Raw genomic sequence first — 51,286 nt, forward strand, 5'->3', positions numbered from 1 at the left:
GGTCAGGCAAAATGTCCCAGAATAACAATATATTCACTTGCAAAATGGGTGAATGACATATTCTTTTGGAACAAGAACAATGGCAAATTCCAGCATTAAATTCTTAATTATCTACATTTGCTTTAAATTTGATGCGTTCTATTTCATTCACGGTTGCAAAAGAATTTATGAAATGCTTTACTGTTACTAAATAGCTATCACATGACATGACTAGTTTTAAACAGTAATAAGTCTTTCATATAGAAATCTAAGGTTAACATAAGCCATTCAGATAGCTGCAAAAATACTTTCCTAGTATTATGAATATCCGTCGTTCTGACCACACAGTGAGGGAGTGAAGGTGGGTGTAACAGTGCTGTTTAAAAATGGTCAAGATTACTTGATAAACAGCAGAACAGTATCAATTAATTCCCACTTTATTATGAAAATTGATCATATTTTTCAGAGGGGTGTCATACTCGTGCTGTCACGTCATGTGACGTGTTGTGACTTTTCCCCCCTTTGCTAAACGGGGTGGGCGTGGTAAGTGCATGATACATCCAGTCCAGGCTGTGAGTTTGACATCCATGTGCTAGATCAATGCAGTTTGAAATATTTTTGTAGAAGAAACCTTGTTAATGCTGTTGCACAAAGGTCAGCTTGGAATCTCACTGGTAGTAGTAGATACATGGGTGCCCAAATATTGAAATATTCCTTAAACAAGTCAAGAGGTGCTAACAGAATCTTAACATGCTAATATATTTATAAAGCTTAATGAAATTTGAAATCTTTGGCTAGTTAAGGTTTGTTCATTAGTGTTATGAATACAGATTGTATGAATGTGGGTGATATTTTTGCTAAGTATAGCAGGAATTCCGTAATATCCATACCTTTCCATAAAAGCTTAAAATCACAGTTCAGTTTATAAAAGAAAACTCTAGATAATAGTGTAATACTAATAGTAAAGATAATACTATTTATATTTTTGGAGATTTAGGTCAGCTAGTATTTATTCTCTATAGGCAATATGTCAAGATACATGGAATGCTTTCTTAAATATACTTAGCAAAAAACAAAGGATCTCTATTAATTCCTGGGGGAGGTGGATTGCATTGCACGATGTCTGGAATCACACAAATCCAAAGAAGCCACATTATGGCTTCTTGTGAAGTCAGCCTTTGGTTCCCGTATTGGATTGTTTTCCAAGTCATATTCATTTTCCAATTAAAGTATCTTATCAGATTTTGGCAGAGAGCTTCAGTATTCCATGCCTTGTTTCCATTTCTTGGTCACCTGAACTGTTGCAACCCAGATTTGGTAGCTGTCATACCAACTAAACTACAGTATATATCACATTTTACAAACCATGCCGCAAATCACATTCAGTTTAATTTTTTTTTTTAACTGTCCAGAGAACCCTTCAACCTTTTGAAACAGGATTACTGTCATTTGCCCTGCAACAACCACGCTGGCTTTTTGGATGAGCAATTGGGTTCCAGTCAGAGGAATAATCTTATCCTTTGCAAGTAAACCTGTTTTTTTTTTCAATTAGCATTTCTTGCTCAAGCAGAGATGCACCTCCTTGGGAAAGAGGAACCAAGGGGCCTCGCCTACTAAATTCGGGAAGCCCAGCGCAACTGGGTGGTGGCCTTATAAGCTAGGCAAGAGAGCTCCGCAGCAGTAGGAACCATGCAAGGAATTGGGAGACGGCTGGGTCAATTCACTTTTGGTTTAATTACGCAGCCGGCTGCAAGTAGGCTAAGTGGCTGCGGTGGACGAAAGATAAGCCAGCTGACATGGAGCCACCATGAGAGCATCCTGCATAGATTTGAATCGGTGGCTGGCATCGGTCGTCTTTACCCTTCAGGCTGTAAGTGCTCCGGCGGGGTTGGGAGAATCGGACTGTAGAAGAGATTGCTTGCTTCCTGGATTACTAAATTCATTGCTAAGTGATGGGGCAAATGCTTTAACTTGTTTGTAACAGCTTCCTGGGGAAAAAAATCCTGAACTTTTAAAGAATTCAATTGCTTTAGTACTGTAGCAACTTCATCAGTGTAAAGTGGACAGAACGAGCATATTTAAGACTGAGGCCCCGTGTAATTTCCAGTGGCGTGTCACTGGAGTCCGGTTCAAATTCTAATGTTACCTTAGTGGGTTTGGCAGTTTCCCTGCTGTTTTTCAGCCTGACTTCCTCATTTGTGAAATTTCTTCCTCTTGTTTTGACTAGTGGTCTTATGGTAGAAGATACTTTTGAATATTACATAAGAACTGTAGTAATACACAGAAACAAGTACTATAACCCAATATTCATATTATGCTAAGTAAGCGATGGATTGTTGTTTAATACACAAGTTAATTTATTTAGCTCCCCAAATGGTATAAGTCTGACAAAATGGTCTGACAAAGCGGTCATAAAGGTTGGTATTCTTTGTTTTATAAAAAAAAGTCAAAGACTTTTCTAAGAGAATTGGAATGATTTCCTCTGGTTTGCTAAACATAGTTCACATAGTTTGCTAAAACAAAAACAATGGTTTACAATACACAAAGATTAAGCCAAAATCAAACCAGATTGATTAAAATAGCAGAGGAACCAGTCTGTCTTATTCAACCAACATGTGGTTTGATAATTTAACTTTATGGGTTAAGCCAACACAGTTTTTCTATTGTAAAACATATCCTAAATTGCTGCCTTTAAGCAGAGTAAAGGAATAATATATGAAATTCATGTGATTTGGAAAACTCCTCTGGGGTAAATATACAGACAGCATGTCTGGACTCTGCTTGTCCATTTAAGTGCTTGGTCAATGCATTGATTACCTAGCTGGTGTTGTTGCCCAGCAGCACTTAGAAGCAAATTAGTGCTTGGATGATCATGTCAGTATCTGTAACATTATTGTTAACTTTTTTTCTTTACTTATTTTATAGTTCCAAAAACCAGGAGACAAATTGTTTGCCACTTTTCCACAGCTGAGGATCACAATGTCTCCTATCAACAGCTCAAAGATTTGTTGAAATCAAAGGCCATCCGGCTCATTGATGTTAGAGAAAAATGGGAAATTGAAGAATATGGAAAAATTCCTGGCTCAATCGATATTCCATGTAAGTTGCTGTTGGGTGATTTAGAGCAGGGGAAAAACAAAAGTCCAGCTCGTTTTATACAACATACATCATTACACAGGTCCTGTCACTTGTGTACTTGTGTCCAGCATTGGGATACAAATAGAAAAGGGCAAGATTTGCATTGTGATGTAACTAAGTGTGTGTGTGTGTGCGCGTGCACGCGCAGGCGCACATGTGCCATCGTGGCACATGGGATCCCTATGTAATGACTCAATTTATGCTTAGCATGAAAATGGCACTCCAGCCAATGTGTCATCATAAAAAAGACCAATTAAATCAATTGTTTGTTTTTTACAGTGGCAGAACTTACAAAAGCTTTACAGATGGACCCAGCATCTTTTAAAGAGAAATACAATCAAGATATGCCTTCTAAATCAGATCATGTAGTGTTTTCCTGTTATGTTGGAGTGAGAAGCAAACAGGCTCTAGCTGATGCAAAATCATTGGGCTTCAGCAGGTAAGCATAAAGCATTCAGGAAAGGTGTGTATAAATGTGTGTCTGTGTGTGTGTAGTTTTATTGCAAATGAATTGTTTCTAGTTTGTTTTAAAAAATATTATGGACTTAAAAGGAAACATACAAATCTGGGAGAAAGTGTTTATTCTTTAGCATTTTGCTCTTAAAATGCAATGGATAGGATTGATCCAATAAATAGCATCTGACAGTTTCTGAATGACACATCTGAAAATCTAAAGAAGAAAATCTATAAGAAAAATGTATATGGAGTCACCAAATCTACTAAGAGATCAAATTTGCCCAAAAACACTAATTTGCATTCAAACCATTTGATTCTATAGAAATGTTATTGTCCCTCTCTCTTACCAATATGATTTTAGAAGGAAAAATAATGCCATCATGTACTTCATTCAGGACAAAGATAATTTGGTGTTTAAAACCTTGTGGTAAGATTCACATTTGCATCAATTTATTTTCTCATATAGGCATCCCATTTTCCAGTTGGGTTTAATATATTTTAAGGAATATCAATCCAATATCAATCAAACACAGTGCTTCTAGATGATTCTTACCCTACAATTAAAAGAGGGTGTCAGTATTCAGCTTTTTACTTAGCCGATTAAAAAACAAACAAACAAACTTCCAAGTACTGTGAGAAAATGTTGTAACCCTGTAAAATTCAACATTTGGATTAAAGTATTCTAAGCCAGAATCTGTTTAAAAATCCTATCATACTTAACCAATATTAAGTAGAGTGGCCAAGTATTAAGAATGTCTCATTTAAGAACTAAAGAAATGTTTTAATCTACATTCTTATATTTGCTATTATTCAAAATTACTTTATTATGTGGTTGATTACCAAAAGTATTTAACTAGTGTGATTCAAACTTTCTCACTACTTTATCTCTATCAAACATTGTTTACTCTTTGAGAAAGATATTGTGCATGGGATTTTTTGTTCTCTTACTTGGTATAAAATTAGATTATTATGCCAGAATATTTCTCCTATATCTGTGATCAGCATACTCTTAAGAGGATAATGTTCCTGAAAGTGGTTTGTGCAATAAGAAGTGTTACAGAAGCTGTCTTATATGCTTTCAGAGTTCAGCATTTTCCTGGTGGCTACAAAGAATGGCTGGAGCGTGAATCTCCAAAGAAGAAATGATATCTAGAATACACAAACTAGGTATTCTGAAAATTCAGAGAGGATGATGGTTAAATCTATTTAATAAAGTGCATCAAGTTATAAAAGGCATCTGGGCATAATAAGACAGGGATATTTTGCCAAAGACAGAGATATTTTGTCAACAAAGAAAAACACTTGAGATACACTTCAAATGTTTAACCTGGTTAACATTATGGAAATTTTGGTTTAAATTTGAAAAACTAATTGAAATAGATTTAAGAAACTTACAAGTGATCATTGCAATACATTTAGTAATAAATAATATTGTCAGCCTCTATACTGCTTTGCTTGCTATCGGCTGCCATAGTAACTGGAAGGGAGGAGGTTTCTGCATTTGGGAGAGGAATCGTGCTGGAGGTGGTATCTCAAGACGAAGAGGGAATTTTGTTCTCTATGCATGCTGAATGGTCCTGTTTAGGTCTGGTCAAGGTCAACTGTCTCTGCATACCAGATCGATAAGGCCACCTGAAGATGCATCCAACATAGGGGGGATTGGACATTTAGCTTCGGGTTGTTGGGGGGAGGATTTGAGTAAATTTTTGATATGTACAATTTTGGGTCTTTTAGCCTCAGACCTTGCTTTACTTGTGATGCTATCACTTCATATTCAGTAAAAGTACCTTTTCTCTAAAACAATGGAATTGGTGGTTTCCTTTCTTGAAATTTGAAGGCGGCACACCTAACATTAAGCAAGATCTCCCGGAGTTGAAACTACTGAGGGGACTGCCAAAAATCATGTCTAACCCATTCATTGGGAGTTGGACGGATGGATGCTTCGGAGGAGATCCCTTTAGAGTTACAGCCATCCGGTGCTGGTGGGCAGAGGCTGTCTGGCAGGAAGCCAACAAGGAGGACCTATTGCTTACCCAAGCTTTACATTTCCTGCATGAAGCTTTTGAGAGTCGAAGAGTCTGTGAAATGTACACCTTACCAGCATGTGAAGGGGCTGAGAAGGCAGAGTGGGGAGCTAACCCAGAGCCAGCCATGGTACTACTTCAAAAAAATGCTGATGGAAACTTACAGGCTTGCTCCTACACCTCCCGGAAATTAACTGAGACAGAAAGGAGGTGGGCAATTTGGGAAAAAGAAGCTTTTGCAGTCTGGTGGGCCCTGTTGATGTGGCGGCATTTCCTCGAAGGAGCCAAGCACCCTTTTAAAGTGTGGACAGATCACAAGAACCTCAAGGCTATGAAAACGCCATGGAAACTGTCACCAAGCAAGTTCACAACACTTTAATTGGTTAAATTTTACTCTGAGAGGGAAGAATTTTATGGCACATGCCCTATACAGGCTACCCCAGTGTAACAGTACCAGGCTGGAGGTGATTCATCCCGTCATTGCTTCCAAGCAGTTAGGGGCTCCAATAGTAACCAGAAGTCAAGGAAAAGTTGACCTAAACATACCCACAGAGCTAACAAAACATCTGAGGGAGCATCTGATGACTGGTTCAAATCCCACTGAAACAAATTCACCATGTGGGATGGCTTTGACAGGTGGGGGCCAAGTTGCATATGACTGCTAGTCTTAAAAGTGTTGACCTCCAACAGGCTCATGATTCAAAAGTGGCTGGACATTTGGGGTTCAGGAAGACTTTACATTTGGTTAAGACAATTTTGATGGCCTTCTTTAAAAAAAAGACATAGAATTCTACATTGCTAGTTGTCCTGTTTGTGCTGTGGCAAAGAGACCAGCAGGAAAACCTCATGGACTACTCCAGAATGTTGCCAGACCTGGTGCCCCTTGGAAGGCGATATCCATGGATTTTACTGTCAAGCTACAAGAAAGTAATGGCAATAATGTCATTTGGGTGGTCATGGATTTGTTCTCCAAACAAGTGTATTTCATGCCCTGCTGCCAGATTCCGTCAGCGAAAACACTGGCTAAACGCGAAAACATTGGCTAAACTGTTCATCCTACATGTCTATAGGTTACATAGTGTTCCTGAACACATTATCTCACAGGGGTCCAGTTCACCTCCCACTGTTAGAGGAAGTTCTTAAAAATGTTAGGCTCTGCCCAAGGTTTAAGCTCTACTCACCATCCACAGACTAATGTGGCTTGTGAATCACTAACTCAATTCTGGAGCAGTACCTCAGGTGCTATGTCAATGATCAACAGGATAATTGGGCCGACCTATTACCTTTTGCAGAGGTTACATACAATAATTCTACACATAGCAGTACCAGGTTTAACCCATTCAAAGTAGTTTTTGGTCAGAATTTTGTGCCTATCCCTGAATTGCCCCAGGGAGAACCACAAAACTCTTCTCTATCCGAGTGGATCAAACAGCTACAAGTCATCTCGCCTGTGACTTGAAAAGCACTAGAGGAAGCTCATCAAGTCCATAAGAAACAAGCGGATAAGAAGAAAGTTAAGTCAAAAGAATACCACATTGGTGATAAGGTTTTATCACATCCTCCTCACTCCAACTGGCCCATAACCCTCCTCCTGTCCCCTCCTGTTGAGGGAGAACAGCATTTTGAAATCAAAGAAATCCTTGATTCTAGGAAACGGGGGAAAAATACAGTATTTAGTTGCTTGGAAACATTTCCGCTCTTCCCACTCTGAGTGGGTGAACAAGCGAGATGTCAGGGCCCCAAAGCCTTTACAAACGTTTCATTCTAAATAGCCTGATAAACCTTAATTTTATTGTACTGATGTTTCTCTTTTCCTGTTGTTTTATGTGTTTTCTATTTCCCTTCCAGGACTAACATCTTTGTACAGGAGGGCCGAATGTCAGCTTCTATATCACTTTGCTTGCAATCAACTGCCATAGTAACGGGGAGGGAGGGGGTTTCGGCATTTGGGAGGGGAATTGTGCTGGAGGTGATATCTCAAGACGAAGGAGGAGTTATGTTCTCACCATCTGTACATGCTGAATGGTCCTGTTTTGGTGTGGTCAAGGTCAACCGTCCCTGCATACCAGATGGATGAGGCCACCTGAAGATGCACCCCACATGGCACCCTTGGGGGCTACATATAGGACATTTACCTTGGAGTTGTTGGGGGGAGGGATTTGGGTAAACTTTTGATATGTACAATTTCACGCCTTTTAGCCTCAAACCTTGCTTTACTTGTGATGCTATCACTTCATATTCAGTAAAAGTACATTTTCTCTAAAATAATGGAGTTGGGGATTTCATTTCTTGAATTTTGAATGAGGCACGCCTCACAAATATTTAAGTGAAATAAAGTGGAATTAACACAATCTATTTCTACATAAACAACTTCTGGAAAATTGCTGAGAGATTACATAACATGAAAACTCGGATTTCCAGTATAGTGCGCTATATGCTAAATGGTAAGAGGACCATTATAATCCCATGTTAAGATAATGAAACTGGTAAAATTTTGTTAAATCATTTGAAGTTGGCTCTCCAACTTTTGGTGTATGTTTCTCTTCTCATAGCCAAAGAGAGAAAAGGCAAACACATTACTTGCAACTTGTGATAAGGCACTCCAGTGAAATATTTTAATTTTTTATAATTTTTAAAAATGTATGATATGCCCATGTGTTCTGATGCAGTACTTGTAAGAATTATTGCTTATGGTTCTGAAATAAAATAGTCAATGTTGTTAATTTCCATTGTTTTATTCCTAGGCAGCTAGTCCATATTACAAATAAAGTTGAAATCCTCACGTTAACAAAGTAATTTCCAAAACACAACAGATGTGGTGTCTCAAGCAATTCTGTTAGCAAATGTGTGGGACAACATGACGAGCATCAACAAAATTGGCCAAACTGAAAAGGGAACATGAAAAAGCTAAAATTTTAAAAAAAATTCTCACAATTGTTTTTGTAAGTCAGTATCAAACACTCTGTAAAAAAATAACTTCCAACACTTAAGTGCAGAGAGCCCAAGCGTTTGCATACAAAAACACTTTGGTTACCCTTAATTCAGTGACATATCAAGTAGAGGCAGGCACTGCTGCTTTTAGATCAAGTTTTAGAACAAGCACCATTTGACAATACTCTTTCAACCACTGTTCCTTTGATTGTATCGTGGCAGAATAATGCTCCCTTGGGTGAAAGGCATCTTAAAGCAGCCTTTCCCAACTGGCATCTTCACTATGCGTTGTACTTTGTAATCTCCCTAATCCTCCACTAACATGGCCATGTTAGCTGGCCTGAAGGCAACTGAAATCTAATACAGCCAGAAGGCATCATGTTGTGGGGGAGCTACTTTAGCCTGAAAGAGAGGCTACTGTTAACTCATTTTAGGGTCCCAAACAAATAGTCCATGAAGATTTCAGGACTCGCGACTAAGTAGGGAAGTCTGAATAAAGAATACGCATATGGCCCTTGAGTTTAAAAAAAGAGGACATATTTTCTTTGAATGATTCTTGTGTTAATTTGTACAGTAATTTATTATATTTTATTATGGAATCATAGCCTCAAATGCTTCTGTTTTCTCAAGAGACAAGCCATTCCTAGTAACAGGGAAAGCAGAATATATTCTCCATTATAACCTCAAATAGGTTAGATTTACTTGATTGGATTGCAAAATATGTCAGGGACTTAATAGCACATTCTTTCCTAAAACAGCCACAATTTTCATTATATATATTGCACTTTGGGGGTATCCTGGATTTCCTCTAGCAAACGTCAGGTATTGTAAAGTATCTCCTTAAACTTCGGATGAGGAATGCAACATTGTATACATTTTAAGATTTCCCCCCTCTTTTTTCTCTTCCCTAAGGCATTTACTACAGCAGTGCATTCTTAAAACATCCATATATCTAGAAAATTGGGATCTCAAATCCCAACTTCTCAAGTCATTTCTTGTATTCCGTGTTAAACAAGTATAGTTGCAAGAAAGATCCATTCAGTTATCCATCTTTGTGTTGACAGAGTTTGTTTAACTTACCACTATTTCTTTCTAATAACAACATTTACTAAAGTCTGTCCATACTGAATTACATCATTATTTATATCCAAAATTTTTGATTTCTGTTGTATCACAATTCAAATAGGTGTGTGTTTAAGGAAAAGCTTTTGTACACTTGATAGAAACATTGTGTTCTATCTGAAAAGACATTGTTGAAACCTTCTGTCCATGTCTTCCACACATGAAAAGATCCCAATGTGTCTTAATCCAAAGTGGTCCACAATTCATTTCTTTGGAATGTCTAAGACTGGCTGTAGCTAGAATTCTGACTTCCATTTGGACCCTGGTCACTTTCACTGTTTGAAACAAAGCAGGAAAGTATTACATTATATATTATTAAAATGATTACAAACATTTGATTTTAAAATTAAGATAATCTTGATTGTCATTTTGTTCACTGTGAGCACACTGGCATACATTAAAAATGAATTTTTGTTGCCTGCTCTCAAAGTATATGTCTACCCATACGCTTTATTAAAGAAACTAGTTCACTCTGTTGATACTATATGGAACAAAACTGACTGAATCTAAATTATCTGGTTTGGACACCATGAAGCCTCCTTCCAGATGGTAACAAGGAAAACAAGTCATGAAGAAGATGTGTAGCGTCCTTTGATGATTAATATGCAAGCAGATTTCAACCTTGCCATTGAAACTTCATCCTAATTTTCCCACGTTGTAATGGCACACTGCGTATCTTATCATATGGCATTACTTTAGTACTTAATATAATTTAATTTAAATAGGTAATATAATTTAAATCAGGGTAGTACAAAATTTTATTTTGATATTCAGGATTGCATAACTTTTTGTTGTAATATAACATAAAGAAGGATGAAATGGCCTTCAAGATCATATTTGGGGTGACATCTATCCTCATTTGGTCTGGCTGCTGTTTTTAATTCAGCAATATCAATAACTGACTGCTGGTAGGGCTATGTACGCTTCAAAAATGATTTGGAAGTATACTATAGAGCGGGGGTCTCCAAATTTAAGATTTAAAAAGCATAGCTGGCTGGGGAATTCTGGGAGACGAAGTTCAGAAATTTGGCACGTTTGGAGAACTCTGCTATATGCCGTATTTTTTGGAATATAAGACGTACCTTTTCCCCTCAAAAAGAGTGTGAAAATCTGGGTGTGTCTTATACACTGATACAGCATTTTTGGCCTACTGAAACCCTGTCTCCTTTGCAAAAATGGATATGCAGAGAGTTTGGGAGGCTTGCAAAGTGCTCCTGAAGGCTGGGGAGGGTAAAAAAGAGCTAAAGAGCCCCCCCAGCCCCCAAGAGCACTTTAAAAGTCTCCCAAAGCCTCTGCATGCCCCCCTTATTTTTGCAAAAAAGGCCTGTTTTTGCTAGTTTTTGCCCCCCTCCAGCCCCCAGGAGCACTCTAAGAGCCTCCCAAAGCTCTGCATGCCCCTCCCCTTTTCTTGCAAAAAAGGCCCATTTTTGTGAAAAAGAGGCCGGTTTTTCGCTCATTTTTGCCCCTCCCCGCAGCACTCTGCAAGCATCCCAAAGCTCTGCATCCCCCCCCCTTTTTTTCTGTGTGCAAAAAACGAGGTGTGCAAAGGATTTGGGAGGCCTCAGAGTGCAAAAACTTTTTTTAAAAATTTACCTCTTAAAATCATGGTGCATCTTATACTCCGGTGCGTCTTATAGTTTGAAAAATACAGTAGCTTCTGTATATTCAGTACAAATAAGCCATTGCTTTAGAGAGTTTATTATAAATAAGCCATTGCTTTATAAAGTTAACCCATTAAAATGAATTTGACTGCTAAAGCAGCTCATTAACAGGATTCCCTGGAAAATGCTGGCTACTTATGTTCACTATGGAGAAGTACCGCCCTAACTCAAAGGCAAAGTACTCTATTTTTGCCCAGGAAAAAAATATTTTGGCCTTCCAGGTTTGCAGAGTATTTTTTGGGGGAGTGGGGTGTTAAGCAGAATGGGTACAAAAAGTCTAGTGAATAAATGGACCAACTAGACGCTGAGATGCATTTTCTGTATTAAACATCCAAGTCTAAAATTATTTTATCTACAAATGAATTATTCTTGTTTTACAGTGGATCATCTATTCAAATGAAAATATTTTGAAAACCTACCTATTTGGAGGCGGTTTGGGTTTAGGCATCTTGCTTAGAATTGTAGCCATTTCTTTCCTTTCATCAAAGTTTTTCCATTGTTCATACAATTTTAAAATGACCCTGATTATTTCTAAGATCTAAATAAAATAGATGAAAAATAGTTATATGCAGTTCTATGGTGATTGCAATAAGTATGTACTTCAACATAAGATAGATTTGAAAATCTTCTGGAATCTGGGTGTTTATCATGAAAACATTTTTCAGGCCACTATTATTTTTATCCTTTGAAGAAAAAAAAGTGCAAACTATCCTCAAAACACTTCTTACCTTAGTGCCCTAGTTTCTAAATCTTAAAATTCATTTTATAAAGTTTTTATTATTATTTTAAATTAACATAGCTTTTTCTTTCAGTCTAATGTAAACTCATGATCTCACGCACCCATTCTTTTTTTTTTGTAGTAGATTTTTATTATTATTTTTTCCCTTCTACAACACCTTACAGTCATTATATCAACATTGTTATGTCATCATACCTGTACATGAATATAATATTTTGCTTCTATATTTACACACCTTTATACACAGTTCTCTATATATTTATATATAGTGTTTTTCGGCTTAATTAATTTTATTCTTGTTTTGTAGCCATTTGTACCAATTGTTCCAAATTTCATAATATTCCGACTCTTCTTTATCTTTTAATTTCAGTGTTAATTTGTCCATCTCTGCACAATCCAAAGGTTTTTTTTATCATTAATTCGTCCGAGGGGGTATTATTTTGTTTCCAGCATTGGGCAAATGTTATCTAGCTGTAGTTAGCAGATGTGTTAATATGTACTTAATTTTCTTTGTATATTTCCCTTTGATTATTCCCAGAAGAAAGATTTCGGATTTGTATTTTATCTGTTCTCCTGTAATTTCTTGCACCCATTTCCAAATTTTTGTCCAATATTTTTGTGTTTCCGGGCAGGTCCACCATATGTCATAAAAAGTCCCTTGTACTTTTTTACACTTCCCTCACTCACCCATTCTTAAACCTATTATTTAGAGGTTAGGTGCAAAGGCTCAGCAGTTAAAAATGCTGAGTTTATCAGCTGGAAAGCTGACAGTCTGGGTTTGAGCCCCAGTGCCATGGAATCGACATGAGCTCCGATTCCTTGTCCCCGCTCCTGCTCACTTAGCAGTTTGAAAACATGCAAATATGAGTAGAAAAATGGGCTCCACTTTGGTGGGAAGGTAACAGCGTTTCAAAGACTTGGCATATAAACATGTTGGCTGCATAACCATGAAACGGGTCTTTGGACAATGCGGGGCCCCTTGACCAAGAAACAAAATGAACACTATGCCCTAGAATTGGACATGATTAGACAGAGAATTTATTTACCGTATTTATTGCCATTTAGTCTCAACAAATGGCAGCACTGGGCTCAGAGCAGTATCTGGACTGATTATTACTCAGATGGGAGACCACCAGTAAATTCCAGATCTTGGAATAAGGCACTGATAGTGGCTTTTATATTATTGACCAACTATATAATTGCACCCATTCAATCCTACATCAAGCTCAATCAAAAGCATCTGTGCCCAACACAGAATATGCAATCAAAAAAAATATTTTGTAATTACTATGCAGTATCTTGTTGGTATTGATATAGAAATATTACCTTGAATAGTTTTATCTTTTTAAATTATTTATATGTTTTTCAATTTTTCACCAAGGGATGCTGGGCCAATAAGAAGCTTTCATCTTATCCATTTTGTTCCAATGGCATAATAATGTAACAATCTAGACAAGTTATTTTCGGTAAATCTGTAATTATTAAACAAAACATAACTACCTTCTCCATATCAACAGAGAGTTCAGCAAACCACTGTCTAGCATCCTTTTGCTGGACAACACAAGCCACATGTAGGCAAGCTGTAAAAAAAGCATATAGTTGAAAGGCAAAATTAAGACATAAAATTAGTGGTATAAGTGCTTTTACATTATTAAATGAAAAACACAGTCAGAACACATTCTGTGTGCTACTGTCTCCCTCTCCAAACTGGATTTTCAATTATACCATTCTACAAGTATAATTATTAATGCTCAATTAGGATGTATAGTTGAATAGTTTCCCAGTTTACCATTATTTTATTGTATGCCTGGACAAAGTTCAGTTATAAACTGAAAAATGAAATAGTTGAGGTTTTCATTATAACACCACAATTTCTATGAAAATGGCCATGAATGCAACTCTATCTTGAACCATTCCATTCAAATAGTGATACAGTACACAACATGTTACATACCTAGGGCTATCATGAAAGGAGGGTACAGCAGACAAAGATCAGTTCTGTATGTGTCATTCACTATCCTCCTGCACAGACAAAAGCAACAGATCAGCAAGTTTGTCATTCATGACTCCACACGATGGAGTCAAAACAATATGAAACTGTGACATGAGCTTACTTCCACTTTAAATACAGTATCTCGTTTCGTTTATTGGTTTTGTATGCCGCCCACTCCCGAAGGACTCCGGGCGGCTCACAATAAAACAGGGGAGGGGATAAATAAGACAATACAAACAATATTAAAATGCACAACAGTCACAATTGAAGCGGGGCTGGATACTTCAACAGCCCCCAGCCTGCCGTAACAGCCAGGACTTAGTAGCTTTACGGAAGGCCGGGAGGGTAGTACTTCCAACAGTATCTGATGTAATGAGTATAATCTGAGCAGGAGGACGTATTTCGATATATTTCATTTCTATGTCTTTTTCTATATGGAGCATGGGTATTCTTTCCCTCAAATAACAGAACTCTGCAGAGATATTAGGTGTATTCATCTTCCATGTAAGGCAAGCTTCATCACGAGCTTTTCAGTTATATGTTCAGACTATAAGAATGAATAGTAGAAGATCTGCTGGTTTATCTTCATTCATAAAAAAATGATATTTCGGTCAACCCCACCCCCACCCCACTCCTTTCAAATCAATAAATTAAATAACTTTATGTTTTATGCATTTTCCTAAGTGGATTAAGCAGATTCCCGAGGCAACAATTTTATTCAGGTCAATAATTTTCATAGGTTTTCTATTTAGGCTAAAGGACTTTTTAAATAGTCTTGTCTTCATTACCAAGCAAGAGGCAGCAACATGTCTTCTTGGCCCATATCTTGTACATATTGAAGTAGAGGTCTATAGGGATGATAAACTATCAAACAGCAGTCCTAGGGGAATTGCATTTAAGAAGAATGTTAAAAGCATCATCATCATTCCACAATACTCAACATGTTAAGTACTTCTCTGATGTTTATTGTGCCATCTATTACAAAGACAGTAGTTGGCTTCACAGAAATACAGGTGAAACTCGAAAAATTAGAATATCGTGCAAAAGTTCATTTATTTCAGTAATGCAGCTTAAAAGGTAAAACTAATATATGAGATAAGACTCATTACATGCAAAGCAAGATAGTTCAAGCTGTGATTTGTCATAATTGTGATGATTATGGCTTACAGCTCATGAAAACCCCAAATCCACCATCTCAGAAAATTAGAATATTCATGCACTCAATAAAACAAGGATTGTACACAGAACAATATCGGACCTCTGAAAAGTATAAGCATGCATATGTACTCAGTACTTGGTTTTGGCCCCTTTTGCAGCAATTACTGCCTCAATGTGGCGTGGCATGGAAGCTATCAGCCTGTGGCACTGCTGAAGTGTTATGGAAGACCAGGATGCTTCAATAGCGGCCTTCAGCTCTTCTGCATTGTTCGGTCTCATGTCTCTCATCTTTCTCTTGGCAATGCTCCATAGATTCTCTATGGGGTTCAGGTCAGCCAATTTTGCTAGTCAATCAAGCACAGTAATCCCACAGTCATTGAACCAGGATTTGGTGCTTTTTGGCAGTGTGGGCAGGTGCCAATCCTGCTGGAAAATGAAGTCAGCATCCCCATAAAGCTCGTCTGCAGAAGGAAGAATGAAGTGCTGCAAAATCTCCTGGTAGACAGCTGCATTGACCCTGGATTTAATGAAGCACAGTGGACCAACATCAGCAGATGACATGGCTCCCCAAGTCAACACAGACTGTGGAAACTTCACACTGGACTTCAAGCATCTTGTAGTGTGTGCCTCTGCATTCTTCCTCCATACTCTGGGTCCTTGGTTTCCAAATGAGATGCAAAAGTTGCTCTCATCAGAAAAGAGGACTTTGGACCACTGAGCAACAGACCAGGTCTGTTTTTCTTTAGCCCAGGTAAGACACTTCTGACATTGTTGTCAGAAAATACGACATTTGAAGCTCATGTCCAGGATCCGTCTGTGTGTGGTGGCTCTTGATGCACTGACTCCAGCCTCAGTCCACTCCTTGTGAAAGTCCCCAATACTTTTGAATGGCCTTTTCCTGACAATCCTATCCAGGCTGCGGTCATCCCTGCTGCTTGTGCACCTTTTTCTTCCGCACTTTTCCCTTCCACATAACTTTCTATTAATGTGTTTTGATACAGCACTTTGGGAACATCCAATTTCTTTTGCAATTATCTTTTGAGGCTTTCCCTCCTTATGGAGGGTGTCAATGATGGTTTTCTGCACAACAATCAGGTCAGCAGTCTTTCCCATGATTGTGATTCCTACTGAAACAGACTGAGAGACCATTTAAAGACTCAGGAACCCTTTGCAGGTGTTATGGCTTAATTAGCTGATTAGAGTGGAACACTTTGAGCCTAGAATATTGCACCTTTTCACAATATTCTAATTTTCTGAGATTGTGGATTTGGGGTTTTCATGAGCCATAATCATCACTATTATGACAAATCACAGCTTGAACTATCTTGCTTTGCATGTAATGTGTCTATCTCATATGTTAGTTTCACCTTTAAGTTGCATTACTGTAATAAAGGAACTTTTGCACGATATTCTAATTTTTTTGAGTTTCACCTGTAATTCCTCTCTAGACTGACTGGCAGCTTACCAAATTCTATCTCCCTCTGAGACACAAATGCTGACACATTTGCAGCACACAGAAACCCGATTTGCCAACAATACACTCACTGGAAATAAACATTGGCACAGTGCACTCTATTACAGAATAACAATATACAAGAAGCTTTATGAGGATCCTATTAATATATAAAGAGAATCTGAGTGGGGGGGGAAACAGTATCAACCTTTAGTGGTTTCACTTATTTTGTAAATATAAAGTTTGGCTTGAGTAACATCAACAAAATAAGAGTTGGAAAGAACTTCTAGTCCAACTCCCTGCTAAAGCAGGATACCCTATACCATTTCAGACAATTTATTGTCAAATCTCTCCAGTGTTGGAGCACCCATATATAACTTCTGAATGCAAGTTATTCCACTGATTAATTCTTCTGTCAGGAAATTTATACTTAGTTCTAGGTTGCTTCTCTGATTAGTTTCCATCCATTATTTCTTCCCCTGCCTTTAAGTGCTTTGGAGAATAGATTGACCACCCCACTCTTTTTTATGGCAGCCCCTTAGATATTGGGATACTGCTGTTATGTAACCCATAGTCTTTCTTTTCATTATATTAGCCATACCTAATTCCAGCAGCCGTTCGTCATATGTTTTAGCCTCTAATCCCCTAATCATCTTCGTTGCTCTTCTCTGCACTCTTTCTAGAGTCTCAACATCTTTTTTTATATTGTGGCAACCAAAACTGGATGAAATATTCCAAATATAGTTTAATCAAGGCATTATAAAGCGGTACTAACACTTCATGTGATCTTGACTATCCTTCTGTTAATGCACCCTAGGACTGTGTTGGCTTTTTTGCAACAGCAGTACACTGCTGGCTCATATTTAAGTGATTGTCCACTAGAACTCCAAAATTCCTCTCAGGGTGGAGTATCCTTTGTAAGAGCTTTCCTATTTAAAACAAAAGGCAGGACACTTTCTTGTAAACAAATCTGTATGCTTATTGGCCTTCAAGCCAGCTACTTCAGTTGATACATTGGACACTATTTTCTCATGCAATCTTAGATATATAAATTACTTCTCTTCTCAAAAACCTGGCATCAGTTCTTTCTACCTTCATGTATTGGATTCACATAAAAAATAGGAAATAGTACACCACTTCCTCAATCTGTAACTCTTCATCCTTTCTCTGAGATTATTCTCCTAGACTTAGCCCATTACATCTCAAAATTCTTTCCTCCCAGTAGACACATGCAAAAAGTAGCAACATTTCAGGAGATGATAGAATATTCCAGATATGATCAACATATAATTATGCAAAGGAATTATATTTGTACTATTTGTGTTACAACAGCAATAGAGACTGGGATTGCTGCCACAAAGTGATGCAGTTGATAAAGTGCAACATCACATGATTACCCTGTTCAGTGACGACGATCCCAGGCAGACCCCAAAATTCCTCAATCATTAATAGGAAGAGGCAAGAATCCCAGGTAAGAAGCATGGGGGTACCAAGGGAGGATAGGAGGAAATCATAGTAGGACCTGGATAGGTCAGTACAGTCTGTGTCTGAATTGCGGGAGCCAGGGAAGGCCTGCACAGGCCATGCACAGGCCATGCACAATTTGCAGGAGGCTGGAGGGGCTCCACATGGGTAGGGGTGTGCTAAAGATGGGAGAAAAAGTGGGAGTGACTTACCAAAGTAACTTTCAATTTTCCCTACTGGCTTCCTCATAAACTTTGCTTGGTGTAGCCAGCAGGGAAGGTCACAAATGGTGATCACATGACCTCCAACTCTCTGTGATGTTACAATGACACACAAGGTATCTAATGTGATGGATCACAATGTGAAGGGGAGGGGAATGTGCTGTGGTCATCAGAACTTCAAGGAACTCATCATATGTCCATATTTTCAGTGTCTGTAACTTTGAACAGTCACTGAATGAATGGATATAATTCAAGGACTACCTATACAAGAGATCGAACAGAATGTACAAAGTAAATGAACTTACCATTAACTCTAACAGATAAAATTCACATTCTAATATCTGTAAAGAACAAAAAATGTATGAATTAAATGGACAAAACGTACGTAAAGTGCATCATAGATTATCCTGTTCTATGGTCAGCTGGATCTAAACTATTAAAATTCTAAACTTGGAAAACCATGGGAACGAAAACATAAACTTTTTTTGTCAGCAGCAATTACATTTGAAATTTCCACTTCAATAAAAGAAACTCCTTTTTGGAAATACTGTACAATTTTTACTCCAGCAAATACCTCTTTTACAGAAGTCAACAGATTTATCATATTTTTTTCATGTTTGCAATCAAATTCATTCATTCAGTTTCTATAGTCGCCAACTCAACCAAGTGACCCTAGACTGTTTACAATTCTAAAATTATAAAATAATTAAAAGAAACCATTAAAACAAAAAACATCCGCAAAATAAATAATACAAACAGCAGCCATGAAGATTAATCAACTATTAGTAAAGCCAAGTAATGGGGCTCTTATTTGTATTTGTATTTATTAATGCTTATAGGCCGCCCTTTTCCCTGAGGGGACTCAGGGCGGCTTACATAAAATGAGGGGGGGGGGGTATACAGACAATAGACACAAACAATACATAGAAGTAAAATAGTAGGCAACATTCATTCATCATTCGGGTGGGGACAGTTATCTTTGTCCCCAGGCCTGACGGGCTAGCCAGGTCTTAAGGGCTGTGCGGAAGGTCTGGACGGTGGTGAGGGTACGAATCTCCACGGGGAGCTCGTTCCAAAGGGTCGGAGCTACTACTGAAAAGGCTCTCCTCCGTGTAGTTGCCAGTCGGCACTGGCAACTCCTCGGAGGAGGCCTAATCTATGTGATCTAATTGGTCGCAGGGAGGTAATTGGCAGGAGGCGGTCTCTCAAGTACGCAGACCCACTACCATGAAGGGCTTTATGAGTGACAAGTAGCACCTTGAAGCGCACCCGGAGATCAACAGGTAGCCAGCGCAGCTCGCGGAGGATAGGTGTTATGTGGGTGAACCGAGGTGCACCCACAATCACTCGTGCGGCTGCGTTCTGGACTAGCTGAAGTCGCCGGATGCTCTTCAAGGGCAGCCCCATGTAGAGCACATTGCAGTCTTAAACACATTCTCAGCCCCAAGCCTGGGTACACATAGCAAGTTTTTCAACTTTTGCAAAAACCTAACAGGATTGGGGCCATTCTAATATGTGAGGGGAGAATGTTCCATAAGGCAGGGGGTACAGCAGATATATCCCAACTTTTTGTTCCTGCCAGTCAACACTTTTTGGCTGACGGGCTTTGCAACTTGTCTGTAGGATCAGACTGAATGGGTAGAAACTCTTGGAAAAAGATAGTCCGTCAGATAACCCAGCCACAAGTCATGTAAAGCTTTAAAGGTGACAACCAGCATCTTGAATTGCACCCGTAAACACATCAGCAGGCCAGTGCAGCTCACGGAGTAGTGGTGTTACATATGCCATGCAGCCGGCACCATTTTTTGCCATTCAGCCGTATTTTACACCATTTGACGTTTCCGAAAGCTCTTCAAGGGCAGCCCCACGCATTTAACGGATAGTAATCTAGTTTAGGTTTTCCTCTTCTCCAAATCACACTCCTAGAGTCTCTCAGCCACAGCTGATGACACAATGGCAAGACCCTTTTTTTAAAACTTCAATTTTCTACTTTTAAAAAACAATTTAAAACAGTTGGGAGTATAGCAAAACATAAACTTCCTGTCACTGTCTGGAAATAATGCTTTGATATATTCTCAACATCCCCATTCTTCCACATTCAGTAAAAATGTAAAAGTCTTTTCAAAATCATTTGCAGAGGAAGGGAAGTGCTAAGGCAAGGAATGTTTTCTTAAGAGTATACTTACATGGTTCATCCTATAAGGAAATTCTTTTGGAAAGGCATACGAAAACCTAGTTTTCACTGCAACGAAGAAAATTCAAGAATGCTTTTTAAAATAAAAGCAATTAAAATTAATTTAGCATACTGATTTCTCTCTCTACACCTTAATTTAATTAAAATACTAGATGCTGAATGCAGGGATTTTTTGAAAGCACAAAAGAACAAGAGTTAACTATTAAGCATACATATTTTTTATATCTGATAGCAATATTTTATAGAAATTTACAATACAAAATAGAGACAAAGCAAATATTTATGTTTCAATATTTTGGAATATATATTAGAACCAGTTTACACAATGTTTATCAGTTTCTGCAAGTTTCAAATATTACCAAATGGTAAAGAAGCATTCATTCATTTAGAAAAATTAAATACTGTACCAATACAATCCTTTTTCTTCAATCATGTCTAGTTCTCTTGGAAACTGCTTGGGGAAATCCCTGCAGTTTTTTTGGCAAGATTTTTCAGAAGTTGTTTGCCACTGCCTCATTCCTAGGGTTGAGAGGGACTGGTTCATGGTCATGCAGCTGGTTTTATAAATTTATGGTGTCCTGGTTGCTAGCCTGATGCCTTTAGCTTCTACACCAAATGGCTCTCCCCAATACAATATTACCCAATAGTATTGTATTGTATCACATTTTATCATATTGTATCGTGCAATACAATAAGCACAGCTTAATAATTTTTAGTTTTTCATGTACACACATACATACAGTATGTGCCATTCCATATGTCTGAATACGATAACTATAAGCAATATTTGATTTTAAAATTCCTTTGAAAGATGACAGCTTTACAAAAAATTCCACTTACATACAGAAGTAGCAGCAGATATCAATCTTGTATTCGAAACCACACCAAATTCCTAGAACATCAAAAATAAAATAATGGTGGTAAATACACAATTCCAGAAGCACCCGTTAACAAAATGTCAAACTTTAATTACTATGTGAGATTACAGGGAGTGTGTGCTCTTGATCTGTGAGAAAAAAAGAAAAGGCACATTTTGTTCTTACTGGCAGCCTTGTAGAATCACCCAAGCCTCACTATGCCCAATTCCACAATATCTCATGTGAGCTGATGCAACACTTCTCTGCCTTTCTGCCAATTTTTCTTGTTTAGTCAAAATCACAGTATTTTGTGGATGCAAAGATTATATTACAATAAACACATTTTTGTCTGTGTGAAAAGAAAGCTATTTTCTTTCCTTTCATCAATTTCCATTGGCTGCTTTACTATTGGCAGAAAGCCATTTTCATGTTAATCCCCCATAGCTAAAAGGCAGGAAAACATCCTGCAAAGCAAGCACTGAAAGCCCAACTGATCAAGAGTCAGAAAAGATCAACTGACTGATATGACCAACAAAATGCTATGGAGGCTAGAACAGGGGGAGGCCTAACAGAAAAATCCTATCAGAAAAAGGATATTAAATGTGCTAATTACAGCCACTCCTCATTTAGTGACCATCCTGGTTGGTGACCATTCACAAATACGATGGTAATAAACAGTAATAAAAATTCATTTCCAAGCAATGCATGTATTGACCACGAATTTTCATGCCGCTGACAACAAAGGCCTTCAGTGTGAATTAAGATCAGAGAGCTGAGATTGTTAACTTGCAGTTAGAATTTTAAGGGACATGCTTTTACTTGAAGAAAAATATTTCAGGAAACGATAGCTAGTTTAAGCAATCTCTCCACTCAGTGAGGGAGGAATAAGTCCTATAAATCCTAATAAACAGAAACAGAAACAGAAAAGTAGGGAGGGTAAAAAAGAAACACATCTTTGTAGACACACTCTGCAGTGTGTGTGTGGGTGTGTGTGGGTGTGCGTGTCAGTTACATGTTCACTTAGTGACCATTTCATTTTGTTCAACAACAAAACTGCTGGAAAGGATTGCAGTTGCTTATTAAGACCAAGAGAATGCTAAAATGCCTACTTACCTCTACTTTGGATGCCAAAAATACACATGTGGGAGCCATTAGCACTGGATCAATACTTTTTAGGGAATACCTAAATATAGTTTTAAACAGAAGGGAAAATTACTAATCATACCACTTTTGAAGAGAGACCTTATATTCACAAAAAACATTTATATAGGAAAAATGAAACTGTATTGAGCTCATGATCTTACCTGGCATAGAACCTCTTGAAATAGACAGTAGCAGTGGCAATAACTTGTTGTCTTAGCTTCAAATGTTCACCTAACGCCTGAATAACTTAAAATAAAAATTTTAAAAATGAGTTAAATCTTAGTAGTTCAGTTTTGTATTCTGCAACAATTACTGAAACTGAATCCCACTGAGTTGCAAAAAGTTGCATAATGTATTGTTATATTATGTACTTATACTTTTTTGGTACTGAAAGCCCATTCATTGGCCCATTTCCTAAAGGTGAAATAATGTATGTTGTATTTTATTTTATAGGTGAAGATTGCAAATTGAGACTGTGACACAATAGATAATACCTTAAAGCAACTGTAGTTGAAACTGTAGTTAGAAAAACTAACATTAAATCACTGCTTGATATTTCTGATGCAAAGAACAATTCAAAGGAGACTGCACAGTTGGTATTATTAAATCTGATTCCTAAAATATATATAGTAAGATATGAAACTGAATAATGCCAGCATTTTTCTATGATTGGCTACTAAGCAGAGTTTGTTTAAATTCAGGCAGATGGTATTTCCAGCCCTTGTAGCTAATTCTGAGGCATTATTCAACTTCTCCAAAAATGACAAAACAGATACAAGGCATATTGAGGTGTAATCTACACCTGGGGAAAAATAATTTAGTCTATTATCTGCAACTTCATGCAATTCTCAACTCACTCTTATCCAGAAACTTAGGAACTTCACTCTGTGTGAAATGCAAAGCTTTCAGTTATCAGTTATCATACACAGCATTTAAATACTTTGCAAAAGAAATATTTGTCCAATGACTTAAGCTGTCAGTTTCAACACAGTTATGGAGTTGGCAAAGGCAGCAGGTGCTTGAAATATGACATATTTCATCTATGGAAAGGGAATAGGGTACCGGGGGAAGGTAGATCAGGAAAAAAAACTGTCAGCTGCTCCACACAAGCTCTATCTGCCAGTTGGCTAGAAAGCCACCATGGTGTCAGCTGTACAGGTAGCTCATTTGGCTTTCCAAGCAAAGGATATGTTCCAAGCATGTTGGAAACATCCATCCAAAATACCAAGCAGAGGTAGAGGCACAGAATGACAAAACAAAACATAAGATGGTTACTTGATATTTTTCCAGAATCCTTCCATCCATTCATAATTTGAACATGGCAATGCTTTATCATATTCCTGCCATTTCCAAGATAATTCACACATCAATGCTCATTATAAAGGTTGACAGCCAAGCAAGTCCTTTGTACACAAGGTGGTTAGCTAATTTTTTTTTTTAACTAGGATAAATCTGAAATGATCGGTGGAGGCAGGGATTTTATTTAAAGTACAGGATATTCAGGAAACCAATAGAACACTTGGGCAACAGAATTATAATAGCGTTGTCCATATATCAGTACTCTTTCATTGCTTACATTTTGAATAATTTCCAAGATTCTACAAATATGAACCATTTTAAATACAAAACAACTATTTCTTAATTTTAAGAAAGCAACTATTAATTTCCCCATCTCACCTTGCCAGCTCCAACACAGAGGATACTGATTCTGACTGTAACAAGTAACTTTGACTATTCAGACACATTATGAAAAGTCCAATTGTGAATATATATGCATATTTTAAAATATTACTGCCATACTCCCTGTAAGGAAATAAGGTGTACATACAGTTTGTACATGCATTGCTTGATGAATGCAAAATTTTTCAGTAACTTTATATTAAGACAGATTTGCAGCTTCTTTGAGCTTTAATTATGCATACTTAACTTCCTTTATTAGGAAGCTTTATAAAATTTTAGTACTTTGATTTATAAATATGAAAGCTGTACTTTAGCTGATTGAGCCAAAATATATTGTATCATTTTAATTATTTTAAATATTTAAACATGATTTCCTCTCTTATTAAACAAATTAAAGTCAAACCTTCCCTGCATATGAATTTTATATTTATATAAAATAAAGTTTCAATGACACCCAAGTACTGTATTAAAATGCAGGCTTAAATTGTATTTATCAATCTTTTCTATTATTGGCTCTGACTGGAAAGTAATGACCTCCTTGAATTTCAATACAAAATAACTACTGAAATTAATCATCTCTCGCCTGGACTACTGCAACGCTCTCTACATGGGGCTGCCCTTGAAGAGCACCCGGAGGCTTCAACTGGTCCAGAATGCGGCTGCGCGGGTTATCATGGGGGCACCTAGGTGCTCCCATGTTACACCCATTTTAGGTGGCCTGATTCAAGATACTAATTATGACCTTTAAAGCGCTCCATGGCTTATGCCCAGGATACCTGCGAGACCACCTACTGCCACCAGTAGACTCCCACCATCCAGTGGGATCCCACAGAGTTGGCCTCCTCAGGGTGCTCTCGGCCAGACAGTGTCGGCTAGCGATCCCCAGGGGGAGAGCCTTCTCTGTGGGAGCGCCTTCCCTCTGGAATGAGCTGCCCCGGGAGCTTCGTATAATCCCCGACCTCCGGTCCTTCCGATGCGCCCTAAAAAGTTGGCTTTTCCAGCAAACCAGCCTAGCCTGAACAAAACAAAATAAATTATTGATCATTTTTAATTTTAATTGAATTTTTTAAAAAAAATGTTATTGTTAATCCGAATTGGGTTTGTTTGGGATATTCTATTTAATTTTTTTTAACTTTTGTAATATGTGTTTTTTTTTTAATGTTGTACGCCGCCCTGAGTCCTTGGGAGAAGGGCGGCATATAAATCCAATAAACCAAACCAAACCATTTTAGAAATTTATTTTGCTTTTCCAAAACCTCAATTGCCATTTTAGTTTTCCATCATTTTGATAAAGAATACCAAAATCTTAGAATAAAAGTTAGGTCTAAGACCATTTCAAGCAAATTAAAACTTTCTCCACAACAAGGAAAGACCTATATATGAATGGGAACACATATGGTTTAGAATTGTAATGTTCCAAAAATAAAATATATCTCTAACTTTAGAAAAAAATGTTGATCAATGTTATATTTAACCCAAGTAAGAGTCTAATAGGAGCATGTTCAAGGGCCTTGGCAACATGTGCTTCTTCTAAAAATGTTAAATCATTGTATTTTAAAAAATAAGGACAATCTCACTCATCTATCCCGTCTCTCTCACACACATACGCATACACACAGAATATATCAATGATTCATTGACATCATTTTTACCATTTGTAAAAAATATCTGTAGTTTCCAATATTCTTCTTCTGCTAAAAATTTTAAGTCTTTTTGGCGTTCCTTCAGCAGATCTTGTTTATCCAAAATCCATTGTAAACTACAAAGAAAGAAAGGAGAGACCACTTTTAGATATTTGTAACACAGAAATTGTAAACACAGAAAAAAGAAAACACTTTTTATCCTTTATTATATGGCCTGATGTCAAAGATACATATTCAGTCAAAAGTATTCAGAATTAATTTTTTTCTTCCAATGATGCTTATATTTCCCCAATGTTTGCTGCCACCAGAATTTGAGAGCTCCATAACAGGCCAGCAACAAAATCCTGGGAAATAAGAAACTACTATCAGACTTTGGCGATCATTTCAAACTAAAAACATTTTATATGTGACCTTCTATAATCCAAAGATTATAATCAATCTCTTTGTTAATAGTGAATTTGTTCTAATAATTTTTTCCTTTTTCTGATAATTTGTTATTGTATTTACATATATGATGTGAAAAGTAGGATGATGTAATAGATGTCCAAATAGAGTTCAGATCTACCCTCAAATACAGAATGACTTTGAACTATTTGCATACATGCACACGCTTACTCACTCACAACAGTCCAGGATAGTTGTTGACGAGATAAAATGAAAGGAGAACCTTGTATAAATTGTCTTGACCTCTTAAAGTAAAGGCAGTATACTGTATATACTCGAGTATAAGCCTAGTTTTTCAGCCCACTTTTTGGGCTGAAAAAAGCCGCCTCGGCTTATACTCGAGTCAGTGAAAAATTTGCCCGAAATGGAGGAGAAAAAGGGGCGGGGCCATGCTGCTGGGTGACACTCGTGAATGGCCCAGTGCCCCTGTGAGTTTCCCCTCCCTCTGTGTCAGTTTGCCGCGCAGCGCGCACCGCACCATCCCCCCTCCTCACGTTCTAATGTAATGCAGGGCTGTCTTACGATTCCCCTTCCTCCCCCTCCTGCCGCTCTGCAACGATGTCCCACCTCCTCCTTGTTATGGCAAGCAGCCACATAGCGATGTCCCACCTCCTCTGGTACAGTGATCCAATGATAGGAATCACTGTGCCGTGTGTCATAGGAGGCAGGACATCGCTCCCGCGGCTGCACGGGACATCATCATCACAGCGGGACATCAGCATCATGAGGTGAGTGAAGTATTTCATTGAATACACCGCTAGTTTACTGTTTTTCTTTGAAATAAATATTCAAAAACATTATTGGTATCTATTTTTACTTTTGAAATTTACCGGTAGCTGCTGCATTTCCCACCCTAGGCTTATACTCGAGTCAATAACTTTTCCAGTTTTTTGTGGTAAAATTAGGTGCCTCGGCTTATATTCGGGTCGGCCTATACTCGAGTATATACGGTATAAGACTAATACATAACAATAATTATTTTAAGTTGCCTCAGGAATTTTAGATAGTTCTAAATGCTCTAATTTATTTTGTTTATATTTCATATTTCTTGACCACCCATCTCCACAGACAAATTGCATACAAATGTTGTATAAACCCCACTTTCTATCTCTAACTCTTTTACAAATAACATTTCTGTAATACTATGATTTTGAGTTATATGGTGGTATATATTTTAGGTATTACTCATTCTAGGTATATTTGTCTTCTTAGTACAGAAAAGTCTGGCTTCTGATTTAAAAAGCTAGCATTTAAAACACATTTAAGTTATATTTAGATACAACACTTTCATATATTCTCCATGAATCTTGGTTTCTTTAGAAATAGTGGTTGCAAATTATACTCAAGCAGCAAAAAAAGAGGAGAATCTTATCGTCATAACAAATACCCCTAAAGATTTTCCCATATGATAGGATTCCAATTTATGTTACTCAGAAATAACATTGGATCAAAAATATTTGAATTACAATCATGTTATTCAATGTGATTACTGTATGCCATTCTTCACTTTCATAGTACAATATTACAATTTAATCACCTTAACATAATGTGCTATGCATGTGAATTAGAATAATATTCATTTGTGCAAAAGTATTTTAATAACGGTAAACTATTTTGGAAAGAAACATACACATGCCAATACTTTCCTCATGTTAAACCCAGTGTGATCAGAACACTTGTTTTTCATTTTATCTGCTTCCATATGAGTTTAATAAGTAAATCTTCATTTTGTACAAAAGTTATAATAAGAACCAAAGAAAATATTAAAGATATTATATAAAAGCAGGTTAGGGTGTAGAACCACACTGCTACAATGAAGGGAAAATCAATATTTATAGTAACACAAAACCCTTGGGATGGGGAGTGGAGGTTCTACAGAAACCTGTCCTGTACTATATGCAGCTGGCAGTATGTATTTTTTCTTTGTCAAAGGACTTGCACTTATAAGTACTTGTCAATACTTCTGTAAGTATTACAGAACATTCAATGTAAATAAAATATGTTCAAGCTGGGGAAAAAAACCTCAATTTTTCTTTATACACACACAGTCACACACATCCAGGTTTTATTGGTTAGAATTGATAAAAAAGATAAAAGTTGACTTGTTAGAAAGAACCCATGTTCTAAACATAATGCGTATGTATGTATATATAATTACACACACATAGGTGTGTGTGTGTGTGTGTGTACATTATGTTTATAACATGGGTTATTTCCAACACTAAACAGACACAGAGAGAGACACTGACAGACAGACAGACAGACAGACAGACATTAAAAAAAATTGAAAGTCAATCTGCACAGGCATCTCTCTCCCAGTCATACAGCAACATCCCACTACACTGAGACCCGTCCCACCCTCTGCACTGAGAAAACAGCTTCCTACAGAGAAAACACTGAGAAAGCCTCTTACACCCCCCCCCCCGGCAACTGCCCGGCCCCGGGCGCCTGCATTTCCTTCCCTCCCTCCCTTCTCCCCAGAAGCTTCAGACTGCAAGGACAACTCACTAATGCGAACTCTGCCAGAAATTCCCTGCCATGTAGAGGGGTCAAGGTGGGAACGCTTTTTCTTTCCTGCTTGCCGGTAGCCAGGGCAAACCTTTTTTTTTTCTTCCTCCCCTCCTTCTTCTTCTTCTTCTTTCCTCTACCCCCACCTTCCAGGAACAGGAACAGGAACAGCTTTAGCAGCAGGAAGGAGTCTGCAAAAACAGCAGCACCCATACGAGCGACGACCTCACTCCCTGCTCTGTGCTCTTTCTCTCTTCGTCCGGCGGCTCGCCGCTTGCTAGCCGCTCAGTTCCGCGACAGACAAGTTCCGCTTGCGGAAATGATAAATTAGCCCACTGGGCTCTTTTTGCTTATCCGTGAAATTGGACGTTACGTGTACTGTCGCTTTATCATATTTATTTATTCTAAATGATGGCATCTGCCTTATAAACACATACTCACTGAATACGATAATTCATTTCATTTTCTTTCAATATCAAATATCCAACCAATGTGATTGCTACATTAAATTTAATCCTAAAATGGAAGTTTGCTCCATTAAAGGAAAATTAACCTCCCTCAAGTCAAACTCATGACTACATGAATATATTAGTGTTACTGGAGGATTTTTTTTAATAGCCATGCAGAATTGTTTCACCTTTGCTACTCATTTTTAAACTTCTCTATCTTTCAACCCTGGTTTTTCCTCACTCTCAAATCTAAGTTTAAGCTCATCTGAGCTGTTTAGGATTAGCCAAGGGCATCCAGTATGTTACCTCCTAATATGTTCATTGTTTTCAAGAATCCAAACATTTCCACTACCTTTATTTCATTCACAAATGTTTTGTATTATCATCTTTAAAATGTTTATTTGTGTCACTAATCCTTGCCTGTTTTGGAATTCCCCTCCTCAATATCACTGTAACTTATCAACCAGAAAAAAACAGAGATGCAATCCATAGCCTTGTGTCTTGTGACAAGACTTTGTGACTAACAACAGCAAAAACAACAGCCCTCTCTAAGCAGTTTAGAGTCAGCATATTGTCCTCAACAATTTGGGTCCTCATTTTGCCCACCTCAGAACAATGGAAGGCTGAGTCAACCTTGAGCCTGGTAAGATTCGAACTACCAAATTGCAGGCAGGTGGCAGTCAGAAGAAATACCCTGCAGTATTGCACTCTAACCAGAGATGGGTTCCTACCGGTTCAGCCGAACCGGTAGTGATATGGAGGCCTGGGTCACTGGAACCAGCAGCGACCCAGGCCTGCCACGCCCTCGAACCAGTTCCTCGGTTGGTGCCATTGGCGCAGCCATCTTATTTTTAAGTTCTGCGCATGCACAGAACAATTTTAATTGAACTGGGCATGCACGTGCAGCATGCAAAGCACGCACATGAGTGAACCAGCAGTAAAGCCTGCCAGAATCCACCCTCATGGCTCAATAGATTCAAACTGCTCCCAGATAATATCACAAAGATTTACTGAACCCCCATCCAATTCTGATCAACTGTAAATGATTTTATCCTCCAGATGCCTTGCAAATACATCACTATGTGGACTCGTAACTGATCTTCTATCCCAACTTTCCCAAAAAAAGATTTGACTTAAATAGTTTGCTGGATGACAATCAGGATGTGATAAGCCTGAAGTATTGATACCTCAGAGCTATTACTGCTGTTGGAAGAAATGTCCTTCTGGGTTTGGCTCCAAGTGGAGCCAAAAAGTCACTAGAGACGTGGAGGCCGCTTGGAAAGATGGTTTAATGGTGGACAGGACCACATGGCTTGAGTCCTGATCAGAAAAGGTGATCACATGCTTCAATGTTGGTGGAGAATAAGAGAAAGAAGGGCTGAGATGCTGAAAGTCCCTGGCTTTATGCCCTCTGTGACCTTTGACCTTGTATTCTGATTGGTTGTCAGATTCCCATGGGGCCATGCAGGGGCAACTCTCTAGGCTGTGTTTTGAATCTAGGTTTGGTTGAGTTCTCAGATGCCATGTGATGAGTGGGTGAAGGCTAGTCATGCCTTAATCTCATCACTCTGGAGCTGAAGGGGACAACTCTTTATTATGTAAAGTGGACTAGCTCAGGCTTTAATGGCTCATTGACAAAGGGGGATGGGCAGGAAGCTGCAGGAAGCTGCAGGGAGCTATTCTGTCTTTAAAATATGTTTCTCCCTTTTCACATACAGAGAAATATTCTGCCTTTTCCATATTTCCTAGGATATTTCATTTTTCTGGGAGTGGGCTGGGTGATAACTTCCTACACTGCCACCATGGAAACTTAACTCCAAGCTTGTACTCAAGTTTGGTCATATTTGCTCTTTGCTACTTGCCAGTATCACTCCAAGCACTCCAAGCCATGAACTCAAAAGGTATCTCTTCATCTTCCAGAATTCTTCAGTATACCAATGAGTCTCCCCAGATCAACATTCAGGGAGAGGCTCTCTGGTGCAACCCTGTCAATCTTCAATGTTTAATATAACTAAAAAAAAAAAATCTTTGTGGCTCTTTGAGTGTTTAAGGTTGTCGACCCCTGTTCTAAACTATCCATCTCCCTCAAAAAGGAACTCGGGTTGGTTTAAAAAATAGTACCTAAATTTCATTTCCAGTAGCAATATTTTCAACTGCAAACCATTTGGTCGCAAAATAAGTTGATGTTTAACTGGAAGTGCAATTTTGAATTTATTTTAAAAGCTACAGTATTTACGTCACGTGTTTCATTATATGGGACACAATTTCCACTTATGGGGAGATGATAATGTTAGATAACAAACTTTCGAAATATCTATATGAGACCATTCCTTCATATAACTGATTTATTGTGTACTGATGCATTCAACTGAAAAGATATTAAATTATCTATTTTAAATAGATGTTATATTTTTCTGATGATATATAATCCCTAGCTAATGGGAGATTTGTTATTCAAACATCAACAAGTCTTTGGAGACCTGTAAATGTAACTTTTACTGTACTTAATAAGTACCAACTTCTGGGGTCACTAACAACTCTTCTTCAACTTGTTGCAATCAGCCAAGGGCAGCTAACTGCTGCCTCCTACCTGGGCAGTTTTAGAAGTTACACTAAATTCAGTAGGCTCAATTCTAGTCAAAGAAGCCCAGAAATCTAGTCTCAGGGCCCAATCCTACCATTGCTATTTGAAAATATAGGTAGTCCTTGACTTACAACCATTCATTTAGTGAACAACAGCCCTGAAAAAAAGTTATTTATGGCTACTTTTCACACTTACGACCATTACAGCATCCCTGTGGTCACATGATCAAAATTCAAACACTTGGCAACTGGCATGTATTTATGACAGTTGCACTGTCCCAGGGTCATGTGATTATAATTTTTAATCTTCCCAGCTAGCTTCCAACAAGCAAATGTTGCTTCAATGGGGGAAGCAAGATTTGCTTAACGACTGCATGTCTCATTTAACAATTGCTGTGATTTGTTTAACAACTGTGGCAAGAAAGGTAAAAAAATGGGACAAAATTCACTTAATAATTGCCTTTGTTAACAACAGAAATGTTGGGCTCAGTCGTGGTTATAAGTCAAGGATTATCTGTAAGGCAGACTACGCTTAACTCTGCATGGGAATGCAGGGGCCCTGGCATTGTTCTGCTCTAACTCCCACCTTCCCAGGTGGTGCAGTGGTTAGAATGCAGTATTGCAGGCTTGCTCACATTGTAGGTTTGGTTGACCTTTGGTACAACAATGACCTGAATGACTGAGAATATGTACAGACTTTTAGCTATACAATTTGGGATAAACACCCTTGGAATGGTGTTAGAGTAGGAATTGATTTCCAGAGGAAAAACATTACAAACTACAGGAACCAGGAGCAATACTCAGGTGACCCTGACGACACAGTGGTTCAAAGACCCTCTAAAAGGATGCAAATGACCAGCTGTCTGCAAGGAATATAAATCCTTCCATTCCCCACTAACCCGTCAGAACTGAAGAAGTTTCTTGGGTGAGAAGCAAAATGTCTTCGAAGAAAAAAACAAGGAAGCGAAGTTGCCTCCTGAAAAAGCACCTTTGAGATTGTCAAGAGTTCCATTCCTTCAATCCTGACTGGCTCAAGGTCGACTCACCCTTCTATCTTCCTTCCGAGGTCGGTCAGTAAAATGAGGAGCCAGATTGGGCGGGCTATAAAACACTATGAAGTGGTATATAAGTCTAAGTGCTATTGTTATCGCTGTTCCCCAAATCCCACTGATGTTGGCCTCATCTTCTTGGGTCCCCCTGCCCTATTGCAGAATCAAACTTTCCAGGCGGCTGCATCTCCCAGATAAAGCCAACAGTGAGAATTTCAGCCCGGACAGGACTTTCTATTTTTCCTCCTTTAGACGAAGCTGGGATAATAGAGAAGAGGATAAGGGATGTGGTGGATGGAATCACTGGTGTCAGAGGTGCTTCTGCGCATGCGTTAGCCTCTTTTTCTCCGTTCGGTGGAGAGAGCAAAGATGTAAGCAGCAATAGCAGTAAAGACTTCACCAAGCCGGCGGGCGGCAGGACCGACTCAGCCACCCACTCGGCTTCGCATTGACCTGTAAAGTGAAGACGGGGGGAAAGCTCTGAGAGACAATTCATCTGTTTAGGATCAAATCATAAGCCTTGGTTCACTTTCTTCCCTGTTTGGCAGCTGTCGAGGCTCCTGGCCCACGCAATTAAGGCACCCGCGAGAAGCAGGATAAGCCTGCACATTTGCAGGACTACGGAACCAAGCGGTCACGGACGGGAGAAACCAACATAAACTCTGTCACGCACGGTATACAGATGGCTCTTCCCGTCCTGGGCTCCGTTTCAAGATGGCTCTTCCCGTCCTGGGCTCCGTTTCAAAAGCTTTCCTTCGTCCGAGCAATCGGCCGATGGACGTTAAAGGGAGAGCTGCCTTCAAAGAATTAAGAGTTCAAATAGATGCAAGATGCACGTATGCGTCGGATTAAAACAAAATACTACAGCTCTTCGGATCACTTTCCGTTTTGAGCCAGAAGTAATAATCATTGTCTAAAATAAACAATAACATAAATTAACCTTCAATCACAAGGGTTAGAGCAAAACAGGAACTTTGCATCACTCCCCCACCTTTATTATCACAGAAGGCAGTTCTTTTAATTTTTATTTCCGACTTTACAAGATAAATTAGTGCTAAGTAGCAAGGGCTTCAGAGGACACGGTACTAAAAATTGCACCGTTTGAATGGAGGCAGAATTACGTGGAATTCTAGAAAAAGAAAAACCCGCTTCTAGAATAGAATAGCCCATTTTAAAAGCAGTTGACTGGCATAGAAAATGCCATCTTATCTGTTTTATTTTGATCTTTTCACATTTCTATGATATGAAACTAAGCCCAGGGCCAAAAAAAAGAGAAAATACTTAGGAATAAATAGGAACTTGGGCGTAGTCTTAATTCTAATACCAGTAGTTAATTTTTATTGATTGCTAATGGAGACATAATTCATGTGTTTAGGCTCAAATCATGGCTTCCTTCACATTATTTATTTTTGTTCATGGGGGTCAGTCAATTTTTGACTCCTGGCAAGTGCCTGGATTAGTCCTTGCTGGGTTTTTTTGGCAAGATTTGGGAAGTGGAGTGCCATTCCTGCTTCCTAGAGCTGAGGGACTGGCCTAAGATCACCCAGCTGGCTTTATACTCAAGGCAAGATTAATATTCACATCCCTGCTGCCTTAACTACTATATCAGAATGGCTCTCTCATTTTATTTACATGTTGTTATACAATAATATTTCTTTATTTTAAATATTTATTTTCATCCCACTTTTTATAAATAATTCAGGGTTGTGAATATATGTAATAATTGTTCCTCCTCCTATTTTCCCCACAACAGGTAGATTGGGTTTAGAGAGAGGGACTGGTTTTTATGCGTGACCCGACAAAAGCGCGAACGTCAAAAGTGCGCCGACAAAACTGCGGCGCTAAAACTGCGATGTCAAAAGCGCGCCGACAACAGCGCGCCGACAGAAGCGTGATTTAAGTTAAGGTAAGGTTTAGGGTTAGGTTTAGGGTTAGGTTTAGGGTTAGGTTTAGGTTTAGGGTTAGGTTTAGGGTTATTTTTAGGGTTAGGTTACAGCGCGCTTCTGTCAGCGCGCTGTTGTCGGCGCGCTTCAGCGCTCATTCGTCGGTGCGGTTTTGTCGGCGCGGTTTTGTCACCGCGGTTTAGTCAGGCGCGCTTTTGTCGTTCGCGCATTTGTGGTGGAACCGTTTTTATGCACACCTTACAAATACAGACTTCTCTATATAGAAACTTAGCATATTTTTAATGTAAGAGGTACAATATATTAAACAGCTATATCCTATAAATTCTTCAGCAGTTCAAGAGTTATAAAAGAAGAAATATAAAAATCCTATTCCATATAAATCCCTCATTATTTCAGCCTACAGTTTATATCTATTCCCTGCCATTTTTCATCTTATATATTGTATCCTATTCATCATTTATTCATACCTGTACACTAATACCTATATGGAATGAGATATATTTGAGCTATATATGAAGGATAAGGATATATTTTCCCATCTGAAATAATAATAGTTGTTACTGCCATTTTCTTTTAGAATTGAGATTTCATTTAAGAAGTAATGTGTAAATGATGTGTAATGTTTAAGCTTTCCTTCGATACTCAGTCCTGGCTAGTCTAAATCATGAGTAGATTTGAGTCTTACTCACACAGTTCTCTTATTCATCCTGATGAATAAACACTGCAAAAGAAGTAAATGGTAAAGAGTGTGAATTAACAAATTATATGAGAGAGAGTTGTCAACCAGCAAAAATTAAGCATGTTCAAATCCTGTTGTTTCAAGGAGATACACAGTTCCGAGATTCATAGAGCTATAAATACATTATAATGCAGTACATTTTAACTACCTTAAATCCCACCAAATTATTTCAATTCTTGCTACACTTCAAAATTAGCACTGATAATTTCCTCATCCTGGAATACACCCTCATACCAGTGGTTTGTACTATTTTTCCTATAGTCTTCAGCAAGCAATAGCATGTCACTGTGAAGATTATAAGATCCCACGTGAAGTGCTCAAGCTTAAAGAAAGCCTTCCTGAGAATCTCATACTGAAGTTTCCTTTAGGTGTATCAAGATATTTATCTGTGAAATCTATTTTTTTTGCCAAATATATCAACCCCCCCTTTAAATTTAGCCACTAAAAAAAACATTCCCCTCAAGATTGCTATTCTATCCAGTTGCCTGAGTCACATGATCACCAAAAGTTGTGTTTTTTTCAACCCATATTGCCGTCCTTTCTTTCTCCAGCTATAGAATACAGCCCAGAAGAAAAGGCCACCATTACAAGAAACATCTCAGCTATCTGTCATATTACCCAAGTTAGTGAAAACTCAGTGAATGGTTCCTTGAGAATGACAGACTGTGAGCTGGAAGGGCCTTTCAGATCTACTTACACTTCTTTTACAGTTCCTGATTTCCTCCTTCAGATGTCTCACATTTGGAGCTGGGAAGAGGGGAGAAAGAAGCCTGCTGAAAATCAAAAGACTCCAGTCTTCCACAATCTTGTCGTTGGTTTCCCGCAGGGGGGAGATTAGACAGGATACTGCCAATATCAATATTATTGTCAGATTTAAGAAGCTGGAGAAGAAGAAAGCTATCTAAACAAGTGCTGGCTAAACATCGCCTACACTTGGCAGATTTGTTGTGTGTGCCATAAGGAGGGGAAAAAAGGAGGCCCAACTAAATTAAAATAAGGTGCAAATGTGTCAGCAACCAGGATATTTTAATTGGGTGGGGCATTTAGCCATCAAACAATGCAGACATTGCCTCTTTCACTCGGCATTATTTTTCTAGATGCTTTGCTTCTCAAATCAGAAAGCTTGCTCATTCATTGGTACGTTATTTGTCATGTCAATCCCAGACACTAAATCATGACTTTCCCAAGATGCACTGCATGCATACCTCCTCAAGATGCTTGTCGAGATCAGGGCTTCTTTTTTGGCTAAGCCAAAAGTGACAGCTGAGTTCACGTTAAGATTCTGCTGAAGTCTAATTTTACCTGCAGGTTCTCGGCTGCGATGCTATGCTTTTCTGCCCGACCATCCCTCCAAGCAGCTGCCAGGTCTCTCAGTCTGACACTGGAGTTGGTTTTTCTGGCTGCTTGCCTTCCTTGATTTGACAGTAGTCCGCACACCCGTCCTCACTCACATGCACACGTTGATCCCAACTGATAGGCCATTCCTACGGTCTGTCTGTGCTAGAAGTCAGGGTGAGACAAGGCTCAGGAGACAACAGGGTCCAAATGCTGTTGAAATGATGATGGAAATGGCCAGTCAGGCAGGACAATGTTCCATTTTCCCATTGCCTCAGATCTGGGCAAAGGCCAAGTGCCTCCTTCTCAAAAATACTGTAATCCAAATAGCAAGTTAACTCAATACTTACTTCTGGCTAAACATGTGTGGTATAGGATTGCTTGGAAGTCATTAGATGTGCCATAGTTGCTATGCAGTATGATTTGCAGGGAGTTAGAAATTAGGGTGGTATAGTGATTGAGTAGGCTGTCGATACTGAAGTTCAAGTGATTTGCAGCCAGAGAAATGTACTATTTTAGGGGACACACACACGAGGGAGAGCTCAAATTCATGGTTTCTCAGTTTCTAGCCTGATGTTTAACTGTTACAACAAACTGAACTGTTATGTACAGTATACAGTTCTTAATTTGGTCCCCTATATAAAGTGTTTTGGAATGCTTGAGAAAAGGCAGGAGATATAATGAATAAAATGAAATAATTGAATTTATCCTGTTATTCCTCATTGCTCACCTCCATCAGAGACATCTGAGTTCTGAAATTTTCTGAGCTGTACTTTTCTTTAGCTTTTTCTTTATGTCATACATGTTTGACCTTCTGTTAGGAGCCTTTATTCCACAAAGACTGAAGCCAAAGTATTGAATTGTGTTAAATCACAATGTTTGCTTGCTGCCCTTGATTCAACCAAGCTGATCTAGTTGCTGTTAGATTTGTTCTGGTTTTTTTTCTTTTTCTCCACAGCCCCAAGTCAGATGTGGCCCATTTTCATCTTCACTCCTTTTGTCCGTTTTATTCACTTTACCAAATTTTGTTTCCTTCTGGTTTTTATTTTTTATTTTTTAATTTTACACAGAGGCAGGTGCAGCAGTCCCAATCCTCTGCATAATTTCTTTTGGAACTTCTGTATGGGTGAGAAGAACCAAACTACACCCTAAGATGGGTGTTCCAGGAATGCCAAAAACTCTTGACCTCTTGGATTACGGAGGCCCCAAAAGCAGAGCAGGGAAGTCCTGGGCCAATGCAACCCAGCACTGACCTACCCAGACGGGCCTGTCCCTTCCTGCAACACTCTCATTAATACGAGGTCCTCTTTTCTCTTTCTTTTTTTTTAGGATATTCCTAAATGTCCCAAGTTATTCGGAGGGCGGGGCGCAAAGTCAGTGAAGAGAAGGAGAAGGGGAAAAAGGAGGCCTCAGATAAGAGGCACTGCTGCCGCGGCTGCGGGACGAGGAGAAGCCGCGTTCGAGATGCCCTTCTGGAAGGCTGGCGGGAGATCTGTCGCTTCTCGAGGCCCAGCTTAGGTGGTCCGGGTAACCACGTTTTCATTGCGATGGGGCCCAATTTTTGCTCTTCCGAACCTTTTCAAGGAACTGATGAACAACGAAGAACCAATCACCTTCTGGGGAATCTGCCTGGTAGGCTGAAGTTGCCAGGGAATCCTTGAGTGAGACTAAGGAAGAGATTAGATAATTTAACGCTGGGAAAAACTCTTGATGGAAAATGGGTAAGTGTGAGCTTTCCTGCCTCATTGGCACTGCAAGTTATCCTTAGGGCTTCAGAAGAGCTGCCTCTTCATTTCCCCCAGAGACTGTGGACCACAGCTTTCACTGTCCCAATGGGCTGCTGGTTGTGGGGATTATGTGGAAGGTTCCTTCGAGAAGTAATAGCAGAGAAATAAGTACTGGTAATGGAAGAACAAGTTTTATGTCGATGTAATTGTCTGCCCACATAAGGGTGAATTAGGTTAAGTATGTCAAGTAAGCATTAGGGTCGGCCTCGAATCATCATATTTACAACTGAATTTGGATTCAAAGAAATGGGTTCTAATTGCTGGAGCTCTTCAATTAATGCTGCTTTTAACTCAGATTCCCTTCTCCAGTTATAGGTTGTAGTATTATTTTAGCATTTTTATTTAGCATATACTTATGCCTAAGTGCAGTACAAAGCCTGTTGTTTCCCCACCACACTAAACCTCTAAAGAAAGTTGGACTGAAAAAGACAAAGTTAAACTCACCTGGTTCTGTGAAAACCTGAGTCTTGCCCACCTAGTCCAATTTTTAACCACATCCTGGTTGTTACTAGTTTTCTCCAGTATTGTATATCCATGTTTTATGGCACCTCTTCCTGGATTCAGCTGAAGCTGGTAGAATATCACCTCCTATTAGTCTTAGTTCTGGTTCTTCACAGAAAACCTTTAGGCAATGTACTTTTCTACTATTTATGCTAGTCCTTAGTGAGCAGGACAGAGTGTTGGTGTGCTTGTGGGCATTTGTCTTAGTTTAATAAGAAGATGCAGGGAAGTGTATGTTGATGGATTAAAACAAGAGAGCTTGAGGCATAGAATAATGTCAAGAAAGGGTTTCTAAATAATGGTAGCTTCATAGAAGTCACAAAGAAAGCAATTAAACCAGCATCCTCAACCAAGTTAATAGGACAAGAGAGTGTGAAAGTAAATAGAAAGTGACACAGAAACAAGCCAAGCTGGGCATGGTATTTTAGGCAAAGAGAGAAAGATTGTCAGTTTGATTCAGGACCAATGCAAGAGAAGAATTTGAGACTTCACAGATGAGGACCGATCTTTTAATTGTATCCAACCCACTGAAATGGAATAGTTGGTGATGGGGAGAAAGATGCAGCTTCAGTGCTGGTTCAGAACTCAATCGTGTGGCTTTTTCTCAGGAGGATTGAACTACTTTGGAAAGCATCAGCATCACCAGTAACCTCAGCATGGGGAGGAATGACAAACCCCTTCTGGTCCATCGTACAGAATAACAGAGTCATCAGTTGGGGCTCCTGTTGAAAATATGAACGTAAGCTAGATTATTGGGTGTTTTTTAAAAAATACTCTGAAACACATTTTGAAAAAAATATATTTAAATAGAATATACAGTGCTCATCTGGAACCCTCTGACCTATATATTATATTACAAACAGAAAATACTGTATATAGAAGAGACCAAAATGCTTTATCAAGGTCTTGTGTACAACCAGTTTCATTAGCACAATAATAGTACAGCTGTTATGACTGGTGCAGAAGGTATTTTTCTCCATCAAGTATGTGTTTTTGTGATAGCTATATTACCTTTCTCCATATCTCCCCCAGCTCTGGATAAACTGTACCTTGCATGGCATTCTTAATGTATATAGTGTTTTATCATTCTAAAACTTTAATTACTAAGGATATAAGCCAGCGTATTGCCTAATTCTCTTTTCTACTTGTCTAGGAGGTGAAAACTGCACCATATTTAGTCATGGCAATAGAAAGCGTGGACTAAACTGAACAGAGTCAGTTTGTTGAATAACTGATCTCCTGAACCTTTGAGTGGTGTGTAAGAAGATGGAATGTATAAAACTGTCTTTTACCAACTGGATTGATTGGCTCTTTAGTTTAATATTGTACAAACCTGAGTGTGGTATTTTCCATTGATGATATCCAATGAAGTAACTACTTCTAAACTATGAAGCAAACCTTATTATTTTATTTAGACTTGTGCTATTATTCTGTGTCCTTTTTATTCAGTGCCACTATTTTTTTCTCCATGCTTTTTGATCAATTGCAATTTAATAGGAAATACTACATATTTCTTAACCTTACAAATCTTTTTTGCCCTCTTCAGGTTAGGACTATTTTGCTGTGATTAAATGGGAGCGAGGATATACTTAGCCAAAGCTGTAAGAAAGCTTCTCTGTAGCTGCTGTATGCTGTTTGTGAATGCTCAAGAGAGAGAAAGTTGGATATATTGGCTATTGTCCCATCTCACACAATCATTCAGACACATCTCTTTGGTTGAGGTTCCAAAGCACATGATCACATTAACTGGGTCAAAAGTTACCATTCTGAGAATACAGGGTCACCACACATTTTTTCCAGGAAGTGGCTGGTATGAGATGTTGCATTAGGTCAGTACTAGTAAGGCTTCATAGCATCACCAGCCACTCCCCCGTTGGTCAGGCAAGTAGCAGTAGACGTGAACGGCCCAGGAGAGAGAAAGAGAGAAACAGAAACAGAAGTGCTCCAAACCTTGGCTCAGGCAAAACCCACAACTCCCGTTCACATACTCTGGCCTCCTATTTCTTTTGTCAACCTCCTTTCCAATAACCGACCCCCAATAGCTACACTGCTGATCTCTGCCCAGAATTATTCTTAACCCAGAGCAGCCAGAGGGAGCACTGGGTTGTCAAACCTGATATTATTTTCTCTCCTCCTCTGTGTGTGTGTGTGTGTGTGTGTGTGTGGTGTCTCAGAATTAGGTACATCCATATGTATGAGGTTTCAGGAGGACCATAGATACTTAGCAGATTCTGTACCACATTTCTATTCATTTTATGGGTCTGTCTATGGTTCATTTTGCAGAGCATAGGACAAAACATTTAGGTTTGCAGCTAAATGTTGAATTTTGAATAGTGGACCTCAAACCAATTTCATTGTATTTATTTTGTTTAATGACGATAAAGACTATACTATACAGTAGTGGACTTGTACAATATATAGGCTTCAAACACCTGTGTTCTGCTTTCTCATTTTTATTAGTATATTGACAACTTGCTTGCTAAATATTCTTAGATGTCGAAACACACAAATACATCAAGGGTAAAAGGCCCATCTGTTTAATCCAAAGATGGAGAATAAACTTTGATGAAGGCTTCATGATACTTATTTGATTCCGCTTCCTTTATTGCATAAACAAGTCGATCAGCTTTGGGGCCCAGATGCATACATATGCCATTTTAGCCCCCTTCTGGCAATGTGTTTGCTTCAGTGACCATGCAGCTCACATCCTTCCATCCACAGCTGCACTAGGTCCTTCTTCAAGATGGATAAAATCCAAGCCCTGGAAGCCAATGCTGCAGCAAGTAGAGTTCACTGAAGAGGCATTTAGAAACAGAATTTACTGGCATGTCATGAAAACTGGCTGCCACCATACCCTGACCTCCTTTCTGATAATAATTCTACCCACAAGTATGCAGAAAATGAAAACTTGGAAGCTTAAAGGTTATCTTTGCATAAAGTTAATTGCAAAATAATAGAGGCTTAAACAAACAAATAATGTATATTACATTTTTGATCAGTGACAAATGATTTGTTAAAGGAGCATATTGATGTTGCACAAAGTTAAGAATAGTCTACGCTACAGATGGCACTTTTCTGGTTTTCCACAGTCAGAAGTCTCTTTGGGGGTACTAGGAATTTATTTATTTGATTTTGGAACTGCAAACCAATATTAGTGAACCAATATCAATATATGTGAAAAGCTACTCTGTAAGTATTATTTTAGTCCCTGAAAACATATCCAATAAAGAGCTTAGAAAAAAAATCCATGAAAGTATTTTACATTACCTTTATAAAACATCGTAAGTATACAATATGTTATTGCTAGTTTTGCAAATAGTAAAGAAGCACCAGCAGAGTACAAAAACTGTGGAACTGGGGTTCTGAATATGACCTCAGATATTAGATGGAATCCTAAATAAATGTTTGCCACAGAAATTACGTTAAAGTATTCACATTTCATTTGGTTTAGTTTATGTTTCTAGTATTTATTACTTGTTTTCTTCAGTTAAGGCCTGGGATTTTTTGCTGGTATGTTTTGAATGGAAAATGCAATGCATAAATTGTACTCGTAAGCCTTTTATATGCAGTTAATTTCATGCCCCGTTTGTTTTGTAGTAACTCACTGCATTGTGCACTTTGTAGTCTAAAACATTTCACAGTCTTTTCAAATGCATATTTCACGAAAGGCAATGTCTTGTTAAAACACAAAGAGACTTGGTAAAACAAAGTTAAATAGTGGGAAAAGATGCCATGAAGTTGTCAAAAGTCTAAGAATATAAAAAATTGATACAGTATGACAAAAGTTGTTGAATGCATTGTGTATTTCAGCATAGCTGCCTGATTTTTCAGAACAAGATTATTACAGTACATTAGGACATAATCCAGCACAGCTTTTCACAATGACATTTGCTTTTATCTTTCTTACTTCCAAGTACAAATAAAATATTTCACTCTGGAACAATCTTGTTTGTGCAGTTTTACAGGCATTTGCTAACATGTTATTTATAGTGTTTTACAATCTTATTTTTTCAATGCAAATATTGGGGGATGTTATTAAACAGTATTGATGCTTATAACCTTAGTTCTTTTAACATATCTTTCTCCATATTCTTAAATTACAACAAAACAAAATTGCAATAGCTTGTGGGGAAGAGATGTGATACATCTATACATACATCCACTGAATAAATGTTTCCTCTTTTCTATATGCATTAATAATAACAGCAACAGCTATTGCCTAATAATAAACATCATAGTATTTATATACTGCTTTCAGATGTATTTTCCAATGGCTATCTTATAACCCCAGTAAAGTACTGTAAATTATGCCAGCTTTGCTATACTCAGTACGGCAGATAGGAGACTGATCATTTCCTTATAACTCATAGCATCTTAGTATCCCCTTGCTATTTTGTGTGCTTAGCAAATCTTTACTATTAATAGCATTTGAATGGTTAGACAATACATAGATTTCATGTAATGATAGCACTTTGTAGTAAGAAAATGTCTTGAGGCTGAGAAAAAAATGATTCCTCTAGTGTAGAACAACTAATGAGCAGATTCATAGCTAACCCCCAAATCCTGGGGAGGGGGAGGACATATCATTTAATGATTAAAATTATTAGAGTGATCAGTCCTTTCACCCTCTCTGCACCCAGAGGCCTACCAGTGAGTTATGATAGAGATCCCTTTCAACTACTACAGGTATTTTTAGAAACACACTCTTTGGCTACTATACAAAAGTTTTCTTTAACTCCTTCTCAATTTTTGGTGACACCATGGACATGGACACAACACCTGTGAAGGTGTTTTTAAATTTTTTTGGCAGTGATGTAGCTAGTCATTGCTTTCTTTTAGGGTGTTTAATTTAGAAATCCAGCGGGCAGGTCTGGTATACCTGATATATTACGATCCTTAGTTTATGAGATCATACAAGTTAAGCATGCAGCAAAATCTACTTCAAGATTGATGCTCAGAACTTTGCTTCTGGTTTACATAGTATCACAGGGATGTCTTAACGCATGGGCCTGATGGGCACTTGCCCTTGGGCCCCATACTAATCTGTGTATGTTAACCCTTCAATGCACCTTAGTCTCATATAAATATAGCAACATATTTATTATATTTTACTGCATTTTAAATTAATACTAACATGCAAATATGTGTTTAATTTTATTGACAATTTACATTTTTATTCCTATGAATAGTTGTCGAAGGGACCCCAGTACACTGCTTTGCCCAGGGCTCATAATGCTGTTAAGACGGCCCTGTTACACAACCCTGTTATCTTAGGCAGCTATAGAAAAAATAGTATTGTATTTTAGATCATGATTATGATGACAAGGCTTCTGCAATATCTATGTCCTGCATAAATCAGAAGAGGGAGTCCTGTATATATAGCCGTGAGCTCTTGGAGAGAAAAATAATGTCTCCCTGAAGGTAATTGATCTCCATAGAAATGTCCATATTGTTTTCTTGACACAATACAAAGGTGTGTGTTCTAACTTCTTGTATTATACTTTTTTGTTTGTTTGTTCTTATTAAATGCCCAGTCTAGGTTGCAGTTCCCTTCCTGCTGGCCTTCCAGACTGGTTCCTTCTTAGTTTTCTGAGATCAGCCAGGGTAGACACATGGGCCTTTCCTGCCAAGACATGGAATTTAAATCTCACTAATAAAGAGAAATATAAATAAAATAGTGACTGAAAGCTAGAAGAGTAACATGGGGTGGAAAATATTTTCAAGAATTTTTGGCTCCGGTACCTAACCAGCCTGAGCTTCTCCCCTTGGGCAGCAGGAAGAGACCCTGTGATACTTCAATACAGGTAGTCCTCAATTTACAACCATAATAGACCCCAAAACGTATGTTGTGCTAAATGAGAAATTTGTTAAGTGAGTTTTGCCCCATTTTACAACTTTTCTTGCCACAGTTGTTAAGTGAATCACTGCAGATGTTAAGTGAAACTGGCTTCTCCATTGACTTTGCTTGTCGGAACATAAATGTGAGTCAGTGTCACAAAATGTAAATAACATAACCAGGGAGATGCTGCAGTGTGGAAAGCAGTTATAAATCACTTTTTTCAGTGCCGTTGTAATTTTGAACGGTCACTAAGCGAACCGTTTTAATTTGAGGACTATCTGTAACAAGAGCCAAGTTCTGCGCCCAGTCGCTTCTCTCCTCCCTGGGCCGACTACGAGTTCTTCGTCCATCACTTCTCCGGCCTTTTGCCCGCCACGATCCGACGGAGAGTCGGCATCGCGGCCAATTTCCCGCGCAAGAATTCCGAGCGGGAGGGCCCTTTCCAAACAAACAAGCAACATGGATTCAAGCGGGACCCGCTCGCGGATCTAATACACGCAGTTTGTGGCGCGCTTTTTAAGGGCTCCTCCCTCGGCTCCCAGCCGCCCCCTCGTTCTTTCCAGAAGCTGACAGGAACTTTTTGGTGCTCTGACAAGGCCCGAGAGGGCCCGGGAGAGGGAGAGCCAGAGGCGAACTTTCGTCTTCGGCCTTCCCCGTCCCCTTTTTATGCGTGGCGCTGGGGCGGGCCCGGCTGCTCGAACCTCCTCCTCCTCCTCCTTTCTCGGAGGCGCGTCCCGGCGGGTCGAAGGCTGCACACAAAGCGACCTGAGAATTTCTGTCACTCTCCGCATCTGGTGCGAAGTGCTTTAATCCCAATTAGGGGCGGCTGACACACGGTCCTATTCACGGCCCTCGGCTCTTGAATACATTTGCCTAGAAATGAACTTCGCCCATAGAGGCGCCGCTAAATGTGCCCAACAGCAAGGAAAATCGAATTGAGGCCCGGGCGCCTCGGAAAGCGAGGCTCGGAGAAAAGATATGAATTTATAAGGGCGACACCGAAACATCGCCATTCAACCCCCAAGGCGGCCGACTTTTCTTCGCACCCTGTCAACCGGGAGATAAGTGGGCCGAGGGAACGAGGGCGGGAGCCGGGAGAGGGCCTGGACGCTGAAAGGAGGCGACTCTCGACAGACTTTGAATACGTGATGCGGCAAGTGGCCGCCCGCCCGCCCGGCCCCCTACTTGAAAGCGCCCGATTGTGAGCGCTTTCAAATAACGGCCGCGGCCATTCGACAGGGGCGGGCGGGTCGCGCGCAGAACTGTGCGCGCGCAAAAAAGGATAGAAAAAACGGGCTCTTCGCCGAATGTCTCCCCCTCCCCTCCCACACCAACCCGCGCTGACCAGGAACCCGGTGGAGAAGGAAATGTGCAAGCTGAGATGATCGTGTCGACTGCCGTGGAAGCCCAATTATTATTATTATTTAAAAACCGTTCCAATACCCCACCCGTCTCTCCCGCACAGGTACTCTGGAGAACCACCCGCCACCAAACCCGCCCCGTGTCCTATCGCTCTTATTTAGCCCTTACCCACGCACCTCTCGCACGATCCACTGGATTTTTCCCAGAAAAGCAAAGGGAGTCCAGATCCTGTTGGAGTAGTAGGCGATGGAGTGGAAGAGTGCACACCGTCTCCAATAAAAGGGCTAATTTAGAGGGGTGGGGGAAATGTTCTACAAAATGATGCTTTCCGGGAATGGACTATATGGGTATGCAAGGGCTAGAAGATGGGAATTGTAATCCAGACGTACTGGCGAGGACTGGCAATGCTTAGGCCGGCTTTACCATGTGGCAAAACTTGAATGAAGAATCCTGATATTCGTAAATAGAAGTTTGCCTTCATTTTCTACCGTGTGTGTGTGTATCTGTGTTGCGTGTAGGAGAAACCTCTGTAGTATTCCCTTACCCAAACTTTGCAGTTAGCTAACAGTTTTATTCCTTCCCCTTCCTTGATCTCAAGTTGATCAAACCGTATACCAAGCACTAGTTAACACTCCATAGGGACAGATATATTAAATAAATGATGCTTCCTTTAGAGCAAGTTTCATTTAAAATGATATCAACTTCGTCCCCCCCCTTCAGATTAAGAAAAATATTATCCCCTCCCCACTTTAAAAGAAATACAACATCAAAGAATTTGGGTAAACCTATATTTGTGGAAGAAAATATGAGTTAGGAGTAAATACATTTATGCTTCTTAGTTTACTCATAGTGGAGAATACAATATTAGGGATGAAAAAAAGTTCAGGTACAAATGTTTTTTTTGATCCTTATGCACGGTTTGTTGACTCGGATTAACTGCTATGTCAAATGTCCATTGAGTTATACAATTTGTTTGTACCACCAGTCACAATAATCCGATTGACTTTCTTCGGATTTTGGCGATGGGGCGGAGGGATTGAAATGAAGCTGAATAGAAGAAACTCGAAAGTGAATATTAGAGTTGGGGGTGTGTGCGTGAGAAAGGGAAGAGAGAAATTGTGGTTGAAATGCATCTTTCTTTGAAGTCCAACAGGACTGACACTGCCGGCTCTGTTCTGTTTATGAGGGAACAATCTGAGCCACTGAATAAACTTACTCTCTCTTTTCTTTCTTTCTTTCTTTCTTTCTTTCTTTCTTTCTTTCTTTCTTTCTCCCCCCCCCCCCTTTATTGTTTAACCATCACTGTGTTTCTTTTCCCCAACATAATGGCTCTGGCCTGTATACAGGCATTCATGCTGGTTTGAATGTAATGTTGAATCTTCTCACTGCTGAAGCAGTTTGATGGTCTGAATGGAGCTCCCTGGTGGGACATTGCTAGGCACAACTGTGCTTCTTTGGACGGCTGTTGTTCCTTAACATTCATGCCTCATTATGGGGCAACCTGTTCAAGCCAAAAGAGAGCCAGCTCTGAGCCAAAGCTTTCCCTTGGGGGCGTTGGCAGTTCAACGCTAGAGAGACAGAAAGGGAGAAAGGGAGAGAACGCTCACTAAGGGGGGGGGGATCTTTTGGTCGCTGGGCAAAAGTGATTTCCCCCTTTTAACTGGTCTTTCCAGCGGCCCAGTTGAAGTGTCTGAAAAGGGACTAGTGGAATGTTGTGAGTCCCACATTGTCTCGGAATAAAGCTAGAAGCATGTAATTAATGTGTCCTTTTAATAAGGGACAATAAAACCGTTCAAGCTATTTAATTTCATTTAATTTTCCATCCCATTTGCTCCCAAGTCCCCTTCTCCTCCTCCTCTCCCCTCCGCCCTCCACTTTTTTTTTTTTTTTTTTGGTAAACACCCAAGCTTTCATGGTGCGGCTTGCTCCAATGGGCACATTAGGCTGATTTCAAACTCTCTTTTTTAAAGGAAGGAACGACCATTTATATAATACATATAATCACCTTTCCCTCCTCTCCCCCCTTTTTTGTGGAGGAGGCATTTATTACTATAGGAAAGCAGCTCTGAAGCAATGTAGCTCTACAAACAGAATAAAATAAAAATAGGCTCATGAAATATATTCCTTCTTGCCCCCTCCCCCACGTTTCTCTTCTTTGACAGGGATGGGGTGCAGACCCGATTGACTAGGTTTCGTATTTTTGGTCCTCAAGTTCCTTTCTCTTCCAGCCGCTGTTTTAAGAACTCTTTCGACCCGTGCTTTTTCACTTGAACCGAGCTGACGAGAATCTCACTCCGAGCTATAACCGAGATTCTTCCCCACTCCGGTCGATTCGTCCGCTTGCGGAGAGCGGCAGTATATTGTGCTAGGCGTCATCCGAAAGCCTTTAGGGCAGAGGTTATCCTTCTTGTCTTCGGCCAGAATTTATTGCCTTCCCTTTTTGCTAAGGGAGGGGATCACTAGGTCATCTTCAATCTGGCCTTAAAGAAGCGAGAGAAGGAGTCATTTCGGAAGCCAGCCCAAATGTGGAGAAAGAGAGAGGGAGGGGGAGAGAGAGAGAGAGGTGAGGGGGAGAGGGAGTGAGAGAAAAAGAGGGGTGTGTGTCCAGCTTTGAATTCCCAACCCAAATCACCGACTATTTCCTGTCCCAGACTCAAAAGTCTTCATCCCATTGAAACTGGGAAGAGTGGAAAAACAGCAGCTTCGAGCAGGGCTAATAGAAAGTAGGTTCCACTGACAGAAACTGATTTCTGAAAAGGATAGAGCCTGTTAGAGCACAGTCCTAAAGAAAACGAGATTTACCCTAGAAAAAAGTCCTTAAAAAGATTTACCCTTTAAAAAGTCCTTTTTATAGTCTTAAAAATGCCTCTGACAAAATATTCACAAGGCCTCCATCAGTCATCACTTTCTGCTGCATCCTATATGGATGTAGTTTTTGCTTTCTTATTTACTCCCTCTTTCTCCATGAAACTAAAAGCCTGATAAAAGGAAATTAATGGAGGTGGGTGGGTGCAGTTGTCTTTTCTTATAAAGATCTGAAAAGAAGATTGTCTTTCAAGAGTCTTGAGAATTGGACTGTACTAGTTCAGTACGTAAATAAAATAGACCAGTGTTTCCTAACCATGCTGCAAGAGTCCAACAGCACACTATAGTCTCTGGAAGGATCTAGCTGCAAATATTCTTAACAGGAGCAGGTTGGAATTGCAGCCAAGATCAGAAAGTTGTCTAACCCACAAAATGTCTCCCAGAAGACAATAAGCCATTTCCAGTGAGTTGGGCAGCATAAAAATTTGATAAATAAATAATAAAACTGCCAGGTTTTCAAAGGCTTGGATATCAGTATTTGAGACCATCCTGGGGAAGGAAAGGTGTGATATACCCCTAGCTTTAATTCCTCAATGCTCAAGCTACTGAAGGAACCATAGTTTCCAGGAAGACCTTTTTATAGGAAGCATAGTGATTGGGAAGGAAGCGGGCTAACTCAAGCAAAATTAACTTTCAGCTGTCATGTCTGAACTGTAACAATCTGGACCACTGCTAGATGACAGCAAAGAGACCTGAGAAACCTAAATTAATTTCTGCAGGACAGCAGTTTTGCCCTGCTTTTGAAATTAAGTATCTAACTTCTCTTGGAATTAAATTTGTTTTCATGCAAGTTGAGGCTGCTAGACCCCTTTTTCTTTTTTTCTTTTCCCCCTCTCCCTCTCTCTCTCTCCCTCTCTGTCTCTCTCAAAAAAAGTTGCAACTGGATGCCCTCTGAAGTAGAGTAAATTCTTGAATTCAACAGGTGCTGTTTCTAACTGTTACCAGGCCTCTCCTGCCAGGCATTTAGGTATCTGAGCAGTCAGATACTGATTGTTTGTAGAGACTTCCAAGTTCCCACTGGTTCAATTCTTCTCACATCAAGTAAGCATTTATTTCACTTCACTTGCAATTCCAAATAGCTTCATGACCAACACCTGATTTTATTTTTTATTAAAAAAAAAGAAACACAGGATCTAAATAGAAAAATATCTGTTCTTTTGCCAGAATCCTCGGTATAACAAAATTAGTCTTTCCAATTGCCAACAGGGTGATCTCCCAATTAAAAGATGGCAAAGATCTCCCAGCTAAAAGATGTGACCTAAAGGAGCAATCATCTCGGGTTCCCAGTATGTTTCTAACAGATCAACTTTTTGTTTTTTCTAATCTTAAGGAAATGACAATTGATCTGGGGCTATGTTCAAATAACAAAGATCAATAAATTAAGTGACTCTGGACCTGCAGGTCAAACCACTCCTATCTGTGTGAAAAATCAGCCCATTCTCCTACACTTTGTGCATCGGAGCTGAAGAAGATCCGTTTAAGACTTGCTCAGTCAAGCAATACTTTTGTGTTTTCATTAACTGAAGGGTCCATAGTCAATGGCACTGTAAGAAGGTGCAGGCTATGGAATAGACCTGGCCAAGGTAGTCATGTTACCAGCGCTCCCCCTCCATCCACACTGGAGAACCCAGATACAAAAATCGAACGAACTCCACCATTTCAGCAAAATTATCAAAGATATTTTTTTTCTTCCCTGCCAAGTTAGAATGCTTTAGCTTAGTGTATGATAACTAAGTAATCAGAATTAAGCCCGATTCCCATGTTGTTCTTGTTACGTGTCTGACTCATAGCGACTCCATGGACAATGTTCCTCCAGGCCTTTCTGTCCTCTGCCATTCTCTGGAGTCCATTTAATCTCATTGCCTACTGTTTCGGTGATTCCATCCAGCTACTTCATTCTCTGTCGTCCCTTTCTTCTTTTGCCCTCAATCTTTCCCAGCATTAGGCTCTTCTCCAGTGAGTCCTTCCTTCTCATTAGGTGGCCAAAGTATTTGAGTTCCATCTTTGGGATCTGCCCTTCTAAAGAGCAGCCAGGATTGATCTCCTCTAGGACTGACCGGTTTGA

The 51,286-nt window shown here is 39.2% G+C and overlaps 2 protein-coding genes across 2 annotated transcripts; one reads left to right on the plus strand and one right to left on the minus strand.

The window, feature by feature from the left end:
- The first annotated feature begins 1,508 nt into the window (after positions 1 to 1,508).
- On the plus strand, positions 1,509 to 9,045 carry LOC116507604 (thiosulfate sulfurtransferase/rhodanese-like domain-containing protein 3). The gene is made up of 5 exons (XM_032215859.1): positions 1,509 to 1,849; positions 2,905 to 3,078; positions 3,397 to 3,556; positions 4,656 to 4,740; positions 7,446 to 9,045. The coding sequence occupies exons 1-4, from the start codon at positions 1,669 to 1,671 to the stop codon at positions 4,717 to 4,719; spliced, it is 579 nt and encodes a 192-aa protein (XP_032071750.1). The 5' UTR covers positions 1,509 to 1,668; the 3' UTR covers positions 4,720 to 4,740; positions 7,446 to 9,045.
- A 50-nt stretch (positions 9,046 to 9,095) lies between these two features.
- CCNC (cyclin C) lies at positions 9,096 to 29,035 on the minus strand. Its single transcript, XM_032215858.1, has 12 exons — positions 28,809 to 29,035; positions 25,866 to 25,972; positions 22,695 to 22,779; positions 22,504 to 22,573; positions 21,374 to 21,425; positions 20,526 to 20,581; positions 18,645 to 18,680; positions 14,832 to 14,923; positions 14,005 to 14,072; positions 13,551 to 13,630; positions 11,731 to 11,849; positions 9,096 to 9,925 (listed from the first exon to the last, which is right to left on the minus strand). Exons 1-12 carry the CDS (start codon positions 28,838 to 28,840, stop codon positions 9,871 to 9,873), a joined length of 852 nt encoding a protein of 283 aa, XP_032071749.1. The 5' UTR covers positions 28,841 to 29,035; the 3' UTR covers positions 9,096 to 9,870.
- Positions 29,036 to 51,286: the final 22,251 nt, after the last annotated feature.

Source organism: Thamnophis elegans, chromosome 4, assembly GCF_009769535.1.
Source record: "Thamnophis elegans isolate rThaEle1 chromosome 4, rThaEle1.pri, whole genome shotgun sequence".
NCBI classification, from domain to species: Eukaryota; Metazoa; Chordata; class Lepidosauria; order Squamata; family Colubridae; genus Thamnophis; species Thamnophis elegans.

Excerpts from the sequence above, each read along its gene's own strand:
- CCNC (XM_032215858.1), bottom strand. The coding sequence starts at position 28,840 with ATGGCAGGGAATTTCTGGCAGAGTTCGCATTA. Across the intron at positions 22,780-25,865 it reads ACAGATATTTTTTACAAATG|TTATTCAGGCGTTAGGTGAA; the intron begins GTAAAAATGATG and ends TTTTATTTTAAG. Across the intron at positions 11,850-13,550 it reads TCTCTGTTGATATGGAGAAG|ATCTTAGAAATAATCAGGGT; the intron begins GTAGTTATGTTT and ends TATTTTATTTAG.
- LOC116507604 (XM_032215859.1), top strand. The coding sequence starts at position 1,669 with ATGCAAGGAATTGGGAGACGGCTGGGTCAATTCACTTTTGGTTTAATT. Across the intron at positions 1,850-2,904 it reads TCGTCTTTACCCTTCAGGCT|TTCCAAAAACCAGGAGACAA; the intron begins GTAAGTGCTCCG and ends CTTATTTTATAG. Across the intron at positions 3,557-4,655 it reads AAATCATTGGGCTTCAGCAG|AGTTCAGCATTTTCCTGGTG; the intron begins GTAAGCATAAAG and ends ATATGCTTTCAG.